The sequence below is a fragment of the Talpa europaea genome (assembly GCF_964194135.1).
Source record: "Talpa europaea genome assembly, chromosome: X".
Lineage (NCBI taxonomy): Eukaryota > Metazoa > Chordata > Mammalia > Eulipotyphla > Talpidae > Talpa > Talpa europaea.
Window position 1 is genome coordinate 39,893,561 of NC_140081.1, and position 72,089 is coordinate 39,965,649.

At 44.3% G+C, this 72,089-nt stretch overlaps 2 protein-coding genes across 2 annotated transcripts; both read right to left on the minus strand.

Moving 5' to 3' along the window:
* Window positions 1-27,468: 27,468 nt before the first annotated feature.
* AMER1 (APC membrane recruitment protein 1) lies at window positions 27,469-30,864 on the minus strand (the record flags this gene model as incomplete). Its single annotated transcript, XM_084258428.1, has 1 exon — window positions 27,469-30,864. One exon carries the CDS (start codon window positions 30,862-30,864, stop codon window positions 27,469-27,471), a length of 3,396 nt encoding a protein of 1,131 aa, XP_084114554.1.
* Window positions 30,865-57,854: 26,990 nt separating this feature from the next.
* Window positions 57,855-60,415, minus strand: ASB12 (ankyrin repeat and SOCS box containing 12; the record flags this gene model as incomplete). Its single annotated transcript, XM_084258634.1, has 3 exons — window positions 57,855-57,988; window positions 58,454-59,300; window positions 60,359-60,415. 3 exons carry the CDS (start codon window positions 60,413-60,415, stop codon window positions 57,855-57,857), a joined length of 1,038 nt encoding a protein of 345 aa, XP_084114760.1.
* Between the last annotated feature and the right edge of the window lie 11,674 nt (window positions 60,416-72,089).

Below are 72,089 nucleotides of genomic sequence, written 5' to 3' on the forward strand. Positions count from 1 at the left end.
CGCACATCTGGCCTGTACCCCGGTTCTTGTATAAATAAATAAATCTTAAAAAAAAATATATATATATATGATGAAAATAAAACAGCTGATATAGAAATACATAGAATCATAAGAACCTATTATGAAAATCTCTATGAAAACTGGACAACCTGGAAGAAATGAACTTTTTTTATTCATACAAACTTCCAAGACTGAATCAGGATTAAATAGCTTAGTCAATTCACAGTGCACAAGTTGAAAGAGTAATAAAAAGTCTTCCTAAAAAGAAAGGTACAGGACAAGATGGCTTCTCCAGTGAATTCTGCCAAACCTTCAAAACTTTCTTACTCAAACTCTTCAAAAAAATTGAGGAAAGTGGAAACCCCTCCCCAACACATTCTATGAGGGCAATAATACTCTTATCCCAAAATCAAACAGGGACAGTAAAAAAATGAAAACTATAGACAATATTATTGATGAACATAGATACAAAAATTCTCAACAAAATCCTAGTAAACCAAATAAAGCAATGTATTAAGAGTTCCATCTATCACGATCAAGAAAACTTTATCCCAAGGACTCAGAGCTGGTTGAACACACAAATCAACCAGTGTCATCCACCAGATCAAGAAAAATCATTTGATCTTTTCATAAGGTGCTGAAAAAGGGATCTACAATTCAACATTCATTCCTAATTAAGAAACAAACAAAAACAACACTCAATAAAATGGGAGTAAATGGAAGTTACCTAAACATTATAAATGTCACATATGTTAAATACACAGGCAACACCATACCCAATAGTGAAAAGCTGAAAGAATTTCTGCTAAGATCAGGAACAAAACAAGGATGCCCACCATGACCACTGTTGTTCAACATAATATCAAGCCATAGAAATTAGATAAAAATAAGACATAAAAGGGATCCAGATTGGAAAAGTGAAACAGTCACTATTTGCAGATGACATGATAATATACATAAAGAACCAAAAGACTCCACCCAAATCTATTAGAAACAAAAGTGAATACAGTTAAGTGGGAGGGTACAAAATCCATATAGAAAAATCAATTTCATTTCTATGCAAAAAATGTATCAGAAGAAAAGGAAATAAGAAAAACAATCATATTTATAATCACACCAAAAATGAATACCTGGGAGTAAATTTACTGAAGGAGGTTAAGGACCTCCTTAACTATAGGGCTGTTAAAGGAAGTAGAAGACACAGAGAAATGAAAAGATAGCCTCTGCTCCTGGATTGGAAAAATAAACATGAAAATGGTGATATTATCTAAAACAATTTACAGAGGCAATGCAATTCTTATCTAAATCCCAATTATTTTTTCAATCAAATTGAACAATTATAAAATTAATATGGAAACACAAGAGACAGAAAATAGCTAATGCAATCCTAAGAGAAAAGAAGAAGAGGGAGTTATCATACTCCTGACTTCAAACTATGTGATATAGCAAACAAAACATTATTGGGACAAAATCATAAACTCAGAACAATGGAATAGAATAGAAAGCCCAGAAATGAGCCCACACAAATAAGGACAGTCAATCCATGATAAAGGAGCTAGAAATCCTCTTTAACTGATGGTGCTGGGAAAGATGGAAAAACACATGCAAAGCGTAAAACTATATTCATAATTCATATACAAAATGGAATTCATACTGTATAAAAGATGTAGCTGTAAGGAACAAACCCATCAAATACTTGAAAGAAAACATAATAGTCACTCTACAAAACATCTGCCAAAAGATATTTGGGGGTTCAACTCCAAAGGGAATATAAACAAAGTGAAAATAAGCAAGTGGGACTGCATCAAACTGAAAAACTACTTACCTCAAATGAAACCTTTACAAAAATAAAGAGGCAACTACAGAATGAGAAATAAATATTTGTATATCACACATCTGATGAGGAGCTAATCAGGAAAATATACAGACTACTTATACAATCCAACAACAACAAAAAAGACAACCCAATCAAAAAATTGACTAAACTACATAGATATTTTTTTGTAAAAGATATTCAGTTGAAGCCAGACAGGTAGGGGGAGGGCCCAGCAGCCAAAAGGTGAGGAGCAACCATCTGGGAGAATGACCTAAGGCCCACATACACTGCTAGAGGCTGCACACAACCCTTGAGAGCACCAGAACTGAACTCACCTGGCCCTGTATTTGAAGACATACAAGTGGGGGAAAGAACAGCATCATACACAGACTCAGCAACCTCCAGGGCAGTGTTCATCAGCCATCCACAGCAGCACAGTCCTTGTGTAACTTGCATGACTATGCTATATCCAACTAGGCCACCAGTAACTGAGGTCCCAGTAGGAGCTCCCCACAGTTAAGCCCACTGGCATCAGTTACATGGTGGTCCTGTGCATAGAACAAATTCAAAAACAAACAACAGGGAGAAAGAAAATCATATCAGGCAAGCAAACCCTCTGGGGAATGACACACCAAAAAAGAAAATCAGACCCTAGAAATCAACAACACTGACATGGAAGAATCTCTCTGCCAGACAGAAATAGAATTCAGAATCACCATGATTAAAAAACTTAAAGAAGAAGAAAAGGAAAAGAATGATAGAAGAAATATAATCAATGAACAGAAGAATGAAATTGAGTCTTTAAATAAGATAACAAAGGAAATGGAGGATGTTAAAAGATCAATGGAGGAGCTAAATAATTCTGGGGAAAAATAACAATGAAAACAGAATTGATGAAATGGAAGAATGAATCAGTACCTTGAAGATACAGATATAAAAAGAACAAAAAAAAAAAAAAGAAAAGGAAAGAGAGGGACAAAAGAACAAGAATGAAGAAACACTTTGAGAAATATACAACACAATGAGGAAAGGAAATATTCATAGGAATCCCAACAGAGAGACAAAGGAACCCAGAACCTATTCAAGGAAATAAATGAAGAGAACTTCCAAAACATGAAGAAGGAAACAAAAATAGACATAGAGGAAGCTGGAAAAACACCACATTACCATAATAAAAGAACCATAGCAAGACACAAAATAGTGAAGCTTCTAATAGTGAAGACCAGAAAAAATTAATGAAGTTAACCAAGGGGAAGAAACAGATAATTTATAAATTAAAAGCAATTAGGTTGACATCAGACTTCTCTGATGAAACACTATGAGCAAGAATAGAATAGAGCAGCATATAAAAATAACTCCAAGATTTAAAAAAAAATATGCTACCCAAGAATACTTTATCTTGCAAATCACTTCTTCCTGTATGAGAGAAAAATAAGGATATTCTCTGAAAAAAAAAATCTCCTCAGAAATTTGCTAATACCAACCCCCCACTCCAAAAATATTATAAGAACCTTAAAACCAAAACCAACAGAGGAATGAAAAGGAAAACCCCCAAAAAGAAAATAGATAGAAAAACAAAATGATAAACAAAATGGAAATTACAGACTCCTATGTATCAGTAATCACAAGAAACATAAAAAGACTAAATTCATAAATGAAAAAAATAAAACAGAGTATCACCCTGGATTAGAAAATAGAACCCTATCTTCTGCTATCTCCAAGAAATACACATAAGAGCCAAAGTTAAACATAGATTAAAAGTAAAGGCTGGAGGGCCTCCCTGGTGGCGCAGGCGGTTTGGCGCAGCACTGTGAAGCTGTCTGCAGCCTCTGCAGTGCTGGTTTGATACCCGCCAGACTCGGAGCAACCCACATGGCGAGCAGACCTCTCCTGTCTCACCTGCTGCTCCCCTCAGCAGTGTATTTCTTCACTCTGCCTGTTCTGTTCCCCGCTCTGCCTCTGGTGAATCCTCTCACCCTCCTGCACATCTGGCATGTACCCGGCTCTTGTATAAATAAAAAATAAATCTTAAAAGAAAGGTAAATGCTGGAAAACAATTCCACAAACAAATGGCCCCTAAAAGAAAGCAAAGGCAGCCATACTTATATCAGATAAAATAGAATTCAGATACTGATGGAAACTACATAATAATCAGGGAAATGGTACACCAGGTAGTTACACCACTAATTAAGATATATGCACTCATGAGGAAGCACCAAAATACATTAAACAATTATTTTTGAATATGAAAACAGACATTAGAGAAAATGCATATTACGTGGGAGACTTCAACACCCCACTTTCACCAATGGACAGATCAGCAAGACAAAAAATAAACAAGAACACAATAGCCCTCAACAAAGATCTAGAACCCATTGTACCAACAGGAAATTGCACACAAAAAACACTAAATACACTTTCTTCTCAAGAGCACATGGATTGTTTTCTGGGATAGAACATGTACTGGGACACAAGACAAATATTGACAAACAATGCAGACTGAAGTCATACAAAATATTGCCAGTGACCATAAATGGATCAAACTAGAAATCAGCTATGAAAAGAAAACAAGGAACACCCCACAGCCCACATTACATGGAGACTGAAGAACATGTTACTGAAAGACCTCTGAATTAATGAAGAAATAAAAGAAGAAAATAAATGCATTGTGACAAATGACAGAGAAAACACATCCTTGCAGAATATATGAGACAACAAAAGCAGTAAAAAGAGGAAAAGTATATAGCAATATAGCCCCACATCAAGAAACAAGATATAATTTAAAAAAAAAACACAACCTTATCTCCCATCTCAGAGAACTAGAAAAAGAACAGCAAAAGACTCAAAAAAGGTAGAAGAAAAGACATAATAAAAATTCAATTAGAAATATTGAAATAAAAATAAAAAAGACAATCCAAAATGTCTATTAAACCAAAATCTGGCTCTTAAAAAAAAATAAACAAAATAGACAAACTTCTAACCAGGGTCTCAAACATAAAAAGGGAGAAAACTCAAATAAATGGGATCAATCATAAATGAAAGAGGAGATATTACAACTGGTACAGCAGAAATCCAGAGGATAATCAGAGATGATTATGAACATTTATATGCAATCAAGTTCAATAATCTGGATGAGATGGACAAATTCTTATAACCATACATGCATCAAAAAGTGAATAAAGAAGAGATAGAAAACCTAAAAAAATAAATTACAAGGAATGAAATTGAAACAATAATTAAATACATCCTCCAAAACAAAAGCCCGGGTCCAGATAGTTTAAAAAATGAGTTCTACCTGAGAGATGTCATCAACATGGCAGCGAGGAAATGCTGTGAGTAAGACCTCCCATAAAAAAAAAAAAAAGAAAGAAAAAGTTAATAGGGAGGAAAAGGCAGGTCCCTGAGAGAACTGGGATATGGAAGATAAACGTGGGACTCTGGGAAACTGCCCGAAGAAGAAAGTTGCCATAAAAGAAGACTAGAAGGGAGGAAAGCTCAAAACCCTGCTACCCGCCGCACCCACAAAGTTGGCACTCTCTGACCAACCAACAGAAAGGAGGAAAAAAAAAAAACTAAAACAACCAACAAGAACAAACTATGCATCAAGCAGGACTGCAAGTGGAAAGGAACTATTTCAGGCACCACAACCTGTGAAATGGAACTGTGGAAAACCATGCAGGATTCACCGCGGAGGTGAGTGAACGGCTCCAGGTGTCATTGGAGAAAAGGATGTCCACTCTCACCACTGCTTTTCAACATAATACTGGAAGTCCTAGCCAGAGCAATAAGACAAGAGAAAGACACACAAGGAATCCAAATAGGCAAGGAAGAAGTCAAACTATCACTATTTGTAGACAATATGATAATATACATAGAGAACACCAAAAACTCCACAGAAAAACTAGTTAAACTAATCAATCAGTTCAGTAAAGTGGCAGGATACAAAATCAATGCACAAAAATCAGTAGCCTTCATATACACAAACAATAAACTGAAGAAGAAATCAAGAAAACCATTCCCTTAATTATTGAAACAGAAAAAATCAAATACTTGGGAATAAAACTAACAAAAGAAGTAAAGGACCTATACAAAGAAAACTATAAAACACTGTTAAAAGAATAGAAGTAGACACAAAGAAATGGAAAGACATCCCCTGCTCATGGATCAGAAGAATTAACATTACCAAAATGGCCATCCTACCAAAAGCAATCTACAGATTCAATGCTATTCCAATTAAAATTTCAAACTCATTCTTCGAAGAAATAGAAAAAATATTGATGAAATTCTTATGGAGCCACCAAAAACCCCAAATAGCCAAAACCCTCCTGAAAAAAAAAAAAAAAAGAAGGGAACGGAGGTATCACTCGCCCAGTTTTCAAACTATACTACAAAGCCCTAATAATCAAAACTGCATGGTATTGGAACCTTAACAGACACATGGACCAATGAAACTGAATAGAAAACCCAGAAATAAACCCAAAGATGTATGGTCAACTAATCTTTGACAAACGAGCAAAGAATATGCACTGGAGCAGAGAAAGTTTGTTCATTAAATGGTGCTGGTAAAACTGGGTTGCTACATGCAAAAGAATGAATCTTGACTACTACCTCACACCATGTACAAAAACCAACTCAAAATGGATCAAAGAACTAGACATAAGACCTAAAACTGTAAAATATATAGAAGGAAATATAGGCGAAACACCACATGACATGTACCTCAAAGACATCGTTACCGACGCATCAACCAAAGCAGTGATAGTGAAGGCAAAGATAAACAGCTGGGACTACATCAAATTAAAGAGTTTCTGCACAGCAAAAGAGACAATGACCAAAACAAAGAGAAACCCCAACGACTGGGAGAACAATTTTGCACACAACACTAATGTTAAAGGACTGATCACAAAAGTCTACAAAGAGCTGATGAAACTCATCAAAAGCAAAGAAAATAATCCAGTTAAAAAATGGGCAGAAGAGCTAAAAAGAAACTTCTCCAAAGAGGAAATGCAAATGATCAACAGGCATATGAAAAAATGCTCGACATCACTTGTAATCAGGGAAATGCAAATCAAAACTACCATGAGATACCATCTTAAACCAGTGAGAATGGCACATATTAAAAAAAAAAAACTAGCAATAACAAATGTTGGCGAGGTTGTGGAGAAAAAGGAACTCTCCTGCACTGCTGGGGGGAGTGCAAACTGGTCCAACCACTGTGGAGAGCTGTGTGGAGATTTCTTGACCTACTAAACATAGAGCTTCCATATGATCCAGCAATTCCACTCCTAGGTATTTACCCAAAGGACATAGAAACATCAATTCCAAAGAGCACCTGAACCCCTATGTTTATAGCAGCACAATTTACAATAGCTAAGCTTTGGAAACAACCCAAATGCCCAAAAATAGACTACTGGATCAAGAAGATGTGGTACATATACACAATTGAATATTACTCAGCATTCAAAAAAGATAAACACATGCAATTTGTAGCAACATGGATGGAGCTGGAGAATATCATGCTCCATGAAATAAGTCAGAAAGAAAAAGAAAAATACCAGATGGTGGTCTCACTCATAACAGGAAACTAGGAAACCTAAATAAGGGACAAGGATATAGAATAACTATAAGAAAGAAAAAATTCCAAATCAGCAAACAACTATGAACCAGAGACACACTTGGGGGGAGGGCGGGGAAAGGAGAGATTGGGATCAAAATCAAGGGGTTGCAATTGTATGGGGAATACAAAGATAAAAAATAAATAAACTAGGAGAACATTTTTATGTTTGGAAATTAAAATTACTTTTCCAAAAAAAGCAATGAATTAAAGAGCAAACTATAATAACATATTTTAAAATTAACAATAAAAGAATTATAAATTAAACAATGAGTTCTACCAAACATTCAAAGATGAAATAATATCTATCCCACAAAAACTCTTTCATAAAATTGAGAAAGAAGGAATACTACCAAATGCATTTTATGAAGCAAACATTACACTATTACCAAAAACAAAGACAATACAAGAAAACTACAGACCAATCTACCTTATGAAATCAGATGCAAAAATCCTAAACAAATCGTAGCAAAATGAATCCAACAATGCATAAAAAGGATAATACATCATGATGAAATGTGATTTATACAAAAGGATGTTTCAACATCCAAAAATCAATTAATATAATTCACCACATCAACAAAAAGAGAAGTAAAAACCATATTATCATATCAATAGATGCTGAGAAAACATTTGATGAAGTTCAACATCCATTTATGATGAAGACCCCTGAAATTATTGGAATATATGTAGCCATATGCAACAAACGTACAGCCAGTATCATTCTTAATGGTGAAACTGAAATGTTTCCCTTTAACATCTGGAACAAGAGAGGATGTCCACTCTCACCACTGCTTTTCAATATAATCCTGGAAGTTCTAACTGCAGCAATTAGGGAGGAAAAGGACATACAAGGAACCCAAATAAGGAAAGAAAAAGTGAAAGTATAACTATTTGCAGATGCTATGATAATATATGTAGAGAAGGCTAAAGACTCCACAGAAAATTAATTAAAACAATAAACCAGCTTAGTAAACTAACAGGTTATGAAATCAACACACAAATCTAGTAGCCTTCTTATATGCACACAATCTATCTGAGGAAGAAGAAATCAAGAAAACCATCCCATTCACCATTGTACCAAAAAAACATATATACTAATGCCTGGGAATAAACTTCACAAAGGAGGTGAAAGACCTATACAAAGAAAATTAAAACACATTTATAAAAGATATAGAAGACAGAAAGAAATGGAAAGATGGGCCTCCCCTGGTGGTGAGCGCTGGGCTGAGAAGCTGCCCACAGTCTCTGCAGTGCCAGTTCGATCCCCAGCCACCTGCGAGGGTCCCACATGGTGCGACAGACCTCTCCTGCCACGTCAACTCCTACCCTCAGCAGTGTATTTCATCGGTTTGCCTGTTCTGTTCCCTGCTCTGGCTCAGGTTGATTTCTCTCACCTGCCTGTGTTTCTGACTGTACCCAGTGCTTGTATAAATAAATAAATAAATCTTTAAAAAAAAAAAACAAAAGAAATGGAAAGACATTCAGAATTAACATTATCAAAATGGCCATCTGCCAAAAGCAATTTTTTTAAATATTTATTCATTTTCTTATACAAGAGCCAGGGTATAGGCCAGATGTGCGGGAGGGTGAGCAGATTCACCAGAGATAGAGCAGGGAACGGAACAGGCAGACTGACGAAATACACTGCTGAGGGTAGGAGTTGACGTGGCAGGAGAGGTCTGTTGCACCATGTGGGACCCTCGCAGGTGGCTGGGATCGAACCCATACTGAAGAGGCTGCAGACAGCTTCACAGAACAGTGCTTAACCACCTGCGCCACTAGCGGAGGCCCTGTCAAAAGCAATTTACAGATTCAATGCAATTCCAATAAAAATATCAATGGCATTCTTCAAAGAAATGGAACAAATATCAATGAGATTCATGTCAAATCACAAAAAAACCTCAAACAGCCAATGTCCTCCTGACTAAAAAGAGGGAAAATGGAGATATTTCAGTCCCAGACTTCAAACTATACTACAAAAGCATTATAAGTAAAACAGCATGGTACTGATACAAAAACACACAGAGACCAATGGAATTGAATTGAAAACTCAGACATAAAGCCACACATATATGGTCAACTAATCTATGACAAAAGATCAAAAAATATGCAATGGAACAAGGATAGTCTCTTCAATAAATGGTGCTGAGAAAACTGGACTACTATATGCAAAGAATGAAGCTAGACTACTACCTCACACCATGCACAAAAAACAACTCAAAATGAATAAAGGACCTGAATGTAAAACCTGAAACCAGAAAATATATAGAAATAAACATAGTCAAGATGCTCCATGACATAAACCTCAGAGACATTTTTGAGGAATCATCCCCAGAAGCAAAGAAAATGAAGTTAAATTTAAATTGGGACTACATAATATTAAAACACTTTTGGGGGCCTCCCCTGGTGGCGCAGTGGTTGAGCGCTGGGCTGTGAAGCTGCCTGCAGCCTCTGCAGTGCCGGTTCGATCCCCGGCCACCAGTGAGGGTCCCACATGGTGTGCAGACCTCTCCTGCTGCCCGCTGCTCCCCTCAGCAGTGTATTTCATCGGTCTGCCTGTTCTGTTCCCCGCTCTGGCTCTGGTGAATTCTCTCACCCTCCTGCACTTCTGACTGTACCCAGTGCTTGTATAAATAAATAAATAATCTACCATGGAATATTACTCAGCATTCAAAAAAGATAAACACATGCAATTTGTAGCAACATGGATGGCGCTGGAAGGGATCATGCTCAGCGAAATAAGCCAAAAAGAAAAAGAAAAATACCGGATGGTCTCACTCATAGCAAGAATCTAGAAAACTTAAATAAGGGACCAGGAAAATGAATAACTATAAGAAAGTGAAAATCAAAATCAACAAAAAACTATGAACCAGAGACACTTTTTGGGGGGTGGGGGGCGGGTGGGGAGGGATTGGGGTCAGAATGGTGGGGTTGCAATTGTATGGGGAATATAAAAATAAAATTTATTATTTAAAAAAATAAAATAAAATATTACCAAAAAAAATCTAATAAAAATAAATAAATATTTAAAACAAACAAACAAACAAAAATAAAAACCGCTTTTGCACAGTGAAAGAGACAGTAACCAAAATGAAGAGATGTCCTACTGTGAAGAAAGGGCTAGAGCCATAGATTCTATATTCCATGTTCTGAAATCCTCTCATTTACAGATTTAAAAAAAAAGAAAAAAAAAACGATGAGGCTCAGAGAAATCACTGAAATTTCCATGAATTGACTGGCAGAGTAAGGACTAAAATCCTGGTGTCCTGAATTTTAAGACAGTGATTTTTTTTTTCCCAATAAGCAGTATGTTACTGGAAGGTGTAGGGGAAGTGAAGTATCAGGCTTTTCTGCCCTCCCACCTTTAGGATTGATGATGGATCCTTGTGGTCCTGAATGCATGCCTGATGGTGGGCACCTAGAATAGGGTGTGGGCATGCATAAGTGGGTACACCTGGGCTGAGAGACTGAGCTTATAAGGGCAACATCAAGGCGATGTCAGCAAGAAGCAGAACGAACCACAGAGCAGAGAGAAGAAGCAGCAGAATGAACAGAAGAACCACAAGAAAGCAGAACCACGAGAAGAAGAACCATGAAAAAGCCACAGGAGAATGCCAGAGAGCCCAGACAGAGTGAAGACTTGCTGGGGGCTGGGAGGCCTGCCAGCTTCCCGGCCTCTCAAGCACACCTGCCTGCTGTGTACCTGGTAAATCCCAATAAAAGCCTGAAAAGCCACTGAGGGCTTCAGGACTTCTCCTTTACCCCTTTTGTTCGGATCATAAATATCCTGCTCCATTTCCTCCTGCCCTTACAGAAGGGTAATTTCTGAAAACACTCATGTTTATATGTGTCTGTTGGTCCTCAATTGTCCCATACCCTGTCTTTCTCCATGGAGGTACTCAGGCCCTTGACCAACCTCTTATAAGAAGGATTTCACTGTATTAAAAGCAGGAACATTATTAAAATCTGGACCACTGAATATATGATTCTTTTAGGAAAACTTGAAAACCACATTGAGGACATATTGTTTAAAAGAGAAGGAAGAGGATTTGGAAAGCTTGGAGAAAGAAAAAGAAGAGAGATCACTACCACTGACAGTTCCACCTAGAAAGGAAGATCTTCTAAGTCTTGGGCAATTGGGACTCAAGCACTGCTTAATGTAGTACCTCAAGAATGGGGAAGAGGGTCTCCCCTGGTGGCGCAGGCGGTTGAACGCAGTGCTGTGAAGCTGTCCATGGCCTCTGCAGTGCCAGTTCCATCCCGGCTGGCTGGCGAGGGTCCCACATGTCGCAGCAGACCTCTCCTGTCACACTCGCTGCTCCCCTCAGCAGTGTATTTCGTCAGTCTGCCTGTTCAGTTCCCCGCTCTGTCTCTGGTGAATCCTCTCACGCTCCTGCAAATCTGGCCTGTACCCCCCGTTCTTGTAAAAATAAATAAATAAATCTTTAAAAAGAAAAGAAAAAGAATGGGGAAGAGGTGGCTCTAAAGTGCCTACGGGGGGCAGAATGTAAATTTCAAAGACTCTTAGTGTCTCCTCCCCTACTGCTGGTGTGGAAAATGAGGGTCAGTGGTGACTGGAGATTAGTTGCATTTGGTCAAATTTCTGAGTACCATAAGCCCATCCCATATACAGGTACTACCCTTAAGGGTGCCTTCTACCGTGACTGACATGGAATTTTCTGCTTCCCAGTTAGGATGGGGAGCTTGAAGTCAGAATTGAGTTACCTTTTTTTTTTTTTTTTAAGATATATTTATTTATTTATAGAGCACTGTGTACAGTCAGAAGCGCGGGAGGGTGAGAGAATTCACCAGAGCCAGAGCGGGGAGCAGAGCAGGCAGACCGATGAAATACACTGCTGAGGGGAGCAGCGGGCGGCAGGAGAGGTCTGCGCACCACGCGGGACCCGCCTCCGGTGGCCGGGGAGCAGCCGGGGATCGAACCGGCGCTGCAGAGGCTGCGGGCAGCTTTGCAACCTAGCGATCAACTGCTGCGCCACCGGGGAGGCCCAAGAATTGAGTTACTTTAAAGAATACAAGCAAAGACTATTTCTTGCCTACCCACATCTGAGATTATGGATGGAGATGGATGTTCATTTTTTTTTTTTTTAATTGAGATAACTTTGGCTTATAACATTATGTGTCAGGTGCTCAAATTACTATTCAACACTTGCATATGCTACAACATGATAAACACTAAAGCCTAGTTTCCATACATACAATTGACCCCCTTTACCCATTTCATCCACCCCCCACTAACAACCATACATAATTTTACTTTTTTTTTTTTTTTGTGGGACCCTCGCCAATGGTCGGGGATCGAACTGGCTGCAGAGGCTGCGGGCAGCCTTGCAACCCAGCGCTCAACCGCTGCGCCACCAGGGGAAGCCCCATAATTTTACTTTTAACCACAACATTTGTGACCAGGGAGAGCATTCACATCCTGTTGGTGATGGATGCAGCACAGAAGCCCTTGGAAAGTCTCATGATACCCCACCCCCCCTAAATGCTCTCAGACATCCAGAGGGAGGAAGAAAAAAAGCAGGAAAGGAAATGAATGAGTAGAGGGGAGCAACCTTCAAGAGCTCATCAGGCAGCGTTTATTCTCTCAGATAATGTAGCTGTTTCCCACTGTAGCTATTAAGTGATTTACAATTAAATAACTTCATGAGGTAATGCTTGATTGATGGTGAAGAGCTGAGTGATGTGAGGCCCATTCTACAGTCATCTAAATGCTCATGTCTATTGACTCACTCTGCTATTCATCATCTTTTCCAGGTGGATTATTACCAGTGGAAGGAAGGTTGGGTCCACCTAATGGAAGCAATTCCCAGAGATCCAAAGCCAGTGGTGTGAAAGGGGGAAGTCCCTCCATGAGCTCACAAAGGCATAGAGTTTAGAGCTGGGAGGCTTGGCTGGGCCCAATAGGAGAAGGCAGCAAGTAGTCCCCTTTAATTTTAGGAGGCTCTGATTTTGCGCCTGTGTTGGGGATATCACTAGGATTCACACCTAGTGTAAAGCAACCAACCCATTCTGAGCAGGTTTGTGAATGGTTTTACCAGCCACATGCTCTTCGCCGTGGTTTGTAGTCACTCCAACACTCCTTCGTACACTCCACTCCTCCACCCTCGACACCGCACTACCACCACGCCGCACTCTGCTGCACCACCCTTATATTATCAGTCTTTTAGCGCAGGTGTACCCACTTCAGGTGCCCGCCATCAGGCATGCACCCAGGATCACAGGGCTCTCTCATCTATCCTGATGGTGGAAGGGCAGAAAAGCCCGATACCTTTTACCTTACCCTACAGTCCACCCCCTCAGGGTTTTCTGCCATATAGTCTACGTATGTACAATTTTTTTAAGCAAACATAAACAGTGCAGCCATGGACCACAAAAGCAAATACATCACAAAATGACTAAAGTTAATTTTCCTAGGGGCGGAAAGACAGAGAAGTTACCGGTACCAGCAATGGGAGATCCCTCCCATCGGGCAATATACATGCCAATTTGGCATCCGAAGACAATATTGTTGCTGGCATCAGTGGCCTTCCAGGGCGTGAATGCCATACTCGCTTTGCCAGTTAAGAGGCATCAGTGGGTTCTACATGCAGCAGGAGTGGAGAGCTCATGATGGGCCACAGAGTTATTACAAATGTCCCCTTGAGGATTGCCCGCTGATCTGTCACTCCAGGGTGGGTAACACGCACCCGTGGCGGCCACTGCGCTCTCACCCATGGTTTTATCTGTAAATCGGCCTCCAGGCCACGACCCCAAGGGGCTATCAGAGCCACCCACCGCGTGTGGGGAGCCTTCACTGTCCAGGGCCATTCCCAGTCCAGTCTGCCCTGGGTCCACTCCAGTTGGGGCTGGCAATAGGATGTTGCCCTGCTGTCCAAGTCCTGGTTTTAATAAGACGTCTGACGTCTTTATTTGTAATTGGATGGGAGCAGCGGCACGATGTAGCAATGCCTCCACTGGAGCCAGGCCGCCTCTCCTGCTCCTCTCATTCAATATCTGCAACACCTCCCATAGACGTCGGCTCCACCCAGCCAGCGTCTGAGTGGGGGCAGTGGCTCTTAGTCCTTGCTTCAGTAGGCCATTATACCTCTCTATAATCCCTGCAGCTTTGGGATTATAGGGAGTGTGAAACTTCCATTCAACACCCATGTTCTTGGCCCACTGCTGCACCCGGGCTCCTGTAAAATGAGTCCCTTGATCGCTCTCCACTAGCAGCGTACGTCCATATGCAGCACATAGGTGTGCCAGTGCTGCCAACACTGCCTTTTGGTCCGCATGTGGAGCAGGGTAAGCTGCCAATAACCCGGTAGCAGTGTCCACACAGGTGACAGCATATTGTTGTCCATCGGAGCGAGGTAGTGGTCCAATGATGTCAATCTGCCAGCGTGTCAGGGGTACCTGCCCCCGCAACACCTGGCCTGTAGATGCAAAAGGTCTCCGGGGGTAAGTCCTAGAACATACTACACATGTTTCACATGCAGTCTGGATTTCTTTTAAAGTTACAGGTAGACCCCAGGCACGCACAGTGGCCCACATTGTCTTCTGTCCTGCGTGGAGCAAGCGTCTGTGTAGCCACTGCGCAACATCCTGCTCTGGAGCAGTTTCAAGCCATCGAACCCGGGCTAGGGTATCTGCCTCATCGTTGCCTGGTGAGGCTAATGGGGCATGTCCTGTGACATGATAAACAGTCACCTGCTTCTGATGCCCCAGATCCCATAGATCTTTCCATAGGGCCTGGCCCCACAATGGCCGATGCATAGCTAACTGTCCAGTCATTTAAATTCCATGTGGAAATCCACAGTGTCAGACCCCTGTACACAGCCCAACTGTCAGTACAGATTACTAGAGGGGAAGGCTCATGGGCCACCACCATCCATACTGCTCGCAGTTCAGCCCATTGGCTGCTCTGTCCCGTCCCAGTTTCAAACCAAATAGTGTCTGTTTCTGGGTGTACAGCCACCGCTGTCCAAGAGGCTGGGTGGCCCCGGCTGGAGCCGTCCATATACCAGGCCTCTGCTGGAATTGTGCTCGACCCTCCTTGTAGGGACTAGCTTCAGGTTCGGCTTCTATACAGGCTTCTGAATTTGGTTCCATACTAATATATGTCACAGGACCAAGAACCTCCTGCAACTCCACTCTTAAGGGGCTAGTTGACAGGGTGCAGCGCTGTTCTAAGTATGCCCCCCACTTCGCCAAAGTGGGCGTTTGAGCAGTGCCACTATGGGGCTTTGTTGTCCAGTCCCGTACCCATCCAGCTATTGGGTAGGTGGTTCTCACTAAGACAGGGGCTGTGGCAGTTATACTTCCTGTGGCTAGCAAGGCTGCATATACCGCAGCTAGCTGTTTCTCAGTTAAGGAGTACCTAACCTCAGCCCCCTTCCAGAGTTGGGACCAGAACCCAATAGGCTGTCATAGCCTCTCTGATTTCTGCCAGAGTCCCCACCCGAACCCTTCCTGAGTAACATGCACATCAAGCTCACAGGGTCGGGCTGGGTCAAAAACCTGCAAGGCCTGAGCAGTCTTTATAGTTCGTTTGGCCGTGGCAAATGCTGTGTCTGCCTCAGCTGACCAATCCCACCTGGCTCCCTTACGTATTAACATGTACAAGGGTCGTAAGAGCTGGGCCATGTGAGGTATAAATGCCCTCCAGTAACCCAGCAGACCCAGAAAGGCTTGCAGCTGATTCACTGTGGTTGGAGTGGGGTAAGCTTGAACTTTATCTATCACAGCTTCAGGGATAACCTTTGTCTTACCCGACCAAACAACTCCCAGGAACTTAACTGACAGTCCAGGCCCCTGCAGTTTGCTTTCGTTGATTGCCCAGCCGCATGTTTTCAGGTGTGTTAATAAGAAAGGTACTGCCTTTTCCAGATCTGTAAGAGAGTCACTTGTCAATAAAATATCATCAATATAATGGTATAAACGCACTGAAGATGGCCTTTCCCACCAGGCCAAATCTGCTGCCACCAGCCTGTGACACAGAGTAGGGCTGTGCAGGTATCCCTGTGGCAGCACAGTGAATGTCCACTGCCTGCCTTCCCAGGTGAAGGCGAACTGGTCTTGACTTCCTGGAGCTATAGCTATTGAAAAAAAAGCATTTGCCAGATCGGCTACAAAATGGTACATTCCCAGCTCGTGGCTCAGATGATCCATCAAATCTGCCACTGAAGGCACTGCAGCATGGCAAGGGGGGAACTACCTTATTCAATTCACGATAATCTACTGTCATGCGCCAAGAGCCATCGGGCTTCTTCACCGGCCACACTGGCGAATTGTAGGGGCTGTGGGTAGAATGCACAATGCCCACTTTCTCCAGCTCTGATATTGTGCCTGTAATTTCTTTGTAGCCTCCGGGCAACCGATATTGCTTGGTATTAGTCACTCACCTAGGGACTGGCAGTTGTAGGGGCGGATGCTTAGCGTATCCTCTTACCACTGCCTTTACCACACGCACTCTAAGGCGAAACTCTCCGACTGTGGTTTCTAGCCATAAGCCACGTAGTACATCCACTCCCAGGATGTACTCCGGGATGGGCAATACATATACTTTATACTCTTTCGGGGGTAATCGCCCAATCCCCACAGATAGTTTTATTGCCGTCACCTTGACACTCTGGCCTCCATAGCCATCAATATAACAAGTAGACCCATGAAATCTTTCTGGATTTCCATAGAGCAGAGTACATTCTGCTCCTGTGTCTACTAGAGCTAAGACCCTTTGTACGTTAGTCGGGGACCAGTGGATGGCAAGCTCCACATATGGCCTCCGGTCCCCGCCCGTCCCCTGTGGACGGGTTCCTTGGCCCTCTCCCTATTCAAAGGATATCAGGCCATCACCCGAGGACGGGGCTGGCAGCAAGTGGTCTTCCAGCCGCAGGGCGTGAGCCTGAGGCCTGGGGTTTCCAGGCTCCCCTTGAGCAGCAGTCCTCATGGGTGTGAACCTCTGGTCTTCTCGCAGCTGCTGCCATAATTCCAATAAATATGCATTGGGCTGTGCGTCTATTTTAGTGCCATCTACCCCTGTTCTTATTAAATCCATCCACATTTGGTTACGGGTGACTTTTATAGGTTCTGTGATGCCAAGAGGCCTCCTTGCCCTCCTTGGCATTCCTTTTGACCTTTCTGAAACTACCCGTATTCCTTTCTGAGAGCGCCGGCTCTCAACTTCTCCCAAGCTGGCTATCATTGTGGTGACGTCGTGTATCTGACGTCCCACATAGGGTGCTAGTACTGCCATGAGAGATCCAAATGTAGATGAGGGGGCATTCTTTAATACCAAGTCTCTCATTCCTGCTGTGAAACGCTCGTCGTCAGGACCACGCGTATTCACATTAAACATGGCCTGCCGCATCCCCAATTCCTGAAGTACCTGCACCAGCTCGGCGTACGTCTGCCATCCGCTTACTGTCTCCGGCACGTCTCCTGCATCTGCCCATACTGTCCGTATGGCAGCCATTATCCACTCCAGGAGGGTGTGGTCGCCCTGGCCATACCGCCGGCTGTTCTGCAGCCTCTGTCGCAAGGATGGGTGTGAAGTCATGGAGGCCAGTCTCTCCATCTCTTGAGCCGAGCAAATAATCCCATCCACCCCCAGGTCCCATAAACGTAGCAGCCAGGCTGCCAAGGGTTCCCCTGGTTTCTGGACTTGCTGCCCAAGTCCACCAGTTCCGCCTGGGTGTAAGGTCGGTAGGTAGTAAATTCCGTCATCTGTGGTGGTCCCGCAGCCAGAACCCCTGGGGCCATGGGTCGCTGCCGCTTCATTTTCTGAGTCACCACCAGGTGGGCCCGGAGCATGGGCCCAGCCTCCTCCTCCTCTCCAGAGGAGTCCGGCATCTCCGGGGTGGCGGGTTGGTTTACCACCGCCGGTTGGGACTCAGGCAAAGGTTCAGCCTCCCTCTCCTCCTGTCCTGAGCAGGGGTCTGGCATCTCTGGAGTCGCAGGCTGGTTTGCCACCACCGGCTGCGATTCGGGCAAAGGGCCAGCCTCCCTCTCCTTCCTTCCTGAGACGGAGTCTGGCATCTCCGGAGGGGTGGGTCGGTTTCTCTGAACTTCTTCCTCCAGAATCCTCAAATGTTGTTGCTGTATCCGCATCTCTTCTCGCATCTCTTCTCGCATCTCATCCAGTACTTGCTGGATCCTAGATTGCTCTTTCCTCCTGGACTCTTGCAGAGCTGTGAGAAACACCCATCCCACGGCTCCTGCCGCCTCGCGGGCACTGACTGCATCCACTCAGGGTTTCTTCTATTTCATACAGGGCCTGTTCCAACTGCCCCGGGGATCCATCTACCACTGGCCATTCCTGGGGAGGTGCCCACTGGGCGAGGAGTTCGGCCACCGGGTACCAGCTGCTCGTGGCCGGCCATCCAGGGATCCCTCTCCAGATTTCAAAGGGTTTCGTCTGCGTAGAGCTGTCCTGCCTCGAACCGTCCTGCCGTCTACGCCAGTTGTAAAGCAACCAACCCATTCTGAGCAGGTTTATGAACGGTTTTAGCAGCCACATGCTCTTCGCCGTGGTTTGTAGTCGCTCCAACACTCATTCGTACACTCCACTCCTCCACCCTCGACACCGCACTACCACCACGCCACACTCTGCTGCACCACCCTTATATTATCAGTCTTTTAGCGCAGGTGTACCCACTTCAAGTGCCCGCCATCAGGCATGCACCCAGGATCACAGGGCTCTCTCATCTATCCTGATGGCGGAAGGGCAGAAAAGCCTGATACCTTTTACCTTACCCTACACCTAGTAACTCCTAATGTATAGCTAACAAGCAATTTCACTGTAAGTACAATGGGAAAAGACATGAGATTTGAAGTCTGTCATGCATGTGAACTTGGCAAGAATCTTAACCTTTCTGAGACTCAGTCTTCCCATTTGAAAACGCAGATAAACACAATGTCAATCTCATAAAAATTAAGGCAAGGATTATAAAAGAAAATGTAGTTTTAGTGCCTGTCACACATCAATTATATTATTCATTCTGTACTTGGAGAATTATTAGTAGCAAATTGTTTCTTCCACAACATCTTCTACCCTTTCTCCCATCCTCTTTTCTACCTTGACTTAGTCAATATCCTATATTACCATGAGCAAATCATTTTACTTCTGCCCTACTTCCATTTCCTCACCTGTAAAATGGAGATGAAATCATCTGATCTGCCTACCTGTCTGAGGGGCATTTTAGAAGATAATAGAGATGGAAAGCATTTGCAAATGAGCAAGTGCTGCTCTTAGATTATTTGCTTTTAATGGCTAGGTCTGTGTAGTGCCAGGGTGGGCACAGGGCAGGTTCTCTATGACCCGAGCAGACGGGGTAAAGGAGAGTCCTAGGAGGCCCTGGTGGCTTTTGCAGGCTTTTATTGGAATTTACAAGTTACACGGCAGGCAGGGGTGCCGGGGGGCCAGGAGGCTGGCAGGCCACTATAGGGTAGGAAAAATATCAGGCTTTTCTGCCCTCCCACCATCAGGATAGATGATGGATCCTTGCGGTCCTGAATGCATGCCTGATGGCGGGCACCTGGAATAGGGTGTGGGCCTAGGTAGATGGGATTCACCTGGGCTAAGACTGTGCTTTTTAAGGGCAGCATCATGGGACACCAGAAGCAGCAGCAGCAGAAGCCAAAGCAGAAGCCGAAGCAGAGAACGCCAGAGAGCTCAGATAGAGTGAGGATTTGCTGGGGGCTGGGAGGCCTGCCAGCCTCCCGGCCCCCCAGCACCCCTGCCTGCCATATGCCTGGTGAACTCCAATAAAAGACTTGCAAAAACCCACTAAGGACTCTGACTCCTCCTTTACCCGGTCTGCATGGGATCAGAGAACCTGCACCGTGTCCATTCCTGCCCTTTATAGCCACCCAGCCCCCGGCAAGTCTTCACTTTCTGCGCTGTCTGGCATCTCTCGTTTGTTCTCCTTCTGGTACTTCTCTTCCACTCTGCAGTTCTTCCACTCTCTCTACTCTCATTCCTTTCACTCTCTTTTCCTCTGACATCTCCGTGATGCCACCCTTATAAGCCCAGTCTCGGCCCAGGTGTATTCACCATTAGGCATTCATTCAGGACAGCATGTTTCCATCATCAATCCTAGTGGTGGGAGGGGAGGGCAGAAAAGCCTGATACTTTTTCACCTTACCCTACAGTCTGGATCCCAAAAGCCATGAAGTACAAAGTTTAGTTTTTACCCAGAAAGAGAACACAGTCAGTAGGAACCACAGCTCAGTCACAGAGGGGACAATGGAGAGTTACCAACTTGCCCACAAAATCCTACAAAAGATTTATACAATTATCCCCTATTGGTCAGGATAATATCTGCTTTAAACAGAAACTGGGAACAAAGGTAGCCCATTCACTAGGCACAACCCCAGCCCTTAAGTGGACCAAAGAACAATGATGGAGCTGATTAAGGTGGTTTTCTTGATAATCTGAGGAAGGTCTAGGAGGTTCCCTTCACAACACTCTCTACCAGGGTTACAAAGGACTTCCCAGGGGGGCACAGTGGAGACAGTCATCAGTAGTCATAGAAGAGCATGAGGAACTCGTACCACAGTGCTTTTTCAGCAGGTGCAATGCAACATTCATGTGGGGTACCACACAATAGAACTCCACTCTAGGCCAACAAAGTGATATTAAGGGTGGTGAATGCTGGACTTAGGTGGTTGTAAAAGTTCCATGGGTCACTGTAAGATAGCCCAATATTCTTCATATTTGTTTCCATACTACCTGCATACTATTGATGGGGAAGATGAGACTCAGAAAAGGGATTTGTCCAAGTCCCAGCTGATGAATGAGGGACAAAAATTAGGGAAGAACCCTAGGACTCATTATGACACTACTAATGTTCCAACATGTGTAATAAAATTTGATGGGCATTCCCAGAGGGTCTCACTCCAAAAGTTCCCTAAGCAGGAATGACCTCTCTCCATGAGCAGTTCAGGGTAGAGAATTCTATGACTTATCTGCTCCATTCCCAGGAGGTGCTCCTTTCTTACTAATTTGCCTATATTTCAGCTTTCCTTGATCATGGGGATCACCAAGATTCTTTACTAAATCTGGAAAGGGGCCCCAGGGAACCCTGTGATTATGCCTGTGGTAGCACTATTTACAGCACTTTACAGCAGGCATTTTGATCTGAAAATGCCAATTGGGCACAACTCAAGGAACCCCACTAGCAGGAGTTACTACTTGCCAGGAGTGAAGGATAATGGTTCAATTAGAGAACTAAAGCTAGTAATAAAATTGTCTTTGCCTGGTTGATGGCACAAATGGAGACAGGTGATTCTTACCTATATTAGGACAGGCCTGGATATCAGGACATGATCCCAAAGTGACTGGGTTTTTTTTTAAGATTTATTTTTTGTTTATACAATAGCTAGGCCAGATGTGCAGGAGGGTGAGAGGATTCACCAGAGACAGAGCGGCGACCAGAATAGGCAGACAGGTGCGACAGGAGAGGTCTGCTGCGCCATGTTGGAATCTCCCTGGCAAACCCGTGCTGCAGAGGCTGCGGACAGCTTCATAGCATTGTGCTCAACCCACTGCACCACTGGGGAGGACCTGACTGGGTTATTATTGTGGTATGCAACAAATAGTACTTCGATGCAATAAGAGGCAAAGTCACTGTAGTGGCAGGAGCCCCTGGTGGCTCAGGGCAGGTTTTCTATGATCCAAGCAGACAGGTGAAGGAGGAGTGTCCTGGAGCCCTCAGTGGCTTTTGCAGGCTTTTTATTGGGATTTACCAAGCACATGGCAGGCAGGGGTGCTGGGGGGGCAGGAGGCTGGCAGTCCTCCCAGCCCCCAGCAAGTCTTCGCTCTGTCTGGGCTCTCCGGCCTTCTCTCTGCTTCTCTCGGCTTCTTCTCTTTTTCCGGCGTCCCCGTGATGCCGCCCTTAAAAGCCCAGTCTTAGCCCAGGTGAATCCCATCTACATATGCCCACACCCTACTCCAGGTGCCCGCCATCAGGCATGCATTCAGGACCACAAGGTTCCGTCATCTATCCTAATGGCAGGAGGGAAGAAAAGCCTGATACTTTTACCTTACCCTTAGTCACATGCTCCCTACTCAGCCACTACAGCTGAATAGGTGGGGCAGGCAGCTGTCCAGCCAGCATCTCTGCACATAAGCCTGAGTAAAGGATGCCATTCTTGCAAGTTGACCAGAAAGTCCTACCACTGGATACATCCTTTTGATAAAGTCAGTAGTAGGAAGGCCTCACTTCTTCTTCCTAGGTGATGGGGAGGTCAGCACACTTACATGAACTGAGGCTAACTATAGAAATGCTAGCCAGCCCTGACAATTCTCAGTGTGCAAAGTATGACAGAGTTTACCAACAAAACAGTGGACTGGGATGCAGGTGTGGCTTGGATGAAGAACTGAAGTTTTATCTGTGTCCAGTTGTAGCTCTGGCTTCTATTTTCCCTGCTGGGTGCCTCCTGCCCATCTTGCTTTCTCCATTTCCCATCCAGGGAAAAAAAAAACAACCATGGGTCACAGATATGCTGCTGTGGAACAAACCACAAGAATGCACTTTAGTGACTGTGGGGGTCCCTCTTGAACCCAGTTTATTAATATTCAGCAAAATAAAGATGTGCTGTTACAAACAGGCAGTGCATTGAGATATCCAGATATCAGTGAGAGCTAGTATTGGCGAGGTCACATTCCAGACAATTCTGTTTCAGTGATGGGAAAGGGGAAGCTTGGGCACAGCCAGAGACCATGCTCCCCTTTCTGTACTGGGAGAGAAAGAACTCTTAGAACTAATGTGGGGATGTATTGCAGTACCTAACTTATTCCCTCTGTCCCCCAGTCATTTTATTTAACATGACCTAAATATACATTCCTGGCTCCGTCTCCCCACCCCAACCCCACCCCTATTATAATGCAGGAAAAATAAGCACCAATAATAACAATAATAATAAAGCCCCAACCCTCACACATATACATGCCACGTGGATTTTCTTCTTTGGAATGACTATAGTATAGTGTGGAAAACTGTGATCAGGCCAGCAAACCATTACACTGACAGTCACAGTTTCCCAAAGTACGATCCATGTGTGAGCTAGAGCACAGCTAGGGAGAGGGAATGGTGGCAGGGGTAGGAATTTCCCCAAAGCAGCAAAAGGGGTCAAGAAGTTCCCCAATGTCTCTTCTGGGCAAGTGTCACAATCAACTGAGTTCCTGAAAAGTCCCATGCAAGGGTTTCCTCAATGAGATGGCCAATTCCTGATGATTCAAGCATCACTGTTATCTGTCTCCTCCAGTTTCTTGGGGAGAGGGGGCATTGTTGAAAACCACTGCCCTTTCCACTAGTTAAAGAATGTTCCCAAAATGTTCCTTTGGAGAAATTCAACATGACAAATAGCACAACATGGGCACTCTGGTTTTCAAACAAAAGGAGGGGGTAAAGTGGGGGTAGAGTTCAAAAGAAAAAAATGAAACCATAAATGACACACCGTCTACCATGTATGAGTCACCTGGCATTTGTTTTTAGTACCTGGGCAGCATTTGCTGTCCTATCATGGAGGGAGGATATGGATGGTGTGATATATCGGGGGTGGGGTGAGGGGAAAGAGGGAGGGCTCTGGACAGTTGAGATGCCAGCCCTCTGCATAAGCAGCAGCAATTTTTGTGACTTTTTTTGTTTAAAACTGTAAACAGCACCGCTTAAAAAAATATATCAGAAAAGAACAATTGATACATTGTTTTTCATGAATATAAAATGCAAACAATACAAAAATAGATAATTGACTTTGATATATATATTATTAAAAACAACATGAATGCAACATACACATGGGTAAACTTGAATTCTCCCTGTTAAACCACCCATGCCTCCCTTTAGCAACTCGGCCCAGGGGCGAAGGGCAGGTGGGTTGGTGGCACAGGCAAGGGCAGGAAAGTCATTGACAGCAGGATGAGAGGCACAGCCCTGGGAAGCTAGTCCCCTCCTTGGTACGGCACTGAGAAAGGTCTGGTGTTGACCAAGACCTTTGGCCCAGGATGCTAGTGAACAGATGCCCAAGCTAAAGCAGACCTTAAGTGGGCCAGAATGCAGGGTTTCTTTGAAGGTGCAAAAGCACCAAGAAACTGGCAGCCCTGGGAGAGAGACCTTCTCTATCCAGTTGCTGATCCCCTAAGGACTTGTGTATTTGAGAAATCTTAGGATCAGAGCTATCTGGCACTAGATATGCTTGCTTGGTAGCACCATAAGGCAGCCATCTACTCTCAAGTTGTATCTCCCCTTCAAGTCATATCTAAAACTATCATCTCAGGACCTCACAATGGAGACATGGTGTTCATCTGGTCACAGCTTAGGAGATATGGACCCAACATGTTTGTCCACCTTTGGTGATCTGGGGCATATTTGGTGCAAGTCAAGCAAGAATTGGCCTACATTTGGGGAGAGGCCTGAAGCTTGGTTGGCTCTCCCAGTGCCATCATATGTCCCCAGGCAGGTCTTCCTTCCTCTTCTAGGCAGCAACTGGTATTTAGCTATGAACTGCTTGGATCTAGACACTCAAAGAGGTAGCCGTGCATCCTGACTGCACCACTTCTAATGTTGAACATCCTGTCCCTGGGCTGGCCAGGACAGTGAAAAAATCTACAGTTAGTGATGTCCAAATCAGGAATTGCTGCTCAATCTTAAACCGACCTTACTCTGGTATGTGACCTTCAAAAGGCCAGCAAAGTATGTTAGGGCTATGACTGATCCTCTAAGAGGCATTACCTCTCGGTGCCTTCTTGTCCTAGAGTAACTCTCAGCTTTTGACCAGAGGCTATGTACTTTTTCTCTTCCCAGATGGACTGGTGGCTCTGAAGGCTGGTGATAACTCTACCTGCTGAGGCTATGCAGATATACAGACAGGAAGCTTGAGCTGCCCTGATGACACGCAGAAATGGAGGCAGTGATGGGTTTTCCCATGTTGTGAAGGCATTTGGTGATTATTTACTTCCTGCCAAACAGTCAAGCCAAGTTCAGCCCCACCCTCCCAGGACAGCTTTGGTGATAAATCCAATGGTTTTGGGGTACTTTTCTCCTAGAAGGTTGTGCTTGGGGTGAGGAATGCCTTCCACTTTCCAGAATGGATTTATTCATAATGTAGACAAAGTCAGCCTGGGATCTGCTCTGGGATCCTTGAACAGTGGTATTGGTACCATACAAACTCATGGGGTGCTTTCATAGATGCAGATACCAACCAGGTTTGCTCTCTTTTGTAATGTGCACTGGTCCAGTTGTAATCTTGGAACAGTGACACAGACCAGCACATCCCTTGGCCAAAGGACAGTTTGTCCACAAAGTCACCTTGATTTGGGAAGGCCAATGCCATCTCTTCCCAAACTAAGCTGTTACATCTCAGGAATGCAATAGGCCTTTTAACCTCTTCTCTTAACAGTCATGGAGATGGTGGTTAGCAGGGCAAGGGTTATAATTTTGGTCAACACTTCCAGGCAGAACATTTTCCATATGCCTATTTCCAATAAATTAATTCCAAAGGAACCCTCTCTATTTGTGACGAATGAGGTTGAGCCTGGTAGATTAGGCTGTTACAATGTCTTCCTTACAGCAACTCTTTCCTACCAGCTATTTATAAGCTAGTTTAACATGAAAACTGTGGATGCAAGAGAATGGAGGGTGCCATTTATTCCATAGAGAGCTGCAACTGTCCTGCAAATCAGTCTTCCAATTTGGCAGTGAGGACAGGTAAGTCTTCCTCTCAAGAAGTCTCACTCTCTGACGATACTAACAACTTGACTAATTGGAAAACAGTTCATTAGAGAGTCCGGAACAGCAGCTTAATAGGCCTTTGGTATCCCATCTCTTGGGAGTGCTATTTTGGAGCCTCTTTATAATTATCAAAATAAAGGGATGGGCAAGGCATACAAACATATACTGCCCCAAGGGCAGGGGGAAGCAGTTTCCCCAAGAAGCTGGGTTTCCTGGAGCTCTGAAATCCTCTCCTGCTAGGTGGGACAAATGGACCTCCCTTTTCCATCCTTCCCCTGAAAATTGTAAAAACCCCAATTCCTACAGCCTACCCTTAATTTTGGCTGTTTCTCTTTCTGTATCTCAATTAAAAGAATGTGTTCCTTGTGATGAGATCATGAAAACTTCTGGAGAAAAAAAGAACTAAAATTTAAAAACGTCTGTAGCTCAGGGAAGTCGCAAGTTTAAAAGAAGGAAAAAATACTATCATTCCAGAGATCAAAGCTATGGCAGTGTCTATGATAGAACCCTATTTTTTCTTGTTAGCAGCTGGATGAATTTGATCACTCCATTAAGGGGATCAGCATTTTGTCTTCAACCCAAGCTATGGCGGGTCAGGTAAAAAGACCCCTATCTGGCTATGATGCCAAAGTCCACAGCAATAGGCACATGCTACTTGATTCAACGGACAACTAGCTGAATAGATTATAATCAGATCATGTAATGGTAGCAGGCATGGCAAGACCAAAGGGAGGAATAAAGTATGATCGGGGAGGATCTGTACCATAATTTCATATTACTAAAAGAAATAGCCCCTCGCCCCCTAGTGGGAGATAGTGCAGACTTGGCTTCTCATCAGTGGTTCATCATTCACTTGTGGAAGAGGAGTGTTACTTGGAGGGCTGGGGGCACTAAATGTCAAGTGTGAAGGATGCATGCTATGTGTATATATGCATGTGTGTGTGTGTGATGTGTATATATATATATATATATATATATATATATATATAATCATTAATTCAGCAACTGGGATAGGCACAACATTACAGTACCCCAAACTTTGCATGGGTTACAAGAAGAAACCCTGAAAGTAAAAATCAGAGTACAGCAGCAGCAGCCTCCCAGGTCAGATATACTTGAGCTGAATGTGGCCACAGATGGCAGAAGAGGCAAGTTGGAAATCAAAACTAAAACTCATAGGAGCTTTCCTTGGCCAAAAGGATTTTCAAATTGAACAGCAACCCCAACCCCCCACCCCTCTGCCCAACCCCTGATCCCCATTCACATGCTCAAGCCCCCTGTCCCCATTCCAGTACTGATGACTACTTGGCTAGGTTTCCATTCATGGCAGTGGAGGAGTAGCTGGTGGGGAGAGAGGCCCCTTGCTCTGCCTTCTCCTTTGACAGGTCAAAGCTGGAAGCCCCATAACGAATGGACTGAGCCTGCGGGGGCCCAGGCTGAATCCTGGGCAGCTGAGGGATGCCATGGGTGATGCCCACAGGCTTGGCCTGGGACATAATGCTGGGGCTGAAGCCTCCAGAACCAGAGGAGTACCTGGGCTCATCAACAGGCAGCAACATATCTCGAGGCCTGGCCCTTACACTCTGGTAGGCCTGTGGCTGGAGGTTATAACAAGGGCCAATGGACAGGGGTAGGTGCGAAGGCCGAGCAAGCTGAGGCCCAGGTTGCCTAGGCACCCTTGGCTCTGGCCCTGGTACTGATAGCAACATTGGCATGGCCACAGGAGGTACACAACAGGCTGTCTGCCCATAAGGTGACTGCCTAGAAGGCCCATCCAACTGGCTGGGATTTACCCAGGCAGGGTCTGGCCCCATTGGGAGAGGACAGGGAGCCCAGGCAGGCCAGTCATAGGCCCCTGGGGGTTCAGTATAAAGGGACAGGGGACTATCTCGGCCCCATTCATCCTCTTCTTCTGCCTCTGAATCTTCTTGCTGAGCCTGTAGCTCATGAGACTCCATGTAGCCCTGGGCTAGGTGGGAATTGGAAAGTTCCAGTTCCAGAGTCTCTGCAGTGTCTAGTGAGCGGCTCCTCCTGTTGAGGGCCATGGCAGCAGGTGGAGGTCGAGGATGCATGCCAGGCAGTCCTAAGTATCGTGGGAGACTGCTCACACCCCAGGGAAGACCTTGGTAGAAACGGCTGTGGTAGTTGTTGAGGGCATGCTTCTGGTAATACCCCAGCTCAAAAGCTTCCAAGGAGGCGGCAAGGTCTTCATCATTGTGAATCTCAGGATTCTCCTCACACTTGCCTTCCCCATCCCGTTCTACGTCAGCAATGTCAAAGGTCACCATGGGAGGCAATTCAGGGAGGTTTTGAGTAAAGGATGTGTCAGAGTCAGAACTGCAGGACATGCTGGAAAAAAGGTTCCCACTGCTGGTGAACTCCACAAGAGCCTGTGAGAAACTCACAGTGTCATTTCCTTCCTTCTCAACGTCCTCTTCCTCTGGCTCCTCTAAGGGTGAATAAGTTGGGTAGGCCCTCCTAGGAGACCCTCCAAAATTTGCTTCTTGAACATCTGGCTCAAACATAGCATTGCTCTGGAAGAGCTGCATGAGACAGGTACTTTGATCTTTCTTGGAGCAGTTTCCCTCAAAACGCTTCTCTAGAGGACGGAAATCCCTCCAGTCTGGCTCACTGCTCCCAGTGGCAGGGAAAGCTGATGTGGTTCCCCGGGGAGTAGTCTGAGAGGTCCCTGATGCCCCTGCCATCAGCCCCATCACTGATGGGCCTAAAGGCCTTATTTGATACTCCATGTTAGGCTTTTCCTTCTGGGCTTGGACCTCTTGGATTTCAGTCTCTCGGGCCTTGACCTCCCTAGCACAGGCCTCCCTGGCATAGGCCTCTCGGACTCGGGTCTCTCTGACATATGCTTCCTGGGTGTGGACTTCTCGGGTATGGGGCTCCCTGGCATGTTCTTGGGTATAAGCCTGTCTGGCATGAGCCTCTCGGGCACGAGATTCCCGTGCCTCTTGGGCCTCAAGCTGCTCCCGCCGAAGCTCCCAATACAGTAACTGTTTCTGAATGGTCACTAGACGTTCCTCCTCTGTCTCCATTGCCCCAGGTGGCCGAGAGGAAGAAAAGGACTCAAAGTTCAAGAAGGGTTCAAATCTCTCAGAGTTGTGACCATGGAGGTCATAAAGGCAGTCATCCCCAGAAGGAGAGTTTTCAAGACTATCATCAGGTTCATAGAACTCATAGAGGGCATCTCCACTGTAGCTATCTCGGGGTAGGCAATCCCTATGGACAAGTCCCAGGGTCTCACCAGAATCATCTTCAAATCCAGGAGTGGTAGAATCATAATAACCCTCATCACTATTGGGAGCAGATTCTTGCTGGTCACTCTGAGGAGTCAAAAGGTCTCCAGGGGCTATACCAGAGTAAGACTGGACTGGGTCAAGAAGTACATAGCCATGGTGGCTGGGAGATGTAGTAGGATGGTAGCCCAGGTTCATATTGGGTCTCGGGTACATCTGGGCACTTGCCCACAAATATTCTAAGTCATCGTCTTCTTCCTCCTTGACTTCCTCTTCTTCCTCTAATTCTACCTCATCTTCTTCCTCTTCTTCATCATCATCATCTGGCAAGGCCATTTCCTCCCCACCTCCTTGGTAAGTCACCAGGCAGGAACTTCGCTTAGTACCATCTCGGTTGGCTCTCTGTCCTCCAGAGGCCATGCTATCTGTCATACTGTCCATGTCCTGCTCAGCTATGATGTCACCACAACCTGTCAGCGAGTCAAAGCTTTTCAAGGATGTGACATCTCCAAACAGGAGAATCAGCTGGTCCCCCACAGGGCCATTGGGCAGATTTATCTCTTCTGTTTTTACCTTCTCCCCTGTTCCCGGGCAGTGAGGTTCCTCTAGGCCACTGGATTTAGAGTCAGGCTTTGGCTGCAAAAGTGCTGAGGCACATGTCTCCATAGATATTTCTGGATCTTTACAGGCTGTCTTCTCGGTAACTGCTGGAGAAAGCTCTGGTACTAAAGAAACTATTGGCACAGGAGAATCTTGGGATTTGGCATTTTCCTTTCTTGGGACTTGAAGGGTCTCCTCAGCATGGGGTAGAAGGGCTGAGCTCACAAGTTCATGAGGCCTGGCTATGGTTTCCTCAGGCCTCTTGCTTCCTGGCTCACTTTGCTCAACCCCAGAGACCTTGCTCTTTCTGTGACGGCGGATACTGCTAAAAAAACCTTTCAGGCCTTTCTTTGGCTTGGACATAGAGAGAGGCTTCTCAGCCCCAGCCTTCTCTATGGCTCCAGCTATAGATGTCTTACATCTGGAGCCTGTCTCCAAAGCCCCATGAGCACTCTGGGAGCTGGGAAGTCGGCAGGGTGACTCAGGCAAAGGTAAAGAAAGGCCAGTTCCCTCACTGACAAAGTCATCAGAACCATGGGCTGCTTCACTTAGGCCATCATGGGTCTTGCTCTTGCTAAGACCCTTCTTAGAGCTGCTTTTCCCAGAACCCTTGCTTCGTCCCCCTCCAAAGAAACTAGGCAGGGTGCAGATGCCTTTCTTGCCACCAAAGAGTTTCATGGCAGTTTTCTTCAGCCTACCTGGGCCAGATATGGGTAGCTCAGATGCTGGTCCTTCTATTATCTCAGCTGCCTTGTTCTTGGCTCCTTTCTCTGCTCCTTGGTCCTGGGTATCTCCAGAAGCTGCTGCTCCCTTGGCCTGAGAAGTTTCATCCTTTTGGGTCTCCATGGTGATGGGGACAACTCAGGTATGTTCAGCTGAAATTCAGTCTTGGACTTCCAGGTATTGTTATAACATGATCAGTTAGGAAGCATTTCCATTGGATCTGGAGATGAGAGAGAGAGACAAAAACAGAGACAGTGCTGATGAGCAAGCATCCATTACTAGTTTTGTTTTCACAGGTGCCTGTGATTTTAGCCCTGAGTGGAACCAGAGAGAAAGGAGGGAAATGTAAGGGAAACTTTAAAGCACTCCCTATGCTTGAAGCCTTGCTGGGCCAGGCTCCTCTGGGCCACAAAGCAGTGAAACCTACACTGAACAACAAGCTGTCATCAATCGCAGCCCCTCACCATGTCAGGCCACTCTAAGTTTAGGGGAGCAGTAGTTTGGGAAAATTGCAGATGTGAGAGAGGCCCAGCAGTGCTATTGGCTACAGAAGGGATTATCAAAGGGAGTAGGGTAGAGTGAAGAAGGAAAGGCAGGAGGAAGGTCAGCTCTACTGTCACAGACTTTTTGAAAAGCTTCTAGCAAAACAGTTTACTGAGTCCTCATGGGGCTCTGCAGGGTCCAAGGTCTCCAGTTCACATCAGCCTGAGCTCTCATTGATATTTTGCCTAGAGCTGGGAAGAAAAGAAGACCTCAAGTTTCACCTCCTCCTCACAGGCTCCCTAAATTGCCTACAAGACCATGTTGGGAACTTTAGAAGCCTAGAGCAGGAGCCTTGCAGAGCCACACTCCAGAGCTACAATCCAGTATCTGCTATATAGGGATGGTAGCCTCAGGGCAAGGTACTGTCTGTGTTCCAGTACCCTTAGTCCGGGAACTTTAGCAATACCTCCCCACTCTTGGGGTTATCTGAGGGATAGGTCTAGGTCAGAAATCTCTATGAACCTCTCGGAAGAGATTTTGATATAACCCTCAGCAACTGGAACTCCCAAGTTCCACTTTAGTACCATGAGGCAGACTATTCTCCATTTCCCTCATTATTCTGGCTACATTCAACCCTTCCCCTGCCAGGTCTGATGTACTCATTCCAGTGACAGCAGCTGGTAGACAGATGCCTCAGCGACCAGTCTGTTAAAATCATTTCTCTAGAGTAGCCACCAGCAGATGAGGAAGTAGGGAAGGAAGGCAGAACAGCTGCTGAGCATTAGAGAGCCAGAGTATGCACACTACTGTTGTCTTGGTCACAGCTGGTCAGAACATCAGCTCTGTGATTGGTTGCCACAGTTAGTTAAGACTCACATATTCACTTGCAGTGGGAGCCTATAGAATGCCACTGGGGTGGAGAGAAGCTGGCAGCTACGGTCTCACCTCTGACCTCATTACAGGAAACCTCCTGAACTTCCTGGTTCTTTTTTTTTTTTTTAATTTTATTTTTTAATAGAGGCATGTTTTATTTATTTATTTGTTTGTTTGTTTGTTTTTTGTTTATACATGCACTGGGTACAGTCAGAAGTGCGGGAGGGTGAGAGAATTCACCAGAGCCAGAGCTGGGAGCAGAGCAGGCAGAAGGACCGAAGTACACAGCTGAGGGGAGCAGTGGGCGGCAGGAGAGGTCTGCGCGCCATGTGGGACCCTCCTCCAGTGGCCGGGGAGCAGCCGGGGATCGAACCGGCGTCGCAGAGGCTTCGGCAGCTTTGCAACCCAGCGCTCAACCGCTGCGCCACCGGGGAGGCCCTGAACTTCCTGGTTCTTGCAAATATTAATTTTGTAACTTGCGCCTTGCTTGGCTTAATACTTGAATCATTAGTGTGATTTCATCAGGAGAACTGAATATTAAACTTGGAACAAAATAATGGCTGATTATCCAGAAAATAAATAGGAGCAAAATCTCATCTGCAGACAGCTGTACAGGTTAGGGCTTTATATGTGACATATTTTTTACATTACATAGTCCCGCAAAAATACCCCCATAATAAATAGTGTCAGCCCCTAAATATACAATCATACATATAAACATAACCACTGTCCTGGGATCTGGTGGGAATAGGGGCCCTATCATCTATCTGAATCCCCCACAATCCAAAGCACAGATTTTTTTTACTTCAGTCCTGAAATTACTGACAGTGTTGGCATTATGATTCTAGACATGGGGAAGTTGGGGTGGCAGTAGGGGAAATTATTTGTGAAATCATATTACCCTTTGTGGAATTCATTAAATGAAGTTCTCCTGACCACTGTGTAAATGATGTACACTGACCTCAGCATTTCAAGGCAGACCAAGATGGGGGGATACACAGTCTTTGCTTTTGGGGAAGACCTAGACTAACAGAAAGAGATCTATAAGTAAAAGTGTGAAAGAACAACGTGATGCAGGCCTTACAGCTCTCCCTGCTCCCAACCCCCATTATTGCTTAAGCTGAGTATCATTCATCATACCCAGTTGTCATACCCCAGGATAAATTTAGAAGGCAAAAAGACACCCGTTGGGTTCAGAAAAGCTGCCGTGAGAAGAAGGTATTCAATCGAAATCTTGTTAGACAGTAGTGAATGAAATGGTGGTGATTTAGGGGGAGTGACTGATAAGACTACTAATCGTGACTGGGCAACAAGACTTAAGGGTCAAGTGAAAAATCTTATGGACCTGGACATCCTAGTCACTTGAAGGCTGAATTGCCCTACTGGGTTTGGAGCTGGAGTTCTTAGGAACAGAGAAATTAGGCAAATTGTGTATCAAAGAGGGATGCTTTTCAGAGCATTGGTGCCCTGGCTATAGGGCAGTTCCTTGGGACCTCTTTTGCTTGTTCCAGTGCTCTGTTGGGGTAGGAGCCAGCTCACTGCTCTCTATATTGTTTCTTTCCCTGCCACAGGCATTTACAGTGTTTTATGGAAAAAGCATGGGCAGCAGTGCTGGTTTCCAAGCCATGTCAGGACCCTGAACAGGCCAACACACCTCTCTAAGTTTTGAGCATTTGTGAGACATCTCCTCTATCTCTTCCACTCCAACTTTCCATTCCACTGCAGTGGTATGAGGATTAGATGCAAAAGCACTTTGTAAAGTACAGTGCAAATGAGCAAGATATTCATTGCTATTAGTATTATCACCACCTTCTAGGTCAAACCCATTTCTTAGGCAGTAGCAGACCACACCTAAAAAAGGTCACCTGTTTGGGAAAGTCAATTACTTCCGAGGGTTGGATGTTTTCACCCATGCTGAGAAGGAGCTAGGTGTGAGGGGCCTTTAAAAGACATGTATGTGAATTTTTACCAAGTCTTCTGCTAAAGCCAATTTAAATGCTATGTGGGGAGCAGGGACAAGGCAGTTTTGTGTCCCGTAAACTGAGGTTCTCTCCCTCTAGCTTCAATCACACCTCCTAACTAGGCCCAGGATCAACTTTATTGGCAAGCACCAGTCTTGAAATTATGCTTTCTCCCACCTCCCTCCAGTCTCTTCAAGGGTCATGTACCTACCCAAAGTCAGACATAGTATCTCTGCCTGAATCTCCTAAGACAGCAGGACAGGAAGTGGTAGGGAATACCCACAGCTCATACCCTCTGTGCCCAACTTCATCTAGCTAGACCTGGACCAAATCCCTTCTCCACACTCCTTGTAACTCTACCAGGTCCCAGTGCTGCCCTTACCCAGTGGACCATGCTTCTCTTAATTGGTACCACAGAATTCACTGGCCAGGAAAGGTGGAACAGAAGAGATAGCAAGGTACAGACTTTCAGCTCTCCCAGGTTTGGGGTTAGCTCCCGTCAAGTTTCCTGCCAAGAAAATGATACTTTCACACACAAGACCCCTCATACCTTCAGTTTCTCAACTTGTATGGCTACGTTTCAAGTGGATTTGGTGGTATAGGAATCCTCTAACATTGCTCTGTGGTCCCTGGCAGGTGCCACTTATTGCAGCTGTCTCTTTCATGGCAGGGTCTGAGCTATGATCATCCCTGCTCCCAGGGTCAGCCACAGACCATTCTGGGACCAGTAGAAGTTTGGTTACTACTAAGGCACAACTTTTTTCTTCTGTTCACCTCTTAATACATAGACAGGAGATCAGCTACAAACCTGCCCCAGGGACCCTTTTGGGAGACGCTGAAACAGCTGCAGCCTGAGCTTTACATATTGTGCTTCTAGCACAACTTCCAGGGGGACTCAGACAACTTAGAGAAGACTGAGTTCAGGGAAGGAGAGGGGTCTAGATATATGCAACAGCTGCAGAGGCATGACCTTAACCACAGTTTCCCAGATTTCCTTCAAGTAGTCTTCCTGGGGCCAAGTCTACTCTGGGCCCAATCCTGCCCTGTGTAAGTGGCAGGAGTCGGGGAGAGGGTGGGGTGAAGGGAAGAGAGGAGGGGATAGGAAGCCCCCTCTAGAGTCAATCAGGTCTGCACTAGAATAAGTTCTGCCCACCTGGGGGAAATCCAGCAAGTTCTTTCATTTTCCTCAACTGAAAAATTAGGTTATTAAAAGTGCCTACCACTATTGTAAGGGTCATGTACCTACCCAAAGTCAGACATAGTATCTCTGCCTGAATCTCCTAAGACAGCAGGAAAGGAAGTGGTAGGGAATACCCACAGCTCATGCCCTCTATGCCCAACTTCATTTAACTAGACCTGGACCAAATCCCTTCTCCACACTTTATAAACCAAAGTCTATAAAAGCTCCAAATAAAATGTACTGCATAACAGAGACTAAAAAAATGTGATAATTAAATTTTTAAATATTTTATTCAAGCTATAGGTGAATAATTTCTAGCAGTAAAATTACCTCAGTCAGGATTGAGTGGATTGCTCCCCAGGGATCTGTGGTTAAGTCACCAAACCTCCTTGGGCCTTAGTTTCCCCAAAAGTTAAATGAGGGTTACTTTGTAGTTGAGATAGCTAAGTAGTTATTTCACAGGAGGCTTCAGTTGCTCTTTCAGCTAAACTTTAAAATTCAGGGAACCGAAATATTGCTTTGTAAAAAGGTAATCCCCAGGGATAGGGGAGGTTCCAGGTTCCTTGCTCTGCCCTAAGGAATGGTGGCCCTGGGAAGGGAGGTGAAGCTTGAAAAAGACTTGAGAGGAGAGAGAATACCTGGCTGAGGAGAAGTGGCGAGAAATGGAGAACAGAAAGTTCTAAAGGAGGCACATGGAACAGAAAGGCATGTGACAAAGTCATGCTTGCTTCTTGGCCTTGGATGTGTACTAGGAACTTGGGGGACACGGAAGGAGGCACTTGTAACAGACGTGAGTGAGAGACCCATGGGGAAAGTGACAATGGCAGCCTTTATCTTTTTTTTTTTTTACCTCTTTTTTTAAAGATTTATTTATTTATTTATACAAGCACTGGGTACAGTCAGAAGCGCGGGAGGGTGAGAGAATTCACCAGAGCCAGACCGAAGCACACTGCTGAGGGGAGCAGCGGGCGGCAGGAGAGGTCTGCGCGCCATGCGGGACCCTCCTCCGGTAGCGAGGGAGCAGCCGGGGATTGAACCGGCGCTGCAGAGGCTGCGGGCAGCTTTGCAACCTAGCGATCAACTGCTGCGCCACCGGGGAAGCCCAGCAGCCTTTATCTTGATTTTTATTTTGCTCTTTTCCTTCCAGACTTGTCTGGCCCCTTCTGCCCCTTCCCTGTGGGTCCCTACCAGAAGGTGCCTTAGACTTGTGGCACATTTTTGGGCCTCAACAGTCCTGCTTTGGGCCGACCCTGTTTGGCTGGGCATTTACCCATGAGGGGATGGATAACTTTGGGTGCTTTATGGGAAACTATTTTAACTATATTATCTCTCTTTTCTTCTCTCTATTGTACACTAATTGTATTAAAGTTATTTTCTATTGAAGGTCTTATACACTGAAGTATGTTTTGTCTTGATGCGGCAGTGGGCAGAACCCATTTAGGGCATGCAGGTTTGGGGGTCCTGCAGTGCCCCGCCCCCTGCCCTGTGACAGCTTCACATCAACTATTAGCTAAGAGCTCTATATTATCCGGAAATTTCAACTAGTCAGGTTCTCTAGACTAGCTTACAAAGTTCAACAATTCAAACTCAGCTAAAAGTGCCAACATCAAACAAAGAAAGCTCAAATCAACAGACTTTCTTCACCCACTCAGAATACTTACCAGTTTACAAAAGTACTCCCCATTCCTTTGCTCCCCATTTGCTCTACCCAGCGATCCATTAATCAGGTCTAGTGGGGAATAGCAACTCCTTGTCAGAAAGAAGGAAAATACCTTGGCTTGGGAAAAGACCTGCCTAAGGTCACACCTTAGACAGAGTCACACCAACTCCCAGGACTCAAGTCCAAATTCCATGGCGTTCTGCTGCTCTTTGCTGGTCCCTAATCAAAGGAGGAAGACTGAGAGTAAGGAATGAGGTGTCAGTTTCCTCTCACACCAAGAAGAGTCATCACTTCTCCCTCTCAGCTCACTGAATCTCAACCCAGTTGAGTCCTCTGTGCAGAATCTCCAGTTCTCATTGGCTGCCACTGTTTTGACCCCACATACCAAAAAGCCTGCTGACCTCAGAATCCAAGGACTGCCAACCAAGCCTGTGGCTGCTCTCCTCATCAGCACCCACCCCCACCCCCCACCACTCCCAAACCATGGAACATGTTCCTTGGGATATAAGTTTAAGAGGTAAAAAAAAGGTTCAAATAAAAGCCTGTCAGAGGGGACAAAGGTGCAGAATTTATTATGCTGTTTAAAGAAAATCACCTCTGAGATGATCTGGAACTTCAATCGCCCATTCCTAAATTCCATAGCCAAGGCTTATTCTCAAAATCATTTGTTCAGAGACTGGAGAAAGAACTGCCAGGCTTGTTACCCTTTGTTGGGACTGTACAAGTTACTGGCAGAGCCCATCCAAGTTATCCCTACAACCATCTCTCCTCTAATTTGAAGTCTTCCTGTTGAGGGACATTTCTTCTCAAGGGGGCATCCTACCAATTCCAGATGTAGCACAGATCCCAAACTGAGCCATCACCCCTGCTCTGATTCTCCCACCACCAGCCCCTCTATTGAGTTAACACACTCAGCCTTGGATAATTCAGGCCCCCATCTGTCCATTCAGTTCAGAATGGACCCTCCTTCATCTTACAGTCATTTATGTCTATATTAGACATAAATGAGCTCCCGCACATAAATGTTTGAGCTCCTGCTCAAACATTGGTTCAACTGGATTCTAATTCACTTGGAGTTTTTCAGCCCAGAACTAAAATGCTGGCTTTACCCCTCACAGGCTATGTGGTTTGAGAAACCTAACCTCTCTGAGACTCAAATGCCTTATCTGTAAAAAGAAGAAAATGCTACTTACCATGCAGGATCAAGGTAAAGATTAGAAATGATAAGTGTGAACAGCAAATCATTCACTAGGCTCCGAGCCTAGTGAAGTTCAAAAAAGGGCCTCTTACCTTCTCCACTCCAGCTCTTTAGCTGCCACAGAAGGCTCTCAGCTGAGCTAATTCTGGTTCCTCCCTGCTGCAACACTGAAATCCTGACCCCTTGCCTACCCCTTTCTATTTCATCCATCCTGCATACCCTTGTCAGATTCATTTTCTTATAACCCTGATTTCAGTGTATCACTCCTCTTCTAACCAAATTACTCCACATTGCCTACATGATCAGGGCCAAACCTATGCCTGACCCTCAAGACCTGCTTTCCCTGCAAGCATCTTGCAGATTTCTTAGCATCACTTCCCTGCCCCTAGCCCCAGATCCAAATACACAAGGTATTCTCTGGTGTGGAAGATGTGATTATCCAGACACTGCCTCTCTCTGGTCTTCTTGATATGCCATCTTTCTCCTCATCCTGCTGGGGTTTCCTGCCCAGCTTGCCTGAAACAATGGTGGGGGGGGGGTCTGGGAGCCAGCCACTTTCCATTTTGCTTTAGGCCCCCACACCTCCTGAAAAAGGAATGAATCCAAGGTGGATTCCATGCCTGCACAGTAAGGCCTCTATTCTCAGTAGTAATGCAGCAAGGATGAAATCAGAGGCAGGCACTACTTCACTCCTCTATTCCCCGACCCTACCCTTCAGATGCTCAGACGAAAAACAAGAGAGAAACTAGCCATAGAGGAACAGCTGTGACAAGACAGCCAAGGAAGGCCTGCAGAGGAACATGCTGGGCCAAGTGAACAATAGAGACCCTTGACTTTTTCATGTGTCCACATACCCTGTGTGAGAGGCCAGGTAAAGAAACTGGGGCTTGTGATGGGACCAAGAGAGTGTGCTTAGAGGAAGATTTGAATTGGGGGCCAGGAGCTTTGTGGTCCCGTATAATCTTGAGCAAATCCCTTCCCTGTTGGACCTCAGTTTCTTCACCCAGAAATGGTAAATTAGAAAAGGGGGTCCATTTCCTCCAGGCTGCATGAGATACTAGGGGAAGGAAAGTCCTGTGCCCAGTTTTCTAGCAGTTGCTGAGTCTAGAGGCATGGTGGGGGCATGTGATTTGGGGAATCCTAGGCTTCCCTGGGAGGCCTGGGTGATTAGCTGGTCAGGCCCAGTCCACCACTGCACGACAGAGATGGACTGCAAGCCTGTCTCATTCCTCACACCTCTCTCCAGTCCACAACCCAGCCCAACATTTTACTCTTTAAAAATGCACTAGGTCTAGCCTCTAGCTTGTGAACATTTCCTGTATGCCCAGAGAGAAGGGGAATATCAATGGTTTGTTCCAGCCCTCTCTCCCCTACCTAAGAAAAGCTGCAGTCCTCAGCTGGGAGAGCTGAGCAGATGGGAAGGGAAAGATAAGCAGTGTTGCCTGGAAAAGGAGGGTTAGTTTCTGCTTGGAAGCTAGCAGGGAAAACAAACAAGCAAACAAACATGTTAAAGATGAAAACAATGAAGTCTCTGCAGCAGGAGATGCAAATCAAAGGGTTACAAAGTCCCCTGTAGTACTAATATACCTGATTCTGACTCCATTAAGCCCCTAGAGCCATTTTCTCCATTGTCCATATTATCCCCCATCCCAGAAGGGGAGGTGTGGGAAACAATGCCCCCTCATTGACCTAGCAGCTGTGCTTCTGCAGTGGTTCTGGTATCCCTCCCTGCCTTTCAGGAAATAACACATGCACAGGTTTGAAAAAAATAAGACCAAGAAAAGGAATTGAAAAGCTCTGATTATTTAATTCAGAGAACAGAAGTTGGGGGTGGGAGAGAGGGTTTAATGCCCATGAAATCTCCAGTGGATTGTTAAGCAAAAGAGCAACAGCAGTCAGCTGTTCTCACCCCAAGCCCAACACACACACACACACACACAGAGAGAGAGAGAGAGAGAGAGAGAGAGAGAGAGAGAGAGAGAGAGAGAGAGAGCGAGCACACAAGGTTTAACTATAGCATGAGGGGTTCATATTAGCTGTGAGAAAGAGCTTCCTGGCAGTGATATGTGTATTTCAAAATGAGTGACACAAGAAAGTTATGAAATACCTCCTCGGGAGGCCTCACCTTTATCACCTAGTTTACCCAAGTGGACAGGAATCAAAGAAAGGAAATTGATGGACTAGCAGTGGGCTGACTTCTAGATTCAAGTAGCCTATATGTAAGTGGGAGAACTGGAAACCCTTTCTTCCTCTTTGGCTCTACAAGCAAGTGACCTTCCAGGCTTGCTGCTATTTCTCTCATTCCCTTATTTCCCTGGAGCAGCAGAAAAAGGCTGGTTGCACACTAGCTCCCCTCTCCCCGCCCCAAACACACATTCACTCACACAGTTTCAGAAAGTATAAATGTAACAGTTCTTGATGAATTTTAGCACCTCCACTATACTCAGAGAGTCATTGGACTGCCAACTTTTTCCAACTACTTCCTAGTCTTCTGAAACTTTCAGCTTCCAACACACTGCAGACCAAGACCAAGAAGCAAAAGAAATAGAAAAGTGGAGGAGTTCCACCAGGTGGGGACTCAAAGCTAACCCAGTGTTGAGGGTTCCCAAAAGCTAACCCAGTGTTGAGGGTTCCCAAATTTCCAGACTATGGAATGGGGCTCTGATAATGGGGGCAGGGGCATAGGATGGGGGGGGGGGGCTGGGAGTGTTAGATTTTTTTGTGTGTAAATATGCCACAACAGAAAAGAGTTTTAATAAGGGTTTTAGAATGGGGTCTTGGGAAGGGACAAGAAAGCTTGCCATAATCAGGCAGTTAAGAGGTCACCTTTGGATCTGGAAGTAGTAGTATTGGCAGTAATAGTATTCCACAATCTCCAGTGCCCTCCATTCAACACAAATCTCATTAACTCTTCTCTCACCTCACTTATTCCTCAAGAGTGAAGGGGAGCTGGGTTAGCTTTGAGTTTTTGTAAAGCTTTGGAGAAAACCTTTTCCTCTCCAACTTGAGCTTGTCTTAAGCCATATGAAAGTGATTAAGGAAATGATAAGATCCAGATATTTGTTGGTTATGCCTAATGAGGATAGAGAAGGGAGATGGAGATGGGTTGCCACTACAAAAAATCATGACGTCGCTCATAAACAACAAGCTCGGGACCCCAGACTATAGATACGTTTGGTTGCTGATTCCTGAGACCCGAGAGGCAGACCACTCCCAGCCCCCATCCTATGCCCCCTGCCCCCATTATCAGAGCCCCATTCCATAGTCTGGCATTTGGGAACCCTCAACACTGGGCACAAACTCCCTTTCTGCCTTACAGCTATACAGTCTCAACCAGAGAAGACTCAATCACCTTACGTAGCCTGTCTGTCAGCTGCCCCCCTCCCATTCCTAATTTTGCTTATACCACTACCCTTTGCTAGAAAAACCCCTCAACTTTATGGAAGCTTCCCAGGATGTTTCATATGGCTCAAGACAAGCTCAAGTTGGAGAAGAAAAGGTTTTCTCCAAAGCTTTACAAAAACTGTTAAGTCCTTTCAGAGCATTCATTAAGTGGTATGTATTGTTAGGCTTTAAGGAGGTTGTGGCTTATTTCCAGGTTTCAGTTATCTCTCTGAGGGGTCCCAAGAGAACCCAGACATCTATGATATCAGGGAGACAAAGTAGAAGCAGAAAATATCCAAGGATGCAGTCAGCCTAGAGAAGCCCCAAAGAGGTCATCTGGAGTTGCAAGAGACAGGCAGGAAAGGCACCAAAGGAGAAGCTGGGCCCAGAGCTGGGGCCTGAGAGAGATTTGGATTGTGTGGGTGAGTGGGTTTGAATGTCTGGAGGAAATTATATAGGGGAGACAGATATGTTAAGGGGGCTGGTAGCTGGAGGTGAGGCAGGTCAGAGGACAGGTCCAATCCTGAGGAGATACCCAGTTGCAAGAAAGGGTTTGTTTTAGGTTAGGGCTGGTCAGGTTGGAAGGAAGCAACTACTGTATGATATCTGCAGTCCATGCTGTTGACACAAAGGTCCCTAGCTAACCTCCCCCCAAGTGAGGTCTCCTTTCAAAGGTGTGACCCCACCTACTGAGTTCTCCACTCTCAGAGGTTGGCCAAAGGTCCAAGAAGAGCCTGACAAACCCCTCAGTTGTTCCCTCTCTGGTTCCTCAGAAAAGCCTAGAGTTGGTGACTGAGAGGTGGGTGGGGCGGAAAGAAGGGAGCAGCACTGGGGGAAGGGGTTCTGCTGGAATCCCCTGGGGTGGGGCCAGAATCCAGCAGCACAGTGCCATCCACCCAGTACATACCAAGTGGGTGCTGCAGGCAGGCAGAGTTGAAGAGGGCGCTGTTTGTGTGTGGGGCAAGGCTTGCGTTGACCCCGGCGGGCCCATTCTAGGAAAAGCCATGCCAAACTGGGCCGGCTTTGCCGGGTCAATCCAGTTGCTGCCTGGACGCTTGAACTAAGGTGCGCCTGGCTGACACAGCTCCTCACCGCCAGGGGAGCCTAGGCAAAGTCTGGCAGTCTGGCGCTCACCAGTGTCAGTGTCTGCAGCAGACAATAACAGCGGCCCCAGCGGGTTGAGTATTTTAAGTAACTGAGAAGTTGGAAGGTTGGCTGCCTCTCTAGCTCTCTCACACACACCTAGACGGGTGCGTTGCCTACTACAGTTAACTGTTCCTTGGCCTCTGGCACAATCCACCCCTACCCCAGCCCCCTACTTCCGTGCTTATCACTATTTTTAAGTCAGAGGCTGGGGAGAAAAATGCTACCAGTGCGCTCTGAAGGGAGAGGACGCAAGGCACGGGGAGAAACAAAGCGGCCTTGCAGCTCTAACCCCAGCTCCACCAATGCCAGGTTGTCAGCCCTCCTGCTCTGGGGGCGGGCGCCAGATGCGCCTATCGAGGCTCAGGAACTGGGGGCGCGGCTGGTTGGGGCCACAAGGCCGAGCTTCTTAAGACAAGCCAAAATGAGCTCCCCGGGTAGAAGACAGGTAGTGTGGACACCCCAATCCACGCCAAAGCCAGTATCTGTCGGGCCCAAGCCAGCACCTTGGTTTCATCCGCGGAGGGGAGAGGCAGGGGATGCGCAGGGGAGAGGAGGGGCAGAAGGGCCGCTGGGATGAGCAGTAACCCGCATAACAGTGCTGTTCCAACAAATGTACTACAACAAAGGTGCGGAGCTCCTGGCCTATAAATGCACCTTTGGTGGTGCTGGCTGGAGGCTCCCCTCTCAGGACCACAAGGCAGCACGTGCAGGCCCCATCACCGCCTACCCCGAGATGCCAGAGGCATGGCCCAGGCTGGCCCGCCTGCCCGCCTTTGCCCTCTCCCCGCTTCCCCTCCCCCCAGCAGCAGTCACTCGAGCCCTGGGGACTCGTGGTTGCTCTGCCCCTCACCCGACATTCTGCTAAGCAGGTTCCAAAGGGGAGCATAGCGCAGCCCGACGCCGACTGGCCCAGCCCTTGGTGCCCTTGTCCAGGCAGTCAGCCGAACACATGGGGCTGCATTCGACCGCAGGCAGACAGAGGTTCCTGGCTGCGCTCAATGCTTACCCAGCCGGGTCAGGTTTCCAGTCCGGTTATTGTCTGCTGCACCGCCTTGGCCAGGGCTGAAGCCGTGGCTGCAATGGCTGAGAGCCCTCCACAGAAGCTCCTGCCACCACCGCCTGGGCTCCGGTCACCTCCTGTACGGAATCCCCTTCCCCAGGTTCTGGGAAGCACCCCCACACCCCCTCCCCACCGACTCCACAGCCACAGGGTGGGGAGTCCGCACACTGATTGGCAGGAATGTGGCCCAGTCTTCACGTTGGCAAGCCGTGCCCCGGCCCACCCACTGTTTTCCTAGATGCATTTCTCTTTAAATGCAAATAAGCGTGGGCGTAGTGTTGGCTAGGGGCGGGGAGTGTGCAGAAACCCGCGTTGTGACTGCCAGGTCCCGCCCTCCGCCCCTACGCTAGGCGGGTCTTGCAAGGAAACACCGCGAGCTCGCGCGGCGGGTCCAGCCCGGTCGGGGCTCGCTGGAGCCCTGGTGCTCAGTTTCGGTTTCAAAGACGCTCCCATTTTCGTAGCCGACTTGCAATCGCGCTGCGCGCCCAGGACGCCACCCTGCAGTTTATTCCAGAGCGAGAGGCTGGTGAAGAGAGGCGGAGCGGAAAGATTGGAGAGCCTGCATGACTCCAGAGTCTCAAGGCACCTTCCTGGGCCCAACCTTAGGCTTAGAAACAGGGCTGAACAGCAGGCGCCCTCGGGGTGCCTAAAGGAGGGACTCACCTGCCTGGAAAGACAATTGCAGCGTCCACGCCCCAGCTTCTTCTGGGGCACAATAGGGCCCTAAGGGTCAATTGAGACCAAATTTCACCAGTTGCAGAAGGGCCTGCTGCTGCCCAGAGAAGGAAATGAGCTTCCCAAGGTCACCCAGATGGCTAGCTACAGGGCCAAACTTGGAATTTACAGCCCCGGGTTCCTATTTCAGGGTTGCTTTCACTTTTCTTCTCTGTGAAGATAACTCTTTACATAGTTTGACTCTTATCCCAATTTCCCACCTTTCATGGGATGTTAGGGGATGTATAAGATCTCTAGAGGCCCCCTCAATCTCTTAATGGTGAGCCAGGTTTTGTGCAGTTTCCTGCCTCAGAAAAGTCTAGCTATTGAGAGAAAAATCTTGTCTGGGCCCAGGTCAAGGCTTAGGACAGTGAGGACACAGTGAAGCACTTCCTGCCGTGACTGGAATGTAGCAAGGGGCCAGGCTGAGCTTGGGTCTCTAACTAGCTTGAGGACATTAAGTGGCAATACTTGCTGCCAGGGTGAGGTGAATTGAGGCAATAACAACAACAAAAAATAGTCTTAACCTGATTTCAAGAATATACAGAAGGCCCAGACCTAAACTCTGTGTCTGAAATGAAAAAAAAAAAGGGGGGGGTTAAATTGAAGCAAGGGGGGAGGTATTCAAGAACAATGCCTGACATTTCTTTCTTTACTCCCCCCCCCCACCTAGGAGTGTTCTCTTCCACTCTATTGGGTCCTGTCTACCTTGGAAAGATAGTTTGATAACCTGGTAACAGCAGGACTGCTTCCTCTGCATGTGTGGAACACAGAAAGTAACATGACTACTATGACTGAAGTCTGGCTTCAGATCTGTTTCAGACTTGATGTATGAACTTGGACAGTCAGTTTTCCCCTTTAGGCCATTCAGTCACCCCATCTCTACCAGGAGGGGGTAAGACTGGTCAGGCTTCTTGACACGTAACTGGTCAGGTTTCTTGACACTAGTCAGGTCTGACACTTAACTCAGTTCTTTCAGATCACATGATCTCCCATAACATTCTACACATTTCCGACAAAAATAAAAAAAAAAAATCAGCAATTTGAACATCAGGTCTCTTTTCCTAGACCCAGGTCTAAATAAATGACAAGGAGGAAGGAGCTTTCACTGGCTCATTTTGTGAATTTATTGGGTAAGTAACTTCTCCTCCTTAGCTTCAGTTTCCCCATCTGTATAGCTTAGACTATAATGTTTCCCTGAGCTGTACTCTCCTACTTTGCAAAGTCCTGATTCTCATTTGTTGGGTCTGATTTGGAGGTGTCTCCCCCTCCCTCCCAGCACTCCCTTCATGGGCTCCTCTGCTGCCTCATGTCTATTTTTCTACTACCAGTTCACATTTCACCTAGAACCTTGTTTCTCTGAAATAGGCCAAAGATTACACTTTGGAGACGGCATTTTCCAAATCTAGAGCCCAGGGAAACACAGGGCCAGGGCAGTCTCAGCTGTGAATTTTGCATTGTCAGGTGCAAAATTGTCAGGTGGTAGACTTGAAATAGCCCTGTGGCTAGGGGGCATCGTTGCACTGCTCCTGTCATAGTTGCTAGTACTCCATGTTCTCTGCCCACCTGCCAAACATTCTGTTACACCAGTCAGTTTTAGGACTGGCAGACTTTGGACATTGATCTGGGCCAACAAAAAATAGGACTTAAGGAAAATAAAAGGTAGTCCTTGAATTGTTAAAGAGGTCTCCCAGCTAAGTACCCTTCTTCTTGGTCTTGATGTCTCTAAGTCTCAGGAGATTATATACGTACACATTGAGGAAAAGAGCGTAGTAGGAGGTGGCACATCTCCTTTGTGTATGGCCCACTCCTCCCTAGGGACAAATGTGTAGAAAGACCAAGTGTGGGTATAACCTTGTACCTCAAATTGCCTTCTGTAAGAGGGAGTCTTCCAGGCCCCCATTCCACATGCCAAATGACACATGATCAATTAATTTAGTCACTCCAGGTGTTGGTGGTAGGGAGCAGGAATGCTTACTTGTCTTAAATTTCTTCACCTACAAAATAAAAATAATCCCTCTGTTGCCCAGTATCTTGTAGCTGCAGAGAAAATCCCATAAGAACAAATGTGCAGACTTTGTTGAGGGAACACCATTAACTCTTGTAAACAAACCAGGTCACAAGAATACAATGCTTATTTCTTGATTCACCAAACGTTCCTTGGGTACCTCTTCCATGTCAGTCCTGATAATAGCATTGTAATGAGGGAGTATATACTATGGTAACATTATGAAGTGCTAATGGAGTTCTTAGAGGAGCTGGAAGCTAGACTAGAGGTCTAGCAAAGTGACATGGAGCATTACAGATGGGCAGATTCCTTCTCCCCTGGGTGCAGAAGGGCACCAGAGGAAAGTTCTTTGGAGTGTCAAAGTCATAAAAGTAGGGGGAGGATTTCTGCCTAAGCCAAATTTCAATAGTGTGAGAGGGTATGGTGGGTTGGGCAAGAGCTAGGATTCTGGACACTTGGGACTGAACATTTGTATAGGGGGAAAGGAAGAGGACACTAGGCTAGAAAGATTGATCTGGGGCCCAAGTGTAAAAGACCATACTACCTGGCTACACTGAGGCTCTGTTCGCCACCAGACTGCCTGGGCTGGGATGCTGAGCAGGTTATTTCCTCTTTGAGTTTCAGTTTTCTCTTCTGAAAAATGGGAATAATAGTATTATCCATGTCTGAATTTGACATTCTTAGTTTGTCATGTCTAAAACCCCACCTCGGGGCCTCCCCAGTGGCGCAGCGGTTGAGCGCTGGGTTGCGAAGCTGCCCGCGGCCTCTGCGGCGCCGGTTCGATCCCCGGCTGCTCCCCGGCCACCAGAGGAGGGTCCCACATGGTGTGCAGACCTCTCCTGCCGCCCGCTGCTCCCCTCAGCAGTGTACTTCAGTCCTTCTGCCTGCTCTGCTCCCCTCTCTGGCTCTGGTGAATCCTCTCACCCTCCCGTGCTTCTGACTGTACCCAGCGCATGTATAAACAAACAAACAAACAAACAAATAAATAAATAAATAAACATGCCTCTATAAAAAAAATAAATAAATAAAACTCCACCTCGGGGCCATTGTATGTGCAGTTTCTGCTGCCTACAATTTGTCTTCTGAGTACAGACATGGTTTGTGCCTCATTTTCTTCAGGTATCTGCTCATATATTAGTTTATTACTAAGATCTTCACTGGACACTTGAACTATAAAATTGCAATCCCCATTCCTACCCCTTTCACTTTCTAATCCCTTCATTGGCCTTTTATCTTATCTGAAGCATTACTATCTGCACTACCTGTACTATATCCTGACAAATTTTTATTGTGGTTTATTTATTTTATTGTCATCTTTTAATTGTCTGTTTCCCTTCATGAGAACTGGTAGACAATTTACAAAATATATATACATAAATAGTATGTCAGATATCAACAAATGTCATGGAGAAAAATAGAGGAAAACAGTTTGCAGAGTATTGATGGGAGGGTGCTGTTTTAAACAGAGAAGTTGGGGTAGACCTCACCAAGAAGGTGACATTCAATGACTTTGAGGAAAATAAAAGAGCAAACTATGAGTATATCTGGAGAAATCGCATTCCAGGCAGAAGGAAGAACAAGTACAAAGGCTTGATGTGGTCACATGCTGTAATGTTAGAAGAATAACCATCCAGGGTAGCTGGAGCAGGGTGAGTAGGGGGCCAAAGAGGACATGGAAGACAAATGGTGTGTGGCTTTATGAATCATTTTTAAGACTTTAAACTTTGAAGGATTCTGAACTGAGAAGTGATAGGTCTTAGTGAAACATCTAGGGAACTATAACAGAAAGAGAGGAAAGAGTGAAGTCAGGAAAGAGGCTCCTACAGGTGAAAGAGGATGGAGAATCATGTCAGGGTAGAAGCACTGGAGGTGGTTGAATCTTCAGGGTTTTTTGTTTTGCTTTTTTGATATACCTGGCTAGACTTGGTGATGGCATCTTACATAAAGGGTATGAAACAAAGAAAGGAACACACATAGCTCTGAGAGGGAGGGCTTGGCAAAGCTGAACCAGAGCCAGGATTGCTGGCTCTCTCAGAAGCCAAGGAAGATAAAGGGTTTTAGGAAAAGTGGAATTACCAGGAATGTATGTGTCAGAGATTGCCCAGAGGTCCAGCAAGATAAAAGTAGAAATGATGCCATTGGATATATTTCTGCGAAGTAACTGGTGATATGGGCATGCCCAAATTGGAGAAGGGGTGAGGTTGTATACCCAGCTGCTGTGAGAAAAAGGATAATATGTGTAGCTTCCTTATTCCAAAATGCTTCAAAGAGCTAATGTGTATTGGAGGCCCTGGGATTCAGGTTTGTCTTTACAAAATGAAAGGGTATGAGCTTGTTTATATGCTGAAGCAGGAAAAATTCAATCTAATTGAAGATATAGGAGAGAGGTGGGTGGTAGGAGGACCCTGTTTAGGTTGGGAGATGGCATCAAAGGCCTCTAGAGATTATTTGGTCTTGGCTGGAAGGAGGGACCAAGAGAAGAGGAAGAGTGGCTGGATGTAATAAAATTTGTTTGTTAGAAAAAGTTAAAGATCTCACACCTAATGACTATGACCATTACCTGCTCCAGGAAGTGAGCATCAGAGTCTTTAAAGTGAGAGAAAAAGCAGTAGTGGGGGTACGTTTAATTTATCTTGCTAATGTCAGACAATGTTTGAAATAGTTACTTCTGAAAAATTGGCAAGTTGATAAAAAACTAGCGAGGCTGTCACCCAGGAATGTAAAGAGATTCTGCTTCCTAGCTGTGTGACCCTGAGCAAGTTACTTCTCAGCACCTCAGTGTCCTGATTTATAAAATGGGCATCAGCAAAATAAGACTGTTAAATGAATTAATCTCGGTTTTGCAGTTACTGAGCACATAGTAAGGGTTCAATGCATGTTAAGTCTTTAGACTAAAGATTTCTTCTGTGGTGTCCATCAGCCAGATTTCGGAGAAGTAAAGTGAGAGATTGAAATGATTGAATGAGAACAAGGTCAAAGATGGGCAGGGAAGGAAGTAAAGACAGGGAAAGAGAGCAAATAGAAAGTAGGGGATCACATGGTACCTGAAATGTAGAACTTGACACAGAGCAGGTACCCAATAAATATGTGTTAAGTGAAAGAATGAGACATTATCTGGGGTCAAACTCTAGGGTTCCAGGTATGTCACTTTCTGGAGAAGTACACAATTCTAGCTGGAAAGGGGACCTGAAATTCCAGGTCAGGTCAAAGGAGTAAGTGAAAAAATGCAACATGATGGTGGTGTGAAAGTTAAGGAGGTGAAGGCTTTGGATGGGTTCACTGGACCAGGTCCTGCCATTGGCTCAGCATCTGCCTTTTTATTGGAAGGAGATGGCCTGTTCTGGGTAGTCTCTCAAAGTAGGAGGTGACAAGTGTACTAGTGTCTGGAAACATAGTCTAAGACTACAGGTGGCTAGAGCTCAGAAGACACTGGGATGAAGCAGATAGTCATTCATCTTTTATCTTGGTCAAGAGCATGGCTTAATGGTGAAATATCAGGATTTACCAGGACTAGGGGAACAATGAACTTTCTTAGAGTCTGTAAATAATCAACACAAGTAGAGCAAGGAGAAGGAGAGCTCTATTCATATTGCTTCAGCCCCTTTTTCCTCCTCCCAGGGCACCTTTTCCTGTTTTCCTTTGTTTCATAGTGCCTGCTCTATCATGGGAGCCAATCCTGGGGCCTCTGGCCACTAATGGAATGCCAACCTTCTCAGTGAGAGAGTTCCTCACACATAGAACCCAGACCTGTGAAATGACATAGGGCAAAACATGACATTATGGGAAGAACCCTAGTCTTTGCAACAAAGATTGCTTGTATATAGGCAATCCCTCATTGGGGGTGCCTTGGGGCACCTAGGCAGGTTGAAAGGACCAAGGTGAGTAGACAGGAAGTGTCAATGGGTGGCTGGGGAGCCTCTGTAAAGAAAAGATAAGAAAGCTCAGGAGCAAGTCCGGGAGGCATGCATTCTGCCATACCCAGACACCAATGGTCCAGACTTGAAGACATGGAGAGGCCCAGACAAGGGACACTCTGGTTTTGGCCTCTGAAGAAAGAAGCTATCTCCAGTGGTCTACCTTTGAAGAGAAGCCTAGGAGTTTGCATGTGACCAGGGAGCTGAATCTAGTTCTGTCTTCTTGTTGCAGTCTGGAGAGCAAAGGCCCCAAGCCCAGTATCTCACTGAGCTGTGGTTGGTATGGGCCAAAGTCTCACAAAGAACTGTCTATCAGATTGTCCACCATCATCTCCACTGCTGTCTGTTCCAGCATCTGGTGCTGTTCACCCCAGCCTTTGGACTATTGCTGTGGGTTGCTGCCGCTTCATTTCACTGGCCTCATTAGTGAGACCCTCTGGCTAGATTGCACTGTGAGTTGGATCCCAGCCAGCTGCCACACCTCCAGGTGATCACTGGTGGGACAATTTCATCTTGGAGGGGCCTTTTGTTTGGAACTTCTGAACATGGTGGACTCTAGGGTGAAATAGCCGGCCACTTGTGGCCTTCGTAACTCTTTATTTTCCATTTGTTAAATAAACCCTATATATTTTTTGAAAAGATTTATTTATTTTTATACAAGAGCTGGGGTACAGGCCAGAGGTGCGGGAGGGTGAGAGGATTCACCAGAGACAGAGCAGGGAGCAGAACAGGCAGACGACAGAAATGCATTGCTGAGGGGAGCAGCAGGCACAACAGGAGAGGTCTGCTGTGCCATATGGGATTCTCGCCAGCTGGCCGGGATTGAATCCACACAGCAGAGACTGCAGACAGCTTCATAGCATGGCGCTTAACCTCCTGCACCACCGGGGAGGCCCTAAATAAACCCTATTATTGTTGTTCCCTAAACTTGAGTAGTCTTACAATTGTGTGCATGGGTGAAGAAATCACGGACAGTGACCTGTCCTCTATTGGACACTGTCCTTGGAGGCCTTTAGTATCCACAAATCCCAATATCAAGAACACTGGCAAGGATGTGAAATGATGGCACTTCAAAAATAATAAGAAAAAGAAGACAAAGTTCAATAATGTCCTCCCCTCCTCTGCTCATCTTGGCGTGTGAGGTGCACCCTCTCCTGCTATTGGTTTTACAGCACTCTGTTCACCTCAACAAAATAAGTAAGGTTCATTCCAGCAGCTATTGCTTCACATTTTTCCAGTAATATAGTATTCATAGCCAGATATTTTGTCCACAAGGATCAGGTATAAGAGGGACAAGAGTAAAAAAATAAACAAAATAGGCAGAGGACCCAAATAGCTATTTTTCCAAGTAGCCATACAGATGGCCAACAGGTACATGAAAAAGTATTCAACATCACTAATCATCATGAAAATGCAAATCAAAACCACAATGAAATACCACCTCACAGAATGCTATTATTGGAAGAAAGGTAAGAAATAACAAGTATTGGTGAGGATGTGGAGAAAAGGTAACTCTTGTGCACTGTTGGTAGGAATGTAAATTAGTGCAGTCACTACAGAAAACAATATGGAAATTTCCCGAACAATTAAAAATAGATCTGATCCAGCAAATCCTCTTCTAGGTATTTAACCAAAGAAAATGACACTAGCCATGACATGAAAAAAACCTGTGTTGGGCCTCCCTGGTGGTGCAAGGGGTTAAATCTCAGCACTATGAAGCTATCAGCAGTCACTGCAGCACAAGTTCAATCCCCAGCCAGGGAGCTGACACACATGGCACAGCAGATCTCTTCTCTCTTGCCCGCTGCTCCCCTCAGCAGTGTATTTCAGTAGATCCACATGTTCTGCTCCCCACTCTGGCTCTGGTGAATCCCCTCACCCCCCCACACACACCTCTGGCCTACACCCCAGCTCTTGTATGCATAAATAAATAAAATAAATCTTTAAAAAAACAAAAACAAAAAAACAACCTGTGTCCATCAATGTGTGAATAGATAAAAAAAAATATGATAGCTGCATGTAGGTATACATGTAATATAAACATCATACAGTGCAATATTTTTTCAACCATAAAAAGAGGGAAAATTTGTGTGTGTGTGTGAAGTACCTTTGCATTATAACTGTATATAAGTTTCAGGTTGTGCATCACTGAAAATCAACATGGTTATATGCTATATTAAGTTCAAAATTTTTGTTCCATTTTTTCCTTCACCATAAATCATTCCCTTTGTCCCAATTTACCCGCTCTCCTTTCCCCTAACCACTAATTGGTCTAATAGTCTAGAAGTTCATTTTTGTTTTATTTAATTCATCTGTTTTTTTTAAAGAAGGAAGTAGTGCCATTTGTGAGAAGGAGAAAGACAAATACCATATCATCTCATTTATATGTAGAATCTAACAGAAAAAAATGAAGCTTATAAGTACAGGGAACATTTTTCTGGTTTCCAGAGGTGGAGGTGAAATGGGTGAAGTGGTAAAAGGGTACAGATCTCCAGTTATAAATAAATCATGAGTATGTAATGTACAGTACAACAGTTATAGTTAATATTACTGTATTGTATATTTGAAAGTTGCTATGAGAGTAATTCTTAAATTTCTCATCACAAAAAAATATTATGACTATGGTGAAGGATGTTAACTATACTTACTATGTATGATGTTGCATGTTAACTAGACTTACTGTGGTAATCATTTCTCAATGTATACAAATATTAAATCACAGTTTTATACACCCAAAACTAGTATAATGTTATATCAAATATATCTCAATAAAAATTTAGTGTTTCCTAGTTTTTTTTTTTTAATATGTGCCATTCTCACTGGTGTGAGATGGTATCTCATTGTAGTTTTGATTTGCATTTCCCTGATTACAAGTGATGTTGAACATTTTTTCATATGCCTGTTGGCCATTTGCATTTCCTCCTTGGAGAAGTTTCTTTTTAGCTTTTCTGCCCATTTTTTGACTGGGTTATTTTCTTTGTTTTTGTTGAGTCTCATCAGCAATTCGTAGATTTTTGTGATTAGTCCTTTATCATTAGTGTTGGGCGAAAAAATTTTCTTCCAGTCTGTGGGGTTTCTCTTTGTTTTGGTTATTGTCTATTTTGCTGTGCAGAAGCTCTTTAATTTGATGTAGTCCCAGCTGTTTATCTTTGCCTTCACTTTCACTGCTTTGGATGACAACAAATGTTGGTGAGGTTGTGGAGAAAAAGGAACTCTCCTGCATTGCTGGTGGGAGTGCAAACTGGTCCAACCACTATGGCGAGCTGTGTGGAGATTTCTTGACCTACTTAACATAGAGCTTCCATATGATCCAGCAATTCCACTCCTAGATATTTACCCAAATGACACAGAAACGTTAATTCCAAAGGGCACCTGTATCCCTATGTTTATACCAGCACTATTTACAATAGCTAAGCTATGGAAACAACCCAAATGTCCAAAAATAGATGACTGGATCAAGAAGATGTGGTTCATATACACAATGGAATATTACTTAGCAATCAAAAAAGATAAACACATGCAGTTTACAGCAACATGGATGGAGCTAGAAGGGATCATGCTCAGCGAAATAAGTCAGAAAGAAAAAAGAAAAAAACCGGATGGTCTGACTCATAGCAGGAATTTAGAAAACCTAAATAAGGTACCAGGAAAAAGACTAATTAATACAAAGTAAAAACCAAAATCAACAAGCAAATATATACCAGAGACACACTATGGTGGGGGGAGGGGCTGGGAGAAGAAGGACTAGGGTCAAAATAAGGGGGGGTGCAATTGTATGGGGAATATAACCAAAATGAAAATGCATACATTGTGCAAAAATGAAAAAATGATGTAAGAATTATATAAAATAAAATATTAGATTAAAAAATTAGTGTTTCCTGATTTTTGGCAGGAACTCAGGGAACATGTTATCCATGCATCCAGCAAGATATTTCTATGACTGTGTGTGTCTCATTCTTTTTTTTTATATATATTATTTTATTTTCTTGGAAATGTTGTTATTAAAGGAATTTTTGCCATTTATTTATTTTTTATATAGATTTTTTATTTTTAATTTAATTTTTTGTGGTATTTCCATACAGTTTTCCATAATGGCCCAACAGAATTACATCTTCTTCTTTTTTTTTTTTAAGTTTTTCATTTTTTTTAATTAATAAATTTTATTTTTATATTCCCCATACAATTGCAATCCCCTTATTTTGACCCCAATCCCTCCCCTCCCGCCCCCCACCCCTCAAAAAGTGTCTCTGGTTCATAGTTTTTGTTGATTTTGATTTTCACTTTCTTATAGTTATTCATTTTCCTGGTCCCTTATTTAAGTATTCTAGATTCCTGCTATGAGTGAGACCATCCGGTATTTTTCTTTTTCTTTTTGGCTTATTTCACTGAGCATGATCCCTTCCAGCGCCATCCATGTTGCTGCAAATTGCATGTGTTTATCTTTTTTGAATGCTGAGTAATATTCCATGGTATATATGTACCACATCTTCTTGATCCAGTCATCTATTTTTGGGAGTGCAAACTGGTCCAACCACTATGGAGAGCTGTGTGGAGATTTCTGGACCTACTAAACATAGAGCTTCCACAGGATCCAGCAATTCCACTCCTAGGTATTTACCCAAAGAACACAGAAACATCAATTCCAAAGAACACCTGCACCCCTATGTTTATAGCAGCACTATTTACAATAGCTAAGCTTTGGAAACAGCCCAAATGTGTGTGTCTCATTCTAATAACTGAAAACTTCAAGTCCAAAAGACCAAATATTCAGGGTCCTCTCTAACCTAATCCCCAGTCTAGCTCTTGTTCAAATACATTGAAAAAAGCAAACTAAACTGATTACCCAAACTGCCCTGTTTTTTTCTACTTCTATGACTTTTATCACTGGCATGTAAAAGTAGAGCCAAGTCCCAGAGCATGGCAATGCCAGGAAGGGAGGGAGGGAGGGAAAAAAGAAGGTCAGGAGGAGATAGGGAGAGAGGGAGCAGAAAAGAGAAGGGGATTAACTCTTCTGAAATGGTTAAGACTTGGCTTTCCTGGAAGCTGGTGGGTAAGGTGGAGGTTAGGGAAGTAAGACTGGATTCTCATCTGGGTTCAGTGTCAGAAAGGGACTAAAGGACAAGGGGGAGATTTTACTCCAGGAACAGTGACATCATGTCTGCTGCCTCCTTCTGCCGCAGAAGACTCTTCATTAGAATTTAAGATGATCCATTCTATCTTCCGGTTTGTTGTCTGGATGGGAATGGTCAGGCCTGGGGAGGGGAAGAAACTAAGGCTCCAGACCTTTGTGTTGTCTCTGTCTATCAGTAGCACAGAAATCTGAAGAAAACAGCTGGGAGTACTCTGAAGAGCTGCCAGTAACATGTCTTTTATCTTTGTCAGGTTCCCAGCCCACTCATCTGGAAATGGAGCTAAGAGTCCTTCCTCTCTGCCTAGAATTTGGTATGCTTCTGCAAATGCTTCAAAGTCAAACCCTTTGAAGTGCTCAGAGTATCCACATGTTTTCATGGGTCAATCAGAAAATCTGTGTCCCAGATTACACAGGCAAGGTTACTCTGCACAGACCCCATTTGAAGCATGTACTTTCTTGGGATCCTATAGTAGATAGGACTGTGAGGTTTAGTCCTAATCCCTAAGTGTCCCTAGTAAGGGGATAGGGACAGAACCAGAGATGGTGTCCTGAACAACTCACCCCTCAGGAGCCCAGCTGAAAGAAAGGTAGAAGAGAGCTGGGGTTGCCTGCTCTAAAGCCCTTTATCTGTACATACAGTCTAATCCTCCAGTCCTGACGATAAACCGTTGTATTGCACTCCAAAATGTATAAGAATGAAAGTATGGCAGTTGAATAGGACAGAACCATGGAGATAGATGTCCAATTTTCTTGCCTTCCATAGTAAAGTCTCTCAGGCACTAAGAGCCAGAGAAAATGTGAGAGGTAAGATGGGAAGAGAGATCCGTTCAAGGTTCAAGACCTCAGTCCCTTCCTCCTTTTTTCAAGAGGTAACGATGTAGGGCCACTGTCAAAGAAGCTTTCAGGAAGAGCTCTAACCATCTAAAATACTTCCCTGGTACAGGTTTTCTAAGTTCTGTTCCGTCATTCCCTCCGCTTGTGTCTTTTTCACTGCTCACAGTTGCACAGGGGACATACAAGACCGTGCTGTGGAAGGATGAAGGTTTAGCAAAATGAAGATGCCTGGATCTGAATTTGTGTTATCTGACCTGATCCAGGGCCTGTTTGTTTCCTTTTGTTATTTTCCACATCACAAGGAAACTGCCCGCTACAGGCTGTATTGTCAGACTGTGTTCCCAGGCTCTCTCATAAACCACCTTTTGGCTGGGTTCAACCAAATCCAGGCATTGGTGGGAGGGCAGGAAAAATGGGGGAAGCCAGGGTACTTTGCCTCTGCCTTTTCTGCCTCCAGTGGTATCTCTGATGTCTTTTCTATGGCTCCCACTATAAATATACTTCTAATTCTGCTGTGTGATCCTAACTCCTGTCTCAGGTCACATTGCTTCCTCCCATTCTCCCTCCATTCTTCACCTTCCCCTGCTCTACCCTGTATTACAAAAGGGTTGACCCCTATAAGTTGTGTTTCCAAGACTCTCAAACTAGTTGACATACAGTTTTTCCCAGAGGCATTGGAGGCAGATTAAAGGACAGTAATGAGTGAAAAGAAAGGGTATTTCTTCTGTTCCTCTGGTTTGTGAAGTGTCTCTCCTCTACGGTTTTAGCACTTGTGCTCAGGCCTGTGTTTCCACTTTCCATCAGGTGACCCCTATCCCTTGACTCTTAGCTATACCTACTTTCTTACCCAACAGTCTAAGGGTAGTTTTGATCTCCTCATGTCACTAATTGTCCTGTGCTCTTTAGATTCTCAGTCTATTGCCTATGTAAACTATTTCATTTCTGCATTAAATTCTCTGTCATAAATATTTGATAGCTTGATTTCTACTTAGATTTTGGCGATAAACTGGACTTGTGGAAATGTAACCTATGATTCAAGGTACTCCTTGGTCATTTTTCTCAAAGTGATAGGTGGGGACTGAGCGAAAGCCCTTCAAAAGATGCCTTGTAGTAGCCAGAGAAGTGAAGTACAGGACTGAGAAAGCTGATGTTACACTTCTACCCCCTTGAATTCTTCAGAACCTTGTTTCTAGGACTACACATCCCCATATTCTCTAGAGGATCTTGGTGGGAAAGTGCGGGTCATTAAGTTAGTTTTCTTTTTCTCTCATTCAGTGACCAGGTCCTTTGTGTCTGCCTGAGGACATCTTTCCCCATAACCAACCAGACCCTTCCCCCAATGAACCATCTCTCTCTCTCTCTCTCTCTACACACACACACACACACACACACACACGCACAACACAGCAGTCACCATTGTATTGTGTTTAATTTTTTGAGAATTTTATTGTGGAGGATAATATAGGAGAGCAGCTTCAGGGAGCAGATTGAGTTATGCTGCTCTCCAGCTACAGGGGTCCACAGGTGGTTTTTTGAAGCATGGTGGATTTCTGGGAAGGCTGCGAGATTATAGTTGGTATTTGAGATATCTTATCAATATGGGTGGAATATCTAGTTGGTTGATGGCTTGTGGATGACTGGACTGGAGCAGTGCCTTGCGGATAACTAAACGGGCCTGTGATAGTAGTGACCGTGGAATGGCTACAGCAAGGAGAAAAACAGGTTATAAGAAGCAATTCTCAGTATAATTCTCCCACCCAAACCTACATCCTACATTGATGCTGCCCTGACTACTGCAGCCCTTATTTTTCTCTCCCTTCTAAGACATGTCCCCCAACTTGCTCTCAATGCATGTTAGCAGTGAGGACACAAAGGCTTAGAGAGGGCATGCTCAAGGCCACAGAACAGTGCCTGGCCAAGCCATAATCAGAAATTAGGCTACTACCATCTCCTACCTCATCACAGTGATCTCTTCTCTAATAAGGAATCTCTTCTCTAATAAGGATCTCTTCTCTAATAAGGAACTGCTTTCCACTGGGGCACCAGGAGAGGGAAGAAGATGGTATTTTTGCTAATTCATCCCAGAAAAATTGGCTTAGGGGTAATGTAATGTCCTAGGAACTTCAAGTCAAGAGGCCTAATAGGGTTGGCCTTCTGGATACTTACCTCGGGCCTGTAGCAGCAATTCAGTACCTTTATCATTTTGTGAGTTCAGGTCCAGAGAGAGAGTTGGAAGGTAGACGTTAGCACCAAAATCAATTAAAAGCTGGATGTACTCTGGATCACAATTATGATGGAGGCAGATTTCAAGGAGGGTGCGGGGGTGAGGCACACGAGCCAATAGATACTGGTCTGTGCAGTTGTAGTCAGGGTCTGCCCCATGTTGCAAAAGCAGGCGGAAACAGTCAAGGTGCCCATAGACTGCAGCCAAATAGAGGGGGCCAGAACATGAAGCTATGTTTGATGCCCAGACTGGTAGTTTAGCTTTGACATTGACCTCTGCACCATGGCCCAGGAGTTCCTTCAGGATGGCAACAGCACCATCACGAGCAGCTGTGAGCACAGGAGAGCAATTGTTGTAAATGCTACCACCAGGACAGGCACCAGCTTCCAAAAGCACACGCACACAGTCCAGATGACCATGACTGACGGCGGTAAAAAGTGGTGTCTGTGCCTTGACGTCCAAGCTATCGACATCAGCACCATGTGCCAGGAGAACCTGCAAGCAGCTCAGATGGCCATAAGAAGCAGCCAAGCGCAGGGGTGTCCCAGGAATACCCCAGCCACTCCTACTGTTGATGAAACGTTTGTAACGCTCCTGGTGCAAAAGCTGGTCCAAGGTAGAGGAGTCATTTTCATACACTGCTTGATTGAGAGCCTGCTTCTCCCCTGTGTCGGTGTCCTCCTCCTCCTTGTCGGGCTGCAGGAGGGAGAAGATCTTGGTGATGTCCATGAGGTTCATCTTTGCTGACTGGAAAACTATTCTCATTATGAGCAGGAAGATGTGCCAGATCTGTGGGTCGGAAAAGTGAGAAAGAGTGAAAGACTGAGGACCCCCATCAAAAGCCTGGATGCCAGCCCTCATCCTTCACCCTTTATGATCAGACTCTTCAGTCATGGGCACTCTGAATAGCACTCCTATTCCATCTTATTTCAAGCCCCAGAGATGGCTGCAAGTACAGATCACACTTTTTCACAGCCTCTGCATATGCTGTTCTGCCTGTCCTTAGAACACTTACTTATTTCTTGGGATGCTTTCCCTAATATCCTCCTGTTGCTGCTCAGGGACTCCAAAGGAGCACAACTAGACTTTAACTATGAACTTTCACACCACATTTCTAAGTATCTGTGCTTCATTAGTGTGTAAACTCCAGAGTGAGAACCTCTACACCCATCTCGTATTCCTCCACTCTGAGGGCCTACATAATGACTGCGTATTTGGTAGGTGCACCTACCAAATTCTCACTTCAGAATGTGTACACTAATAAGGTGATGCTGATCTGACAGTTAACTAAGCCAACATATTTTTGACGATTTGTGGTGTCAAGCTGTCATCCTGTGCAGTCAAACATCAGTTTTAAGGGGCAGACCACAAACTCCACCTACAGTCTTTTAGATGAAGTTCAGCATCTTCACAAGCATGTCATGTGTAACCTCCCCTCAGATTCAAGCCTCATGCTTCAAGCAACAGAGTTGCTCTGGTTAAATAAGGAGGTGACACTATAAAGAACACACTTCAAGTAAAATAAAGTTTAAAAATATGGTAAAAAAAAGTTGTGTTTTCCAGGGAAAGTCTTCCTTACTGGTGACAACTGGTTTCTCCCCCAAGACCACTTCATTCTAGAAGTCCTTCTTATTGCCAGTGTCTCCTTGGAATCTATGGCTTCCCTATCCTTCTGAGTCAAGTGTAATATTGTTGACTTTGAAGTGCCTGAAGAATCTCAGTGGATACATACATTTTGCTAAGGAGAAAGATGGAGGGCTTGAAATGATGGTCTCTGATCCAACAAGCTTGGAACCTCTTCTCTCCTCATGACCCAATAATAACTCAACTTAACTCCTTGATCTTACCAGTCCTATTCCTAGTGCTACAAAGTCAAAGTCACTCACCTCAGTTTTTAATGTCATTAGTGAAAGCTGTTAGGTTTTTCAGAGCTCAGGTGTTCCTACTCTCCCATACCCTGCAGTCATGGTTTCAGGGCCACATACAACCTCTTATTCACTGTCTATCTCCACCCTTCTTTGTTAGACTTCAACCCTGGGTAAATACTTCATAAGAAAAAATTGTGAGGTGGGTGGGTGGGGTTTCCCCCAACTTTAAGCCTCTCCCTCTATCCCAGCATCAACTCCATATATGGTCATACCATTTATTCATTTTGGGTACAAGTGTAACAAGAAGATTTTTAGAAATCAGGCAGACCTGTTTGTAATTAGCATCACCAGTTCCTAGCTGAGTAACCTTGAACATATTTCTTCCCTTTGGGACTCTGTTTTCTTGCCTATAAGACAGAAAATGATAGCCTCTGCTTCATAAGGCTGTTAAGAGAAAGCTATTATGTATTAGCTCTTTAAAGATGGGACTCCTTGCTCTGCACATTGAACCTCTTTACTCTTTCTTCCCCCCTCAACCATTTTAGGAAACAAAACAAGACACATCTACGGTATTTTGTCCTACTCTAGCTTCCTTTTTCTTCATCTTTCTCTTATTCATCAAACATATACAACAAATTATCTACCATGTAGTTCCCAACCTCCAATTTGCTTCTCCATATTCTATAATATGACTCCATCCATCCTCAGTCACACACTAAGGCAGTGCTTTAAAGAGTCATCTTTCTGGCCAAGCCTACTGTGTGCTTCTCAGTTCTTTCCATCTTGACTTTTCAGGGACATCTGTTTTCACTCTCTCCTACATACTCCTCCCTTGGCTTCCTCGCCAGCATACTTCCCTGATTTTTCTCCTTTTTATCTCCCCTGAAATAGTTAAATTCTTCTTATACTCTCCCTGATCCTCTTTTCTTCAATCCCAGAGCTATTTCTGTCACTTTCATTCTGATGATTTCAAGACTATCATTTCAAGCCCTCCATCTTTCTCCTTAGCAAAATGTATGTATCCACTGAGATTCTTCAGGCACTTCAAAGTCAACAATATTTCACAACCACTATCACCATCACCATCAACAAGCTCGAACTATATCTCAGTTCTTCACTGTCCATCTAGTCAAACAAAGACCCTAATACCCATCTTAGTTCTCTTATCTTTTGTGTGACTTCCATATAGATGTTCATCAAATCTTATGGTTTTTACTTCAGAGATAGAGATAGGTCACTCATATCAGGCCATATCACCCCATTGCCAATGCATTATCTAGGTCTCTTCATTGTTTGCCTCAACTGTTGCAGTGTCCTAGCTAGTTTCTCTTTTCAATATTTTCTTCACATTGTAACCAAAACAACCATAAAATATAAACCCCATGTGTTAAATCCTTAAACGGTTCCCCTTTCACCATCCAAGCCAGATACCTTATCCTGGTTCACAAGTCTTTCACAAGCAGATCTTGGCAAATCTCTCCAACCTCAATTCCTACTATTTCTCCATTTATACTCCAAGATCCAGTGATAAGGAAACAAACCATTCCTCTCCATATACACGTTCTTTCACAGTCTGTGCTCTTATAGCAGTCAAGACACTGTATTATAACTTCTTTTATATAGACCTGTTTTGCTCCCACTGCAGATTGAGTGGCTGTATGGGATAGAGGTAAGCATGGACCTGGAATTCTGCTTCAACCTTAGTTCCACCACTTAATAGCTGTGTGACCTAGGGCAGATGACTTTATCTCTCTGTGTTCATTTCTTTTTTTTTTTTTTTAAGATTTATTTATTTATTTGTACAAGCACTGGGTACAGTCAGAAGTGCAGGAGGGTGAGAGAATTCACCAGAGCCAGAGCAGGGAACAGAACAGCCAGACTGATGAAATATACTGCTGAGGGGAGCAGCGGGTGTGGCAGGAGAGGTCTGTGTGCCATGTGGGACCCTCACCAGTGGCCGGGGATTGAACCGGCGCTGCAGAGGCTGCAGGCAGCTTTGCAGCCCAGCACTCAACCGCTGCGCCACCAGTGGAGGCCCTCTCTGTGTCCATTTCTTCATCTGTAAAGAGAGGGTGATAATTGTTCCTGCCTCAGAGAGCTATTGTTAAGATTAATAAGTTAATATACATTAAGTGCTTAGAATAATACCTGTGTGAAATACTCAGCAACATCATTACTATGATGATTATTATTTTTTAGGTCTCCAATTTCTATAACTACCGCTCCCTACTCAGAGCTGAAATGCACCCTGTAGATTTAATTTACTCAATTTAAAGGTGGGAAAATCAAAGCTCAAAGGAAAACAAGGACTGTTTCCTAATGTCACATATTTGTCATTATCAGTTGTATCATTAACAAGAACCCAGAAGTCATCTATAATCTTGTGCTTTTCAAAGCTATTTCAAATAGTGGAATAGTAATATGATCCCCCTTCTGTGGATGGAAGAAACAGAGGCCAGAGAGTACAAGAGATTTGTCAGCTGTTTTATATGAAAGATAGCAGAGCCAGAAATAGAATCTAGGCTTTCCTGCTCCCCATCCTGTTCTTTCTTTTGCAACTTGAAACACAAACACATGCCCTGCCCCCTTGCCTCAAGGGGAGTCATATTGCATCTCCCAGAATACTCAGCTTTTGACTGTTATACTGAATTCCAGGGACTTCAATCACGAAAGGTTTCTTTACAAATCATTTCTTCTAATAACCAGCAGGGATTCCCTTCTTACTCACTTCCTATTTTGGCAAGTGGTCTCTGGGGAGATGAAGAGAGAATGGAGTCGGGAGGGAAATGCTAAAACTCTCAAGATAATACTAAGGACCTACAGCAGGCCCCATCTAACCATCTAATGAGCCTCCAGTGGGATTAAGCAATGGCCCCTAGATGACTTGGCCACTACTCCTTGTTTGACAGGATAAGAAAATCCACCTAATATATTGTCTAACCTCCCTTTATTGTGGTTCATTAATTAAAGAGTTATTATGTGGCTATTCTGTGCCAGGATCCTCCTTTCTGATCCTTAGAGCATAGCATTTTTTTTGTGTGTGTGTACGTGACGTTGGGCTGGCAGTAATTTCAGTAAGTCTCCGGTTCCCTCTCAGAATGATTTTTAGCACATAAAAACAGGGTTAAATGAAACCAATTATATTGACATGCAACAATATAGTTAACTGCATTATATACTAATAGAAATTCTTTGTTAATACATTAAATAACAGGATCTACTAATAATTTCTTTTTTTTTTTTTCACAAGAAGGGTAATGTGCCGATGTTGTAATAAGGTTTAAGGGAGGCACATCTCACACAGCCACGTGAACACCCAATCATCATGCTTATGAATGGGAAAAGGATCTCCTTTTAAAAAAAATATTTATTTATACAAGAGCAGGGGTACAGGCCAGATGCGTGGCAGGGTGAGAGGACTCACCAGAGACAGAGCAGGTAACAGAACAGGCAGACTTACAAAATACACTGCTGAGGGAGGCAGCAGGCGCAACAGCAGAGGTCTGCAGCGCCATGCGGGACCCACGCCGGCCAGCCGGGATCAAACCAGTGCTGCAGAGGCTGTGGACAGCTTCACAGCACTGTGCTCAACCGCCTGCATCACCAGAGGAGGCCCTCTACTAATAATTTCTAAGTGATGGTAAATGAAATTTCCCGATCTCTGCAATACAGTAATGTGAGTTGAACTATTTGTGATTTCATCTAGTGACCAGGATATAAGAACTGGACTGCCATCTATTGCTTGCATGCATTCTTGAAGGAAATTGTAAATTTTATTTAGAGCTCAGGAAAGGAAAAAGGTAATTGTTTATCCCATCTATGTTTTTGGGCCCTTTCAATTTTATATAAGACCTTCTTGGGAATCCATGAGTACAGGTGAAGATTTCCTATGAGATACCTTGATCCTAAAATATCCCTCCAGACATTGTAGATTATTTTTAAGCCTTACTTCCCTCCCTCCACCTTGAAAATCTCTGCCCTTCTATCCTTGAGCCCATCCTATTGCACCCCACATCTAAGACTCACAGATATCACACAAGGATAAAAAAAACAAACCCTCACCATCCCTGTATTTCATAACCACAATTTCCCCCAAGAAGTAGTTTTGTTTGGACCCCAGAGCTTAGGCAGACACAATCTCTTGGGATAGAAGGTAAGGATACAGGCATCTATCCCTCCTCCCCTCTGCCAGCAAGTTTCCCTTCCATCCTCCCAAGTCCCCCCAGAAACTAGACCCAGTGGGAACAGCTTATAAAGAGTGGAGGTGACAGGTTCATAGACATGTATCCTTGGTTCCAAGTACTTACTGGAAGGACTTGTATTTCCTTCACTGGGGTCGTATTCTCTACCTCTCTGCAAAGTGCTGGGCTCTGGTGGCCTCTCCAAAGGGAGCCTCTACTATCTCTGGACCAGAGCAAGTGGACCTTCTGTTCTCATTGTTAACAACACTACCAAAAGACTAGGATTGTCCTATGGACTGACTAGTTCCAGATGGCTAATTTTAGGCTACCTTCAACCCTCCAACCCCTTGCAGTGCTGTCTTACTGGTGCAATTCTAGGAGTGATCCCAATAAGAGAAGGGGGGCCAGTGGGTTGGCAGGGAAGTCCTAGAAGGACTGATTGACAGATAGACAGGTGCTTGGCAGGCCAGGGCTCAGGCACCTTAAATGTCCTCCTGTACTTCTCCCCACCATTCAAATGAGCTACAAAGTTAAAGCCCTGTACTGTGGGTGTTCCAGCAAGGTGCCCCAGAAGGCCCAATCTTTTACAGAACACCTTCTTTTGGACCAAGTCTCTTTTTCAGCCCTCCCCCTAACAGCCTTTCTGGATTTCCTTTTTTCCTTTCTTGAAGGTCTAGCAATACACTTCCCTCAAATCTTCTCCCCAACTCCAAGAGTAAGAAAGACACTGGGAAGCAGGGACCTCTATACTGGAACACATTATCAGTAAGTTTTTTTTTTAGAGTTTAATAAGGTCCTAGTCATTTATAGAAGGTCTTGCAGTCCACTAAGTCACCAGATTAAGTCTGAAGAAAAACATACACCTTTCCCATTCTCCTCATACCTAAGGCATCTAACCAAATCCATGAGTCAAACACTGGTAACTTTTTCAAAAATTAAGCTCTTAAGGATATCATTTATTTCTCTGTTCACCTTTAAATGAAGGAAATGGTAGCAAGAGACCTATGGAAATTATCATATTATCTATATTAGATGTGACTCAGAAAGAAACTGGAGGACAGCTCCCTCCAGGAAGAAATGAAAGCTTAGCATTTGGTATACAAGTTACATCACAAACAATCTGAGCAGTCTGAGAAACTCTTTCTGGAGAAACTATCAACTAGTTATTATAGTTAGGGTTCTAGATGCTGGAAGAACACACACACACAAAAGCAAGACATATTATCCCTGAGAAAGCCCAGTGTATTAGAGAAAACATCATAGGAGCAATTATATTTCACATAATGTAAAAATGTCAGCACTAAAAGCTACCCTGAATGTCTATGGCTATCCTGTGTCCATGTCGATCTCCTAAATTAGCCCAAGGTATTACTGTGGGTTTCTTTGTCCCTATATGTCATAAAACATAATAATTTTAATTTTCTTTGATTCATGGGTGATATGGTGGTGGGAGAACTATGGGGAATACAACCATGTAAGAAAATAAGAAAAAAAATATAAAAAATGTTACTGCAGGACATTATTTGGGAGTAGATAAGGTTTTGACAATATTTCTGAACAAATACCACCAAGATCAAGGATTTCATGATTATAATACAATGTGTGTGTACCTGGCCAGCATGGGTATACAAGAAAGAAGACAGACACATGAAGTAACTGAGATCTGCAAAACTACTCAGGCATCCCGGCTTCTATCAGCCAACGCAACAAGTTGCAGACATAAGAGTGAGACAGCAGAGTTCAGCAGAGCCTCCCCACCAATACCAGTTCCGTCTATTTATCTCTAACCAACCTACACTTGAGCAATAATTAACACTTGTTTTTTAAATAATAATTTTAATTTTTCTGTGAAGAAATTATAGTCTCTGTAGAACAGTGATCTCAAGATCACATAAATATTCTCTTTCCCTTCCAGTCACTAAGGGAGAAAGTTTCAATAAGCAAAGACAAAAAGCTAACTAAGGGACCATAGATATAATGAAGTAAAGCATTAGCAATTCTGATTCACATGATTATTTTGGCATTATAATTTGCATTTTGAAAAGGAATTTCCAAATTTCTGAGAGATATGACTTCTGCTTAAATACTTCTAATAATAGTACCCTCTCTACATTCAGAAGCAGTAGATGTCATTATTGGGCAATTCAGCTAGTCATTTCTGTTCAATCTGTATGTGCAACTACCAAGCATTCTTGATTAACAAGTGATTTTATTTTCATTCATTCTTAGGAATCCAGAGAACACAGCCACTTTGTTTGCTCAAAAATAGCCGTTTAGGTTTTGAGCCCTCATATCCTTTCTTTCATTTCACCTTGTCTGAGGGACTAAACTCCCAGCACTTACAGCTATTTTTTTAAAAACTGATATCTACCCACTCCCTTCCTCAGTTTTGCCTACAACACTTGTGAAATGGTCATTCAAGCTGCTTACATTATAACAGCACTAGGGAGTTCACAAATGTTCAGAGGTCTCCTTAAGAAAGTATCAGCATGTCCCAATGTGATCAATGACTCCGAGGATGAGAAATATCAAAAAGTATATTTGGTTTATGTCAGTGATCTGTAACAGGTCATTATCTAAGGCCTCATACTAAATTTATTAACTTGTTTAACGTCAGCATGGAATTAGAGTACTGGATAATCTTCTCCCATAAAACAACTACTAAAAATAATATTTGCTCAAAGGATTTTTCCCAGGACTTTTCCACAGAGGACTTGAAGTAATGTTAGTTGCTTATTACAGGAAAAGAGAGGGAGAAGGTGAAGAGGATCATGGCTTGGAAAGTAGATATTTCAGCTGGCAGAACAGTCTGGGTGTCAGATATCCACATCCCTAGGGAGTGCACTGGGGCATAGTGAATTTCATCAGAGGGATTTTTCCGAAAGAGAGTGTAGTCATGAGAAGGCTCAGGTTCGAGCAAAGTCACTGAGTGTTCTGCAACCAGCATAGGCAAGAAAAGTTTCTCCCAACCAACTCCCAGAAGTAACAGAACAAAGATTCTTCAGGTAGAGCCATATCACACTCAGTTGTGGGCTCAATAGCAGAAAGAAGAACTATTAAGAGAGAGATCTCAATATGCCCTTGGAAAGAATCAATTGGATGCATAGCTTTTGTAGCCCAGATCCCTCAGACATGGGAAGATGGCAGTGGTGACTGCTGTGGTGGCCACTGCTTATGGTCATTGCTGGGCATAGTACACATAATCCTATGGAGGGTTTCCTACCTGTACAAGCCAACTGAATCTTAGAACTTGAGCTCTGTGGACCACACCTAGGTTCCTCACTAGGAGACACAAGCTTGGTGGAAGGTGACATGCAGCAAAATAAAGCAGCAGGGAGGCAGGTTGAAGAGTTAAGAAAATGAAAACACTAGATTGAGCTTGACATGAAGTGAGAGGCGAGGAAGCAGAGGTGACCACTACATATCTTAACAAAACTGAAACTGAATAAGACCCTGTTCTCCCTCTTGGCTACATCTCATACGTGGGTAAACTAAAAGAGAAACAAACAAAACTTAAAAACCAGCACCCCAAACACAAAAACAAAATAAGGAAACACACTGAACACAGCATGGGAAAGCAAGAGTAAAAGTATATAAGTTCCAGAACATACATAAAGGATGCAGAAGTGAGGACTTAACAGAGTGAAGCCTTAATAGTAAAAAATGTTAAATGAGCTACTGGAAGGTCAAAGACAGATAGCCAGGTACAAAATCTTAAAAAAGGAGATCCAGAAAGAAAAATAAATATTTAAAAAGAGATTTAAACTATTAAAAGAATACAAAAAAGAATGAAATAGAGACAAATATAGAAAGTGCTTTAAATAGAATTAAACTGGCAGAAGAGAGAATTTCAGAAATAGAAGACTCAAATGCACAAATCACACAATCAGAAAAAAGGAGAGAAACAATACTTAGGAAAACTGAAGAAACACTATGAGAAATAGCAGATTCAACTTGAAATGGGAAAATAAGGATAATGGGTTTTCTAGAAGGTAAAGAGAAGTGAAGGGAGCAGAGATCCAATTAAGAGAAATAAAAGCTGAGAATTTCCCAATCCTAAGGAAATAATTAAGCATAGATTTCCAGGAAACAGATACATAACTGAAATTTCTAAATGTAAAATTACCTACAACAAGATACATCATTGATAAGTTATTAAAAATCAATGATTAAAATATTTTTACAGGAAGCCAGGAAAAAGAAGATAACTTACAAAGACATACAAATTATGCTTAGACAAGAACAGCCAGCCAAAAATGCTCTATCCTGAAAAAATGTCATTCAAATATAAAGGTGAAATAAAGGCTTTCAAAAACAAACAGAAGCAGACAGGGTTCATCTTTCCCAAAAATTTCCTGCAAGAAAATGCTGAAAAATGTTCTTCTATACAAGAAAAGAAAGGGCCTCCCTGGTAGCACAGCAGTAGAGCTCTGGGCTGCGAAGCTGCCCACAGCCTCTGCAGCGCCAGTTCGATCCCCAGCCATTGGCAAGCATCCCACATGGCGCGCAGACCTCTCCTGCTGTGTCTGCTGCTCCCCTCAGCGATGTGTTTCATCAGTCTGCCTGTTCTGCTCCCAGCTCTGGCTCTGGTGAAGTCTCTCACCTTCCTGTACTTCTGACTGTACCCAGAGCTTGTATAAATAAATAAATCTTTAAAATATATATTTATTAAAAAAAAGAAAAGAAAGAAGAATGAAACACAAAATCTTGAGCAAAAATAAAAACAGGAATACAAAGTTAAACTTGTGAGCAAGAACATTATTAGTCAACAACAAAAATAAAAAACTAAAAGGGAGGAGAAAATGGGCAGAACTTGCATAGTTATGTGTCTCAGAGTGAATATAAGCTCATCTAGAACTTAAGACATAGTAGTTTAAGCAAAACAATGATGGTAACCACTAACCAAAAATCTAGGTACACAGAAATCTAGGTACACAGAAGTACACAGAAGAAGAAATGAGGAAACCTAGAGAATCATAAGAGATAGCCATCCAAATGAAAAAACAAAGAGAAAAAAATGGAAAAAAAAAGAATCAACAGAAAAGAAAAACAAGAAAACAAAACAAAAGAAAAGAAAAACCAGACTGACAGTTAACAGCATCTATCAATAATCACCCTAACTGTGACTGGCCTGAACACAGCAATTGAAAGTCACAGAATGACAAATAGGGCTAAAAAATATTCAATTATCTATACTTTGATTGTAACAAACACATTTAAAACTGAAATAAAAAAAAAACAAATTTAAAGTGAAAGTTTGGAGCATGGTGCTTCAAGTCAATAATGCAGACAGACGCCATTCCTGCGCCACTGATCTGGGCTACAACCCGCGTCCTGGAACTGAGGGCTTTGGAACTGAGACCCGGGGCACGAAATTAGGGGCGTGGGTTCCCCACGACGGTGGGGCACAAGGCAGACACAGCAAACCAAAGCCGTTGAGGTGTACCCTACAATCCCTGCTCTGCTCCCTGTCCCACGGGGTGGAAAATCAGCTCCCCAAGGGCTCTAGGAGAGATCTCTGGCGCCTAGCGACTTGAAGCCAGCAGAGGCTCCTGAAGGAGATAGTGGCCAGCTGGGGAGTTAGCCCACACCGGGCCCCTTCCAAACAAGTAGTCTGAGCCCACAGGGAGAGCGAGCACCCACAGCCGGGGCAGACCAGGTGCTCAGAAGAGTGTGCCTGAGACCAGACGCGCAGGGAGTGTGTCCCACATCACCATTTTAGAACAGGGACATTTCTTCAGTAAAGACTACCTGCAGAAGGCTTCCTCAGGAGCCAGAGGTGAGCGGGGGAAGTTCGCCCATGCCAGACCCCCTCTGGCCTGCAGTCCAAGCCCAGAGGGGGAGCAGGAACCCACCGCCGGGGCAGACCAGGCACACAGGGGAGTGTGTCCCCACATCAGCATTTTAGAACAGGGACCTTTCTCCAGTAAAGACTGCTTGAAACTGACAGATGACTCCTGTAGGAACCAGAGGGGAGCAGAGAAGCCCACCCAAGATGCCGGCCAGTCCCAACAACACAGTGTCCCAATGCATACGGCAAATTAGAAAACAGACAGTAGGGAGGAGAAGAACCACACGCAACCTAGCAACTCTCCAGAGAAAAAGCACACCACAAAAAGAAAACCAGCCCCCAGATTGCAACGACAATAACTTGGAAGAATTTCTGAGCCTTCCAGAAAGAGAATTTAAAATTGCTGTGATTAAAAAACTGACAGAAGTCATAAAGGAAAACAATGATAAGGGAAAAATAATCAACGATCAGAAGAATGCAATTGAGTCCCTAGAGAGGGAAAACAATGGTCAGAAGAAAGAAATTGAGTCCCTAAAGAGAGAAGTAAAAGAAATGCAGGAGATCAAAGAATTAATGGAAGAACTAAAGAATTCTGGGAAAAGCAATGAAAGCAGAATAGATGAAATGGAAGAACGAATAAGTAATCTTGAAGACACAGAAATCAAAAGAACCAAAACAGAAAAGGAAAGAGAAGTACGAAGGAAAAAGAACGAAGAGAGACTTCGGGAACTATCTGACTCCATGAGGAAAGGAAATATAAGAGTTATAGGAATCCCAGAAGGAGAGGAGAGAGATGTAGGAACAGAGAAAATATTCAAAGAGATAATTGAAGAGAACTTCCCAAATGTGAAGAAGGAGCTGAAAATTGATATACAAGAAGCAAGAAGAACACCAAACTTCCACGACGAAAGGAAAAATACAGCAAGACACATAATAGTAAAGCTCCCAAGAATCCAGGACAAGGAAAAAATAATGATGCTGGCAAGAGGGAAGAAACAGATAACATTCAAAGGAAAGCCAATCAGGCTGACATCAGACTTCTCCGAAGAAACACTACGGGCAAGGAGAGAGTGGAGGGACATAGTCAACAGACTCCAAGAAAACAGATGCCAACCAAGAATACTCTATCCCGCAAAGCTCTCCTTCCTCTTTGAAGAAAGAATATGGACCTTCCCAGACAAACAGCAACTCCGGAATTTCATTGCAACTAAACCCCCACTCCAAAAAATACTACAAGGAGTCCTAAAGCCAGAACCTCAGAGGGACGAATAACAATGAAAGAAGGCCAAAAAAAAAGTTATTAAAAGAATAAATAAATAAAATCAAAGGAAAGACAAACACAATGACAAATACAGATGTTAACATATCAATAATAGCTCTAAATGTAAATGGACTAAACTCTTCAATAAAAAGACACAGAGTTGCAGCCTGGATTAAGAAACAAAACCCAACCTTTTGCTGTCTCCAGGAAACATATTTAGCTACAAAAGATAAAAATAGGCTCAAAGTTAAAGGATGGAAAACAATCCTACAAGCAAATGGACCAAAAAAGAAAGCAGGAACAGCTATACTTATATCAGATAAAACAGATTTCAAACTCAAAAAGATAAAAAGAGACCCCAATGGTCACTACATTATGATCAAGGGGACAATACTTCAAGAAGAAATAACACTCATTAACATATACTCACCAAACAAAGGAGCACCAAAATATATCAGACAACTGTTGTCCTCTCTG